Genomic DNA, 72,089 nt, shown 5'->3' with positions numbered 1-72,089 from the left:
CTCATAGTCGCGTGACCCTTCCCATATGAATATCATTAGCTAAATGTGGCCGCTCAAAATCAAGTACCGTCACTCAGAAAGTGAATCGACAGCTCAATTGATCCGTCTGAAAGTGAGATCCATTCAACTGATTGTAAATATGGTCAGCAAAAACGAGGCCTGGTGCGTAGATTTCTCTGTCAATCTGGATTTTACCATAGAGAGATTTATTTCAAGGCTGCCCCTGTAAACTATCTGAGGCAGCAGTGACAGATATGTTTTAGTTTGGGCATTATTACATGTGAATTACAGCTGTTTAACATATAGACATAAATGGTTATAGCCATATTATATCTGACAATACTACAAAATACTATGAAGAGAACCTATTAAAGGCAAAAACTCTTTATTTTTTGCTTATTTGTTTTAAGGATCGGGGTAGCAGCTCCCTGCACAGCGTTTTACTGTGAACACCTCCACGTACGAACGGCAGCTTCATGAACAGAGACGTGGACCGGCTCCAGTCGTGACGTCAACTCTTTTGCTGTGTCTGATGGTTTTTTTTCACTTCATTCTGGATTCTGTGTTGAACCTTTGGAGTCACCTTGTCTGGGTGGGTGTCTGCTTGTAGAAAGAGTAGCCGGAGAACTGAAATGTCTTCATATACAGATAGTTTGTCTGACTGTGTTCTGAGGGACGCCTCAACACTCACTCTATATCTCATTCTCAGCAGATCAACTACTCTTTGGAAGTTGATCTGTATCAATGGATACGTCTACTTGTCACGGGTATGGTGAGGACGGTCAGTCGGTAAAGACCTTTATTATTCACTGCAGTCTTTAACACTTTTTACGGTGGCAGGGTGAAAAGTTTTGGCTCACAGTGATCTTCTGCTAAAGCCAACAACTGGTGGATTACCGAGCCGAGCAGGTGTGTAACCAGGAGGGAATAGGTAAAACTCATGGTCGAAGACAGAAAGATGAGGTAATATCCAGGGCAGAGACGAGGCAGGCAGGTCGGGGACAGGCGAGGTCGGCAACAGGTGATCAGTCTGGGGAAAAAACGCTGGAAAGTCAGGCATAACACCAGAACAATCTGGCACTGAGGCAGAGACAGGGGCACGCTTGAATGCAGCCAGGGCTGACACGGGTGTGGAGAGTTGGCCTGATGAGGAGGCGTGGCTAACAGTTGGACTGGAGCAGAGACAGGTGAGTGGAGTGATACCAGCAGACAGGAGGTGAGCAGACTGTGATGCAACTGAAGCAAACCTAAACTGTTTTAGTGTCTTTTATTGATACAAGTAGCTGAAAAGCACAAGGCTTAACTTATTTCATTAATCGGACTAAAACAAATGAAGGATTGTCTTCAAAATAGTCAGTAGGTTTGCTGCTTACTTTTCTCCAGCATTGACCATCTTTGATAAATGTCTGCTTTCACCAAAAAATTTGAACTGTTGGCGTGTTATCAGCTTAAACGCATTAGTTTTGTCAGGTTTTGTGATATATATATATATATATTTTTTTTATGGCTAATTAATGCTGATAACCCAAACACTTAACACAAAGTGTTAACTTAGTTTTTTATGACACTTTTCTTGACAGATAATATCTAATTTGGAAACTGGCAACACTTAACTATTATTTTGGAGTAACAAAGGAGGAAAGTGGATGTTCAAGGACAAACAGACTCAAACACAGCTTTTACCCAACAGCAATAACCACTTTTAACAAAAACAGGAGCTAATGTGCAATAACAAAAAATGATTGTAGGTGTGAGCGTGAGCGTGCATGGTTTGTGTGTTTATATGTGGCCCTGCGATGGACTGGTGACCTGTCCAGGGTGTAACCCCTGCCTCTCACCTGAAATGAGCTGGGATAGGCTCCAGCAGACCCCCGTGACCCTGTGAAGGATAAAGCGGGTATAGAAAATGGATGGATGGATTGTATGTTGATAAAAGTTCTTGTAATGTCTGTGTGTGGAGGGGTGAATGTGTCTAGATATATATTCATTTTATTTGTTTTTATTTTATTTTATTGATTTATTTTTAGTTATATTTTTTATATGATGCGACGACTAGAGAGCACTTTTAATTTTGTTTTACCTGGTGATAATATCTATCTATCTATCTATCTATCTATCTATCTATCTATCTATCTATCTATCTATCTATCTATCTATCTATCTATCTATCTAATAGATAGATACATTCTTCCAATTATCTTTTAACTATTGCATTTTGTAGTCATAAATACCGACCATTTTGGGTTTAGATTGATTCCTGACTCTTGATTTGACTTCAGTATTTTGAAGGGTTGTTTTTAAATGGAAGTTGACTTCTTGAAATGAACTTATAGTATGAATTAATCTGGTTTGATCTACTTTCACACATTTGCTGTGTATTTCTCATTGCGTCTTGCCACATTTTCATTCTGCTGTCATCTTAATTAACTAAGATTTTAAGATTAGAGCAGCATTTAGAATATGGCACTTGTGAATGGATAAAATTTGAGTCTATTTCCTGAGGTTTCCAAGAAATAATAAATCTCCATCCTTTTTCTCCTTCTGCCATATGTGCTGAGGAAGTGCATGCGGTTCCTGCGGTGAATTGAGAGAAAGAGGTCAGTTGAAGTGCATCAGGCTGTACAGTCATGTGAAGAGAGTAGTCTGTTTTTATTCTAAGGTTTTGCTTCCTGAGACATAATAAAAGACAAAATCTGGCCTTTTTCATCTGGCTTTTATCATGCTAAGACTTTATCAAAACCAAAAAAACAGAGCTGAAATGCAGAAGCCGTACGTGAAAAAAGTACGACCAACAATTCAATAGCTTGCAGAGTGACCTATGGCAGCCATAAATTCAAGTACTCGTTTTCTTTAGGAAGTTATCGGTCTTTCTCCTCATGGTGGAGGAATTTTGGCCCACTCTTCTTTACATCATTACCTCAGTTCATCAGGGTTTGCATACATTCATTTTACCCTTTAAAGTTCTGCCTCGGGAATGCAATCAGGCTGAAGTCTGGACTTTGATCAGGCCTTGATTGAAAATAGTTTTTTTTTTGTTTTCTTTTTCAAACATTCTGTTGTAGATTTGCAGGTGCATTTGGGACCATCGTCTTGTTGCATGACTCGTTCTCAACCTTTGATGGCGGATTTGACTGGTTTACAGAGGAGTGTGTGTTGATGTAATTGCGGCATTTCACAGACTTTTGGGTCTAAAACGAGCCAAGATCTTCACCCTCCTCCACCATGATTGACAGCTGGTATGATATGACCAGTGGTGGATATGAGCTGTCCTGGGTAAAACCATATTTAATCTATTTTTGAATTGTAATGTTTTAATTATCTATTTAATTATCTATCTATTGTCTTTAACCTAGTTTTCTACTGTTCTAATAGATGGATGCTTGGTCCTTCTAATGTCCATGAATAAACAAAAAGGGCTTAAAATAGTGAATAATAATAGTGGGGTTAGATTAAAAAAGAGGGCTGTCTGACAGCAGCTTTCAGGTGAGGAAGTCGAAAAATAAATAACTGAATGAAAATAAACACCAGGCTTTCAGGCACAGGGCTTGGAGAAGCTGAGACCATAGCACAAACTTTGTCACTCAACTTCAATCGATAGCTACCAGGCAAACCCTGTTCCTCTTCTTGCAGGAGACTCTGGAATCCACATCCAGCTGTAGTAACAGCTCAAGCTCCAGCCACAGAGCAACAACCAGGTAGAGGCTTCATTTTTTATTTCAGCCTTTTCAGCGCTGCATGTAACTCTCTGCAGAGTGAATGAATCATTGACCAGAGACATTAGGGACATGTTGGTGGCTGTGGACCAGAAACAAGAGAAGAAGACGGTCTTTACATTGCTGAATACTGTAATACTTTATAAAAGCTGGGGAGGAAATATTGTGCTTTTCCTGGGATTACCATGTATGCACAGCTGGACAGTTGATGCAGAATGAAGACGGCGTCGACTTTATAATGCAACTGCTGTGTGAAAGTGGCTAGCAACTTTCTAAAGTAAATTCGGGAGCTGAGGTGGAGTGAGAGTTGGGTCCATGTTGCCAGTAGAAGGTCAAATATGTTCCAGGTGGAAGTTGGACTCTGCCAGGGATGCGCTTTGTCACAGAATCTGTTCATAAATTTTATGGACTGAATTTGTCAGCGGAGCCAAATGCCAGTGGAGGTATTATGGGTTTCATCTCATCTTCAGCTGTGGCATCTTCCAATCTTGAAATGAAGTAAAAAAAAAAAAATAACAAAAGCTACACATATTAAAGAACATATTTTGTTTTTTACATGTTTACTGATCTAAATGAACCATCATCGTCTGGCATCATGAATCATTTTGATCAAGAGCATTGCCTCAGATGCAAACATCCATTTGTGAATAACAACTCTCTGCTCTGGCTCCTCTGATGTTGTGAGAAAAAGGGTGAGAGCAGAGAGTAAAATCTTGCAAAAAGCAGACTGAGTTACAGTATATTCTCTTCTTTTAGTTAAAGCATTGGCAATAAGAATTTTTATGTGATATGTCTTGATGAGTTATCAACACAAAATCATGTGCTATAATCAGAATTCTATATGGAAAAATTATTGGCTTTGAGGAATTGATACTTTTAGATATTCTGTTGGATTTGGCCTTTTTCTCTTGTTGAAAAGCCCATCTCTCTTCAGTGGTGTGTTTTTTTGTGGGTGTGGGATGTTTGATCAGGCTTCTCTGAACACACAGCTGCGGTAATGTGAAACCAACAAGTATTGATAAGTGTGTATGGAACTTGTCCTTCATAGATAATGCCATTCGCCGTCAGAGCCTGTGCTCTGCACTTAACACTCTACTCATTCACAAAGCTGCTTCTGTGACTCTTCTTTATGTGAATGATTCATAAATGCAGCATGCCACCGTGTGCACATGTGGACACATGTGGACACTTGCCTTCAGAGGGTTCTCTGAATGAGTTTATGCCGCAGTGAAAACATCAGCTCTAAATATGGAAGCATTTCAGCTAAAAAAAAGCAGCAAAAATCAACTAACATCATTCAGTGTCTGCCAGCTCAGGCATAAGTTCATGTTTAATTCAGAAAACTCTGGTGTTCATAGGGAACAGTTGCTCTGCCCATGACATTGAACCCACTGCAGCACATAATAAGCTTACTGTCATAAAACGAAGCTACTGTCAATTTACATTACATCCTTGTTACTATGCATGCAAATCAAATTAATCCCTGATTGCATCAGGTCATCTGAGCACAGTTTAAAATGGAGTCACTGTCTCGAGGCTTGATGAGGGGTGATTAACATAACTGTGGCTTTCTTTTTTCTTTTTTACTGAGGCTTTAAATGACTGCAGGCCTGCTCATTGTGCAGCATTGACGCCTTTAAAATCAGCTCTCTTCATTGTCATGGATCAGCTCACAGTGAAACATTGAACATCTTCAATGATCCAGCAACGCATGCATTTGTACATACTTTGATATCTGGATGTTAGTTTTAATGCACTTTTCCACATGACAGAAATTACACTCTTACAAAAAAATAAGCTTATAACTGATAATACATTCTTATGATATACATTTTTTAACATCACAAGACATGTCCTGCCCCTGGCATGGACTGCCCATTTGTCCAGGGTGTGCCTCTGCCTTTTCCCTGAAGGCAGCTGGGATAGACTCCAGCAGACCCCCGTGACTCTGAACAGGATGAAGACAGTATAGATAATGACTAGATGAAGCTTAAGATCAGCCATCAGAGCTAGGGCAGGGATTTTCCTCTTTGGATCTGCAGAGCGTCAAGTACAACCTCTGAACAGCGAGGTCAGACAGCATGTGTGTTAAACATATTGGTGAAAGTAGTCTTGACTACTGTTGAGTGGAACTTTACAGCCAGTTTGCTTGATGCCAGTAGAAAATTAGGCTGCTCACTTGCACAGGCTCTATAAAACGAGCTGGACAAACCCTCTGTGCCACCTCTACTGTTATGGGGAGTGATTTTTGAAACCCACTTTTTGCCATCTTATCAGGAATTATCCAAAAAGACAGCAAGTGGGTGGAACAGACCCAGCTGGGAAACACCCTTCTAGCCTCATGCTAAGCTATGATACTAACATGCTATGATATGATAACATGATCTTACTCATCCTGAACAAATCTGTCCATCCATATTTGTCTCATAGCTTGACCCTCACCCAAAAACTGCTTGTGAATTGGCAGCCTTGTAGCCATGGAAACCAGAGATGATGTTTTTTTCAAACACAGGCTGTAAATATGTTTAGTTCCTCTGTAAATGTTAGATGGTTTGAAGTAGGTTTTCACCTCATCTGCTATTTGATTATATTCCCACAGACCACAGTAGTGCTTTATCGTTATAAAACACAAATATGCATGAAAGTTTCTAGGCTTTATAGCAAAGTTTTGGCATAAGTCAGTTTTGTTACGGCAGTAACAAACTTGAGTGTGAAGAATGCTAACAAAAGTATCGTTTCCATCCATCGCCCACCTGCTATAAACTGATTCTGCTAAATAACCGGAATATTTCAAAGAGTAAACAGATTTTTCCAAGTAGAATAAAAACACAACATATCAGATGACCTACCCCGCAGTGAGAGGCTCAGGGTTGTTTTAGGACAAGGACACATTTCTCTGTGTTTACTCTGAGTGTCAGATCCGTTGACACTTCAGCTGACTGAAACACGTCCAGGATTTCCATCAAGTGGCCCAAGGCAAATAGTGTTGCAATAAGGAAAATGCACTAAGTTTGGATGGAAAGACACTGGGTGTAGCTGGATGGTGGATATTTGGCAGCGGGATGTCGAATCTCTAGGTAGACGGTGAAGTTATTTTCTGGTTGGTTTAGTTTTTCTGCTGAAGATGAAAGGTGAGGTTGTTTTTGCAAGTGGATGATGGAAACCACAGGAGAGAGAGGTTGATTTTTATTCACAGTGCATGCTGGGGTCTGCAGGTGGAGCTACATGGTGGAATTTTTTCAATTTTCCAATAATGAGTGTGACGTCCTGTAAAATTACATCCACATTCAACCTCTTCCCACACGTGAGGCCTCTACTGCCCACCTGATGAAAATAAATAAACCATTATTCCAACTCCATCTGTATATCATACAGATAGATCAAAGGGTTAGTTGGTTGGTAGCGGCTGCAGGTGGTATGAATGCATCAATTTAAAGGTAGGGTAAGTGATTCTACACTATTTCTAACCCAGAATACCGTGTGTGTGTGTGTGTGTGTGTGTGTGTGTGTGTGTGTGTGTGAGAGACTGGAGGGAGGAGTTGGGTGTGTACTGCTGTTTTGGTGTTTGATCAACAGAGACGTATAGCAGGAAACTTTCTTCGAAAGTCAGCAAAGAGATGGCTGGATGAATAAATAAACATATGTAAATAATCTTTGTCAGTATACGTCTCACAAAAACACACTGGAATGCTTTTAACCCATCACTCAATTGGGGTTAAGGGCCTTGCTCAGGTGCCCGAGGTGGTTCACCTTGATTGCCATCCCAGGGACTTGAACCTGGGTCTTGCCAAGTCCACCTCTGTGAGACATCTCATTTGTTGAACAACATATGAAACAACAAGTACACCGAATGCAATATGCTGGCATCAAGCTTCTTATTCTATACATTTTCTTACCATCAGGGCATCCCAGGCAATTGGTTGTTAAAACTAAACAAAACTGAACAGCTGAAATAAGACAGTCATGACAAACAGGAAATAAAGTAATCAATTATTCACTACCCAATAACTGCCCACTAGCTAATGTCCATCCAACTTGCACTCTGTTAACACTCCCTAAAATGGACAAACTGGTCACCAGAGCCCTTTACATCCCTCCTCCAGGTCGAGAGGAAGTTCAAAACCAAGTATGAGGAGCTATTGCAGGAGGTTACTGTGGGTATGTAGGACAAAACGAAGGGCTCCAGAGAGATGGACATTATCTTGAACTACAGAGACTACATCATCATTTTAGAAGAGGAATGAAAACTTCCACACTTAAACGGGAGACGGAGCTTCCAGCCAGCAGGCTCCTCCCTCATAATCTTTCTACATTCAAATTAAAACTCGCAACATATCTCCTTGAAAGAGCTTACTGAATGTTTAATTCAGTATTTTTGTTCACTTTTTTTTTTTAAATTGCTATTTTTGTGTTTCTATACTTTTTAATTCCTTTATTTATGACTTTTTCTTTATTGCTACCTTTTGAGAATTGCTTTTATTATGGTAGCTAACTCAATATCCTGTGTTATTCTTACAAGAAATGCATCTGGGTTTAAACGCCATATTAATGCATTTAACCTGACCTCCAGCTATTACATTATTCCTTTCATTTATTGGTTTTGTTTGCTTTATTGTGCCAGTTGAAAACTTGAGTACGTCCCCCGCCTCAAGTCAACCTCCGATGAAGCGAAGAGCTATTATTGTCTTTCCCCTCAATTGCACTTACAGCCCAGAGAGACATTTGTAGTTCTTCATTCTCGGTTACTCTGCTTAATCCACTCAAGTTAAATCCTGTTGGTAGAAAAAAAATTGCGCTACGGGCCAGTGTCAGTTTGCATCTCTGTCTTCACATGGATCAGAGTATGCAGAAGGCGTTCCTATGCCACACACATTTTATCTCTGTCAAATACAGACATAAAGTGCCCCCTAAAAATGACAAATTGACCTAGAAATGTTAAAAACTGGGTCCTGGATGTCGCACTTTAAACAGAAAACATTATTTCACAAAGTTTAAGCCTTTAAATCACGGTGAGCAACCAAGTACAAACTGCAGCTCCTATAACATTTTCACCCGCTGTTTTATTGAAACAGGTGTGTGAAAACTGGGATACTGTAGGTGAGAGATTTACAATGGAGGTGCCAGTGCATGTTATGTTGCAGTTGCTTCTGTTTCTGTCTGAAAACGCTTCATGTTTTACAGGAACCTCTCTAATAATAAGAAAGGTCTAACAATAGGTATGTCTTTATTTGGATCTTCTCTCTGAAATCCTTTATCAGTTGGACAACTTTTTTTTTTGAAAAGATGATAAAAAATGAAATGTATCATGAATATAATAATAGTGATAAAGTAAAAGCCTGAAAGAAAAATAGTTTGAATGCAAAGGACTGGTGTGAGTTTTGATTGTTACTGTAAAACCTCAGTATAAATAGAAAGAAATTATGATGCATCGTATATCTATTGTGTTTTCATTTTTTTTATTATTTGGCTCTGCCAACATGAACCAGTACAGATTTGATATATACCAGGAAAAACAGCTCAGGATTTTAATTGAAGCTTATAGATGCTCTTTTTTTTTTTTTTATGGACACTCATTTACAGCAACAGCTAAGCGTCTGAACACCTATTTGAAATGTGTGGAAAAACCTCATTTGTTGCAACAAAACCAGCTTTTTCCTCTGTAAAGGTTCATACAGATCAGGCTTCAGTGACTTCAAAGATACTATAAGTGTAACATCGTCATAGTGTGACTGTGGCAATGTGGTCTGAATCAAATCATCTTTAATGAACTCAAGGCCGACTTTCTTCTCTGTCAGCTGAACACATTTGGGAACATCAGGGCACCGTGGCCTGAAATTGCACAAACGCACAATGGAAGGATGGCCCAAACAATACAGCTTTGAAACTCAGAACAAGCTGACATTTCGAAGCTTCACATCCTCCATGCAGCTATTTTTTCAGCATAAATTACTCAGCGTGCGGTGCAGGTTTTCGTCCTCTGTGAGTTTTAGTGGCAAAGTGTAAATGGAAATTCCAGTGCTTTCTAGAACGGCTCCCCTTTTCCTGTCCTTTCCTGTCTACGCCCGAGTGTTTCCTGCCTGCCGCATGACTAGGTGTGTGTTGACTTTTAGACTGGAGCATCTGACATCGGGGTACATATTTGTCTGACTGTGGGAAAGGGTGTTGGTCTCTCTGGGTCATTCACCAACCAAACACTGAGTCTCCACTTTGAGCTTCCTCTGGCTCCTATGTAATCTTCCCCTCTTCAGTCTGAAGACATGTCACATAGAGGGCTCTGCCTAATGAAAGGCCTCACCAACACCACAAGTCCTCTTTTCTCATAAATGCAGTACATACTTCCTCTTTGTGTTTGTGCAGCCTTGTCATAGACACATCCATTGGTGCCATTAGCTGCTATATCAGGTAATGATCATCAGCAATGAGAGACCCTTTAAGATGAGGACTTACTAACTTCTTGTAGAGGCAAAAATCCACAGGATGGAGTCCCGTGTCTGGGATGTGTCAGTGTCTGTAGACCTCTAAAGGAACTCCAAGATTACTTTACAAAATGATCCTCATGCAGGCCTGCCTGAGCGAACCAGAACAATACAGTGTTTCATTCATTCATTCGCTCACTCACCGACTTCAGCCTTCTTTCCCTGCTATAAAAATCAACTCTTTGTAGGGCTCTGCTAAGACGAGCACAGGAAGAACTTAATGGGATCTGCTTCTCAAAAGTGGTGTTTATTTCAGAATAAAATAGTTGAAATACCTTTTGACCCGACTCACCCTTGTGTAACTTCACTGGAAGAGAATTGAAACTGAAGTAAGATTTGGAGCCAGTACTTAAATATGCAGAAATGATTACAGAGACTGTATTTGTAAATCAACTGTGTTTTTTTTGTAGAAAGGAATTTGTGAAGTTAAACAAAGAAAACTAATCTAGATGGATTTTCATGATCATCGGTTCACAGATACGAAGCATAAAAGAGCTACTTGTGTTTGGTCTGAAAGGACAATTTGACCTCTTTCCATGCAGATCTGAAACTGGAAGAAGGCAACTCAATTACAAAGAGACCTGTGCAAACAGAGGGAGGATAGTTTCTTTCAATCCTAAACCAGGCCCTAAAATAATGTAAATTTTGGAGACAGATGATGGTCTGTGTGCTTCTGTGACTCAGGACTGAACTTATGTACTTATGAAGTGTTCGGTTACTCTTTCCTGCTATAAATAAAACACATCTTTGGAAACTGTACCTCACTTTAAGGACATGCAGCAATTATATCATCCACTGTTTGAGTGGACAGTCTCACTTGTGATTGAATTGTTTCCGTGTAGTCCCCTTGAGGCATAAGGACAAGATCAGAATTCACACTCCATTTTTGACGTTGCACGCAGTGGTGCTTTTGAAACTCCTTGCTGCACCTTTAGTTTGCTTGTATTTTGTCAAAATGTAATGGGCAGGATGCCTACAACTGCACAATCCTAGTACATGAACCACAGTGCGAAGCACTTCGGGTAAAATATGTAAGTGAGTCATATACCTAACATAATATATCCCATAATGCAATGTGCACCCACAGCAGTCCCAACAATGGTGAAAAATCACGCAGTAGTACTATGTACTGTTTACTTCTGCTTTCCAAAACCTGAGATTGGCCAGAAATGCTGCAGCATACCTTTGCACCTGCATACCATGTACAACAGAAGCAGTACTCAGTTTGCACAATGCAGAGCCTGGGATTTCAAAAACGGTCATTAGTATGTTTCACACAGTTTCCTGCTTTGTGTCTGTGACCAAATGTTCACAAAATCACTTCCTTTTTCTTTTGGTCTATGCATAACTTCAGTCTTATTATTTTTTTTTTCAAAGACAAACCTCTTCAACATGCAAAAAGCTTTGTGCACAAATGCACAAACTTGGATTGCTCAAGCAGATTTATTGTTGCTTTTTAACCACGACAACATGACAAACCATGGTTTCATGGCTGTAATTTTCAGTGAATTCACATGTGAAAACTAATTTCCATTCGAGGATTAAAGTATTTTTGAATTGAACTGAATGTAGTCATTTGGACATAGAGATAATAAATACACACCGTAAAATTTGTACCACAGTACCGTAGGTCCATGGGGGTTCTTCCAAATCCTCTGTAAATGAGAAAAGCTGGACCATGATGTCATGTCGGTTGAGGTACAGAAAGTCTACACTGGACAGGTATGTGGGGTCAGTGAGCTCAGCAGCTCTGCTACTAGACATATGTGCAGAATGAATCAAAACAAACAAAAAACACACAGTCTAAAGAAAAAAATATGACTTGGACCAGTGGCATAAATGCTGCAGAGTAAAATAAAAATAAAGGCATCAACTTAATTCTTTTATCTGATAACATGCAAAAGAATAGGCAATGGTAATTGTTTTCAGCCAGTTTGTACAATTTCTGTGAATTGCATGTTATGGCAAATTAGGAAAAATCTTTCTTCCTATAAATGGTTTATAATTAAAACCCCCTTTTTTTTAACATGAATTTTCCTCTTTTCACTTCTGCTGAAGCTCATTATTTTTGAAAAGCCCCAGAAATACCATCCTAATTACAGTTTAATTACATCATTTTTATTTTTAAATGACTACACAGACTAATTTTCCTCATGGGTTGTTCCTGATGAACTAATTATACCCGATTATTTGTTGAGAAGCATAAAACCAATAAGTAATTAGTTAAGCACACTTTATTAAAGTCAACTTATTACGTCAACTCAAGCTGACGATTCATCCTGCATTCAGTTAGACAAAGATACAGTTTATGATCATATTTAGATTATATTGTGTATAAGAATAAACTTATAAAGCCAAAATCTAATTTGAAAGAAGACTTCCAATCATTTTTAGTGTACAGATGTATTCAATGTCCTTTACATAAGTTAGAAACAGTTATACTAGCTTATATACAGTAATGCAGTGGAATATAATTCAACCTTATATTTATGAATAAATACCCTTCTGATATTGTTTTGTTTTGGGGGGAATTGAGGAAAGAGACTGCAGAGCGATATGAAGTGATTAAATAGGTTTATTTGATTTACAGGCATGTACATTTCCTTTCACTCCCCCTTGACGGGAGCATCACAGTTCAATTCTACAATAATAACCTTTGACTTCACACACTTTTTTTCTTCACTGACTTGCTCTAAAAATAAAAATAACCTCTGTTTTCTGCTCAACATCAGAAATAGGTTTCTTTATACAGGATTCTTGTATGACAAGAAATTGCACATTCTCAGCGCATCACTTCAGTGATTATTTACACGGAAAAACTCCATACAACAGGCTAAAAGGACTGGTGCTAAAAATCAACTCAAATTTGGCAAAGTGAAGCTCAATTCATGACCCATTTGGCCAGAGCCAAGTTCCCTTCTGGAGACAGATGACTTACTGTGAGCATGAAGAGACAAACCTCTGAGACGGAGGCTGCGGTTTAAATAAGTCTCTGAACATCAAGTGTGCAAAATGGTTTGATCAGATGTAAAAAACAAACATACAAGAGCTACAAAAAGGAATGCAAAAAATCTTGCATCCCTACGATGAGACTAATCGGTTGTTTTAAAGTTATCACATTTGCATTTGTTTTTGTGTTTATGTGTGTGAGAGATGTCAAGTTCATGATCACAGTAAACAGGATGAGTCTTTGTGACATTAAAAAAAAGGTACTGTGTTGTTCCATTGTGATTAAAAAAAGATAAAACTAGACATTTCAAAACACATTGACATAATAAAGTGTATTATATTCAAACCTTAAACTTCCCTTTATAGATTATTCTTCATTATAGTAACAAACAAATAAATACATTGCATCCAAGCCATCATTTACAATATATTAAAGTTGCTGCGCCATATAGCTATATATATATTTCTGTATATCTATCGTAGTATTTAAAAAAACAACTCATTTGGTAACATTAAAAAAGACAAGTAAAATCGATAACTGGAAGGTAAGAAGCTTAGTTCATTAAGAAGATGAAGGTGTGTAAACACGTCGGGTTGGGCACAATCACATTCAGAGAGCTCCTCGCAGCTGGAGAGAGAAGCTAAAGCTAATGATCTGGCATCCAGGACACAGCCAGCATGGCGCCCCACGCGCAGCCAGTGAGTCACGCTCGCACATCTCTGCGAACATAGCCAACACAGTCTCCTTCCACTCCTCTGCTAAGGTCAGTCCATCCTCCACCTTTCATTTCTCCTCAAGCACAGTTCTTTCTTCCTCACAATTTTAAAACCTCAGCATCTCAGTTGCAGCAAAGGTTTTACTAAAATAGTTGCACCAGGTGATGTTTTACATAAAGTGATCCTTCATGGCAGCTTGTAATGAAGCATTTGACCTCTTGCTTGACTTTACCTCTTCTATAAGATACTGTTAAATTAGCATAATCACAAAACTGTATTTCACCCCAATGAATGCAAAAAGTGAACAAATCCAATCACAGATTCTTGTTTATTTCTATGTACATTTCTACATCCGCCTATAGTGCAGGTATTGAGTAGGACTGCTTTTCCTTCAGAGACGTCTGACAAGGCGGTGCCTTCAAAGGAGGATCCCCCGCTTATCACCACTAAGAGCTCACCGTCGGTCTAACATAAGCCCCAAGAATTTCCTCTCCGTGTCTCAGATGTTGATTCTAATCACTAATAAACTGATGACTGTGTCTCCGGCTCTTTTCAAAGGTCCTTTCTGAAAACCGTGGAACGAGATATCTACAGTTGCATGGTGGAAAGGCCTCTCTTCACAATGCCTGTTATTGTGAGCAGGCAGGAGGTCGTTGAAAGCGACTCGGCCCCTGTGCGGGTAATTCTGCGTCCAGAAATCTAAAACCATCGGGGAGCCACCCCCTTAAAAAGGGAACCCAGCTCTCTGATAAGGCAGTGTGGATTAGAAATAGTTGCTTTCCTCTTTTTTTTCCCTTTTTCTTCTTGTATTGCTCCTCATGAACACAAAACACAGCTGTCCCTCTTTTTCTTGTCAACAGAATAGCATTCCATTTCCTTTTGGGAAAAGGGCGTATAGATAATAAATTACAAAACATAAAATCCAGTGTCCGCTTTAAAAATAACCCGAATTGCAGCATCACCCTTCAGAAACAATCGTAGGCAGAAACCTGCAGCTTCAAATCCAACATTACACACACGAAAAGAAGAAGAAGAAGAAAACCTTAAAAAAATAATGTGCAGAAATTTCTCATCTCCGTTATGTTGTCTGGCACTGTCTACACTGATTTAAGTGCTAAAAGCTGAAATAAAACCATGTATGGGTCACAGCTGCAGATGGGAAGCATCTGCATCTGTGAAACCTCCTGTTCTTAAGGCGGATTCACTGACCTCACTAAACAGTAACACTTTTTGGCTCTTGGTTGTTCGCTATGTTTACATGCACAGCAGAACGAGTCGTAAAAATATTGCATTCGTCTTGTAAACCGCATTCATGTAGTTAATACTGTGACTGAGATGTGCAGAATAATCTGATAGAAGTCACACTGTTGGAGGCCTGTTTGACCAAGAACACAACAGTTTCTGCAGCATCATTTTTGCTGCTGTTTTTTTTGCTGCATCGCATGATGAAGATTTTACAGGTTCAGTTTGCAGACTCAAAATGGTAAAAAGCTGAGGCACGATGAATCGCGGAAAACTTACTACCTTTAGCAACACAGACAAAAATTCACTGGTAAGGCGGAAGTTTGAACTGAAATATGTATTTAGAGAGAAACATGAAAATAAGAAGAGCCACATGTGCAGCTTCATCAGATGCTGAACTGTTTTGTGCATGTAAACATAGGGGGTAACAACGTGATGAGGGTCGGTGGTGGTCAGTGCAACGTCTAAAGGAATGTAATGAGGCTATGGCACTTAGTGCAGACTGACAGCTGATGGAAGAGACGGACAGACACGCAAGACATATTATTGGACAGGCAGGCAGGCAGGCAGGCAGACAGACAGACAGACAGGCAGACAGAGCAGGTTCATGGTCAGCATTCAGTAGTATGGCATCAGGAGTCGGAGGGGTCATGGGGGACGATTCCAGCCCGGCCTTCTCCCAGAAAGGTTCAGTGGATCTTCGCAGGCTGAGGTGAGGAGCGCTCCCGCCGTCAGGGAGGTGTCTTCAGCACACAGCCGAGCACCTCCTCACCCGTTTGTGATCAAGAAGTAGCTCAAGGAGGGGCAAGACGCACCCTCGTTCTGCTGTGAGTTAATAGTTTATGAAAGCCAAAAGGAGGAGGATGACCGCGGCGGTGACAAAAGGAACGATGACGTGAGTGTGGTTTGAAGGAGGCTGCCAGTGCCTCTTTATCCCCATTGTGTCATCCTTCCAAAGTTTAGTTGTCTTCAGATGGGTCCTTATATGCTCGTCACCTGAGAGAAAGAGAGAAAGGGTACAGATACAGCTCCGTGAGAGTCTGGCCTCACTACAGGACATCCTCATGTAATTAACGTTGACGCCATCTGGTTAGACGATTCAGATAACGCCTGCACACCAGGACAGGTCCGTGACCTCAATATCTTCTTGAACATGGCATGCCAGCACATGCCATGTTCATGCTTAATGATGATCCATCCAATCTGCACCACGCCAACTATAAACCACAGCAACACACAGCTGGTGTGGGGCCAGATGGAGCTTTACAGTTAATGACTCTGGGTTTCTGCCTCAGTTATAACACAGCACATACAGATATGGATGAAGGAATGTATTTTTACTGAACTGAAAGCTTGGTTTAACAAGAATATGAATGACAAATGATCTGCGATGAATTCAGGAAAACTCGCAGTATAAAAATATTCTGCTTCTATTTTACGAGCAGAAATATAATAAATAGCTACTGTCTGTCCTTGGTAAAATCTCTTCCAGTTGCTGAGATGTGCATAAATAACACCCACGTGTGAGGAGTGTGGCAACACAGGGGAAAGTACAGGGACTACACCATTAAGCACTTGTGATATGTTCATACTGGGTGCGAGAGAGATGGATGGTAGAAAGCACACTTCGTAGGACTGGATGCTCCGGTGCACAGGCTGATACAACAGGACTGGAGCCAGAAGCTCTGCAGAAGTTCTGAGCCACCCGTCGACCCACACCGATACACACAAACACGGACTGCAACAAACATCCCTACGGCCGTAATTACCCTACACAGAAGGATTAGAGGATTTTTGCAAACAATATGTTTTGGTTCAGCGCACAGAGATCCAGTCCTTTTTGGGATTAATCCTTTTCCTCACTTATTAACATCAATTATTGATGTAAACTTGCATATGAGCCAAACTCAAAATAACAGCACTTGCCGGGTGATGCAGGGATAATGAGGGCTGGGAATGCTTTGATATGTGTGAGAGCGGCCGGCCTCCTTGCAGCCTCACCGATGCTGAGCTGGTGGCTCCTGGCTGCTCGAGCGAAGAGGAGGGAGCTGAACAAAGTCTGACTGAACCCTCTACTAGCCGTGTAATGTGAAGTCTCACAGAGGTTTGATAAACGACACTGCCCCTGTTCTTCACGTCTTTAATGTTAAAAGATCTATATGTTAGAACATACTCATCATGAGTATTATAGGGGGCGTTATGTGGGGCATTGTGGGTAAGGAGGGTTGGGGATGATGTGATGGCCCCTTCATCTCCACAGCTGACTGTGCAAGTCTTTGGGGGTGACATGATACAAGGTTGAGAAAGTTAAATTTCCAAAAATGCTGATGATCTGAAATTATTAAATGACCAGGTATTTAGATCAATAGATGTATATTTTCCTCTAATGTCATAAACATACTCAGATGATAAAGTCACGATTCATCAGGTTCAAATAGTGAATGAGTGGTTGAGAACGCATGAGACATTTCTTTCACGGGGAACAGCATATAATCCAGTACCTAACCCCGTACTATGGCAAATGTGTCTTTTTCCTCTTAGATTTAGGCCTGTGTGTGTGTGTGTGTGTGCGTGTGCGTGTGTGTGTGTGTAGTCTGTGGCTCCTGCCCTGTTGGACACCGTGAACCCACTCAGCACCGCTGACAGAGCACTTGGATTTTGTTGAATGATAAGAGGAAAAGCAGGAAAAAATGTGCCCACAGCTGTATAAACACTTCCAAGAGTTAAAATCTTGACACCAGTGACCGAAACAGAGTTCTGGCTCGCGATGTGAAGCTCCCTCCCGAGTAATACTGGACTGTGGTTGCCGAATAAATGAGTGTGAAGCTCTGCTGTCAGATCTCACGCTGATGTTCGACTAGCTCCCAACTCAGGGATATCCTTGAGTTATCATGCTGTGTGTGTGTGTGTGTGTGTGTGTGTGTGTGTGTGTGTGTGGGAGAGAGGGTGAACGTGGTCAGAGGACGCTGCAGAGGAAGTTAATTAGTGTATCCGATCCCCCTCAGGGATTGCTTCGCTGGAGATTAATAGCCTACGATGTACAACAGCTTAAGCAATTACTGTTCCTCTTCATCCTTATTTTTCAGAGTCGTGTCTTTTTCCTCCACTCCATTGTTCTAATGCACTTCCACATCTTGTCGGAAACACTTTTTAATACCGGTAAAATAAATATTGTCCCTAAGCCTGTTTCACAGAGGCATCATATTTTCTCCTCCTAATGCGTGTTGTCGGAGTGGTCAGTGAGTGTAACATGCATATTTGTCGACCGCTGAGCAGGTGATGTGAGAACAATATTGATCTGTGATTCTGACTCATGGGAGAAAATATTGCAAGGTACTAAGTGGATTATCATCCAGGACAAATTAGTTGAAAATCGATTGTCGCAAAGTGCCTCTGCAGTTCTTCTGCAGGATAGAAATGAGCAGTTTACGGGCACTCCTCAACTCTGGCCTCATGTAGCTTTAATCACCGATCTCTATAATTAGCCCTCCGACAACGAGGACAAGACGCTTTGGCTGCCGTTTGTGACAGAGCTGATGACACCCTCAGGCTGCTTCTGAAACGCAATATGAGTGGCAGCCATGCGGGGAGCTTTCATGTCACCTGTCATTAGCTGTTCCTGCTAATGTCACCCTGCCAACAGTAATGACAGTTACAGGCCAAGATGATGTGTTGGAGCATCCTTTTTTCCCCATTTACACAGTTAACCCACTCTGTTTGCAGTATTTCAATGTTTTCTTGTATGACGACTACAGTGTGTCATTATTTTTGTAATTATCAGTGTTCTCGTCTGTGTCACTGTCAGATATCCCTGGACTAATCTTTCTGTTGTCTCTTTCCTAGACTCCAGAACCCTCCTGATCCTGGTTCTGCTGCATCTTCCTGTTAATCAGGAGTTTTCCTCTCTACTGTTGCCTCATGCTTGCTCAAGACAATGGATTGCACTAAAGTGAAGATTTGATGGTTCTTTAGCTATTCTGTTTTTTTTTTTAACTTAAACTTTTTGCAAATCTTAATCTTCATTTTGTTGAATTGGCATTAGATGAATGTCAACTTTGGACTCAGCTGGAATAAATGAGATTGAACTGGAATATAACTGGACCGAACTGCATTGCATTTTATTGGATTGCATTGAACTTGTTTAACTTCTGTGTAAGGTGTTTAGGGTGACTCTGCTGGGAATTCGTGTTCAACAAATAAAGTGTATTGAATTGAGTTGAAATGAATTAGCTCTCCATGTTTTCACCCGTCAACAGGTTTAACATCATCAAAAAGTTCCTTACTCTCCCTTTAATTGGAGAATAAACTGATGTTTTTTTTAAATTAAATGATCATTTCAAAATCTAAGGTATTGTTCTCGTCCTTATGATCCCCAGGCCATCCTTATCCTTGGCTCGTCTACACCTCCAGACAAATTTTTCCACCGAATCGACCGTTGCTCTCAAATACTACAGGGAATTGCGATGTTGGCAAACGATCACACTGCTTCCTGCGCTGAACTCCGTCCATCCTGCCAGTTTTCCAACAGGCCACCATTTCCTGGTTTTCATAAGTTGGTGTAATTTCATCATGTCAAATTAGATCAGGACATTTGTCAAGGGAAATATTTTCACTCTGTGCAAAGTAGGAATCCAAAAAATGCTTTGTGGCCACTTATCTTTATTAATTGTCTTGCCAACCGTGCCACACTACAGACCTAAACACAGCATTCCTGGAAGGTGGTGAAAGAAACCCTAAAGTGTTCATTAAATAATGATTTTGTTTTTTTGTTAATGCTTGTACAATATTTTGAGAAACAGTCCCAAACGGATTCTAAACAAAGGATTGAAACCTCGACCTTTTGGCGAAGATTGATAACCTTTACAAATAAGTCACAAGCAATTCCTTGTTCCCCTTATCAGGAGTCAAAGTTTATCCTTGTTATTCTTCAGTGGCAACTACAGTGGTCCCCCATTGTTCTACTTTGTAGAGTTGGCTGGTGCGCTGCCAATAATTGTGTTTTTCTCCCCAAGTTAATAATTACAGAGGTTGTGTGCGAGTGTAGTAAAGGCAGGATGTAGGAAGGGCAGCATAGCTCTTGATAAGGCGCCAGATAGTTGGTCGAATCCAAGAACCTGCCTCGAGTACAATGTGACGGGAACCAATCACTTTATTATCAACATGTTTATCACCTCTGCTGTCACGGCGTCTGGGTGGCCTCGGGTCAAAGCGTCTTTTAAGTCCTGGAAAAAAACTTGCGTGCCTTCTAATGAAAGGAAGCTTCACATAATGAGAGCTCTCTAAATGCTAATGTTCCACCACTGTCTCTTTGTCATCAACCACTCAATGTGCCTGATGCAAAAAGCACTAAAAGGGTTTAAGAATCATGAGTCATTGAGAGAAAAGGTAATTTACCTGCTCATACCTTGACTGAGGACCGTGTCAGCTGGCTCAACCTGAAAACAGAAGAATCATTTTGAGAATCAGGGAAGCACTGACGCTTTTGAGACCAAACATATACAACATTTTATTCCTTTTTCTTTGCATTTTATCTGTTTTTAACATGTTTTAAAAAGTATTTAATCAATCCCTTGTTGGCTGTCCTCCTCCGTCTTTCCATTGCACTTCTAAACTCTTCCTAATCCTCCCTCCTGCAGCCCCTGACCCACACTGGATCTGCAGTCACAGCTCACAGATGAGACAGCTCTGCTCTGGCACAGTGTAAATGTGCACTGTGTGGATGTGCAGGGGGTGGGGGGAAGGCACTGAACCAGAGCTATTAATGGCAACACTGGAGCTAAAAAAAGCCAACAACCTAGAAATAAAAAAGTGCTCTTGAGGGCCAGAAATAGACGCACGCCTCAGTGAGCTACTCGTTGAGCTCCTTGTCTTTTATAAATAGCACCAAGTTTCTGGGGACTCACTAAAAGGGAGAAAAAGAAATAGCGCTCTGTAAAGTCTAGGCAAATGTATAAATCGGGGGTTTCATGGGATGAATGGAATATATACATATATCACAGTCATGGAACAACCCCAGTCGTGCCGCGGTGCTCGTATTTTCATCTTTCTTGCTCCCTGAGGCCTTGTTTGCAGCTTGTTACATAAGAGCTACTGCTGTTTGAGATTTTGCTTTATTTGAATGTTTAGCACTCCAGAGCCTCTTTATAAAGTTAGTGAGGTATGCACCAGTGTGTTTGTTTTTCTTACAATGTCACCCACCAAGGTGGTTTACAATTAACCCATTTATCAGGGGAATACAAGCAAAGTGAACTTTCCTCAAGGATAATTTTAACTAATTTGACACATTAGTGTTTCATGTACAAAAATAAGTAGATGTATTCATGCATTTCCAAGGAAAAACTATTAGATGCATTTTTGACTATAATGAATCAAATATACAAGCAAACTGCATCAATTTTGAAATGTCAGAAAAAGGGTTTTTCAACATTTTCTAATAACTGATCTCTCCTTTATGAAATGTGAAAGAAATCTCATAAAATAGGTCACTGATATACAAACGTCTGTCTTTAGGTAGTTTCCTTTCACTAAAAGATTGGCTATTACAAATATGAGCTTTTTTATATTTTATTTTATTAATATTTAAATCATACTATAGTTGCATGCACAGTAAATAAGTTTAAAATGAAATCAGTATTTTAAATCCAAGGGTTACATGTTGCACCCTAACCATCGCTCTGCTCTGGTCCACTATTTTGGAGCTTCAACGCTATACTTGGTTGCTTTTAACCCATTTTTTTGGGTAGAAAATCCAACCCAATTGATGGGGTCAAGTCCATGACCCAAACCCTGCTGTGTCAAAACAACCCATGGCTGGGTTCATCCATGTTTGACAAGTGAATGCAAAAGCTGTCACTGAGTAGCCTCATTTGCCACTCTCAACATGCCCTAATCACAACCCCTTTTATTTCCATAACAAACATCTTGGAGAATGCCCTCCGAGCTCCAGTCAGACGTTCTCCTGCAGCCTCTTTTAAAGCACGTTTTCTGTGAAGAGCATGAACTCCAATGTTCACACAGGAAAAAAAGGCTTAAAACTAACTTAACAACCATTATTAAAGCAGACTCGGACTGGAAGAAACCCATATCATTGACTTATTTATAACTGCAGACTTGATGTAAATTATGTCTCCTGTCACTTATCACCATCATAACAGACAAACTGGCCTTTTACAAACTATTGACACTTTAAATAGAGTCCATCTTTAATTTTGTGTAAATAGAGTGTGTTGCTTATTTATGTTTTGACTCCTGAGTAACGCACAAGAATTCTTACGTGTTTGTGTACAAACGGCAAATAAAGATCTTATCTTATCTCAGAGGTTGTTATTGGCTTATTTAGTGACCTGGTAAAAAGATTTCAACATGATTTATTAATAAGAATTTATTCATAGAGTTTAGGTATGAACTCCATGTATACAGTGAACATTTTGTAGAAAAGATTAAATGAGAACTGATCTGAGCACAGATTCAGCATCATTGTATGAAAAAAGGTCACAGCATGACCATCGAGTTATTCTGGGGTGGGGGTTTTGTTTCCCGTACGTTTGTTCCAAATATTTGTCTTTCTGGCCTATTGTCCCACCGATTGCTGTGTGAAAGTTAAGGAGTTGTGGTTTAGTCGCCGCTCGAGTGAACATGTGCCATCTTCCCACATGGTGCAGTAGTGTGGTTAGATAGCTCCAGCCACTTCTTGGATCTATTACTGGCACAATTTCAAATTTGTGGTTTCTCTTTTAGTCATTGTTCTGCATTTTATTTTCCTTTTTTTCCTGGAGTAGGACCAACAGAAACCACAGTATGGCTCAGCAGTGGCAGCCGTGGAAGACCCCTCTAAAAAATGAGTGTTAACATTTCACAGAGTAAATATTAGCAGCAGGGATATCACTTGATCTGAGATTATAAAAAGGCAGAAAAGCCACTGAAACTTGATATCGACGGTTTCCACATCCCTTTTGTAGTTCTTAAAACTTCATATCATGATGTGAAACAGACTGCTTTCTGATGTTTCTGATAGGTTTAGGTGTGGGAAAATGCCACGGGGTGAAGACGCGGCGGCTGCAGACAGACGTCAGACATCGCGCTGCCATCCTGCCCAAAAATGTTCCTCATCTTCAACAGGAAGGAAGTCATTTCTCAGAGCACCAGGGGAACAAGCCGGTGTGATAAAAAAGTGGGAAAAAATAGAAAGAAAGAAACAAGAAGTTGTGTCTGACCATCTCAAAGAGGATGAATGACTGTGTTTGTTTTAGCCTTTTATGGACATGACCAGCTATACTGTTCCTACCGGTTTGCGTCGTCTGAGGTGCTCGAAAAAGGAAAATGTGAACGTGTGAATCAGAGGGGAGTGAGCTGGTAAAAGTCAAAGAAAGAGCAACTTGAACAAACTCATGGCTAAAATAGCTTGTGTCAGCCTCTGAGTACTTTTAGCTGAGTGAGACTTTTCTGTTTGGCTTGCGGGGTTGGCACCTTTACTCGCATCTCTGAGGACAGCTTGACTCTTGTCAAGAAGCGCAACATAAAACATTACGGTGGCTTTCGTGTACCTTCAGAGCCCTGACTCAGAAGGCCAGAGGAGGACAACACAAGCAAGTATCAAATATTTAAAAGGACAAATGAGTAAATAATAAATGAAATAATGATGCGGTATTCCAGCAATGTCTGAGTCACTTACTGCTTCTCAGCCTTCTCCCGGTCATCCAGGTAAAACAGCGCAGTGGCCAGGAAAAACATGCCTCCCAAGACAATGATGAAAGGACACAGCATGAGGGCATAGCCCAGACTGAGGAACTGCCACAGTGATGATGTAGCGTAGTTCTCCTGAAGGCCGTCGGAGATCTGCGGTGAGGCCAGGTCCATGGTGACACACACACACACACACACACACACACACAAAACACAGGACACAACAGATGTTATTTAAAATAATCCTTCACCCCATCCAGCTCTAACACACAACATGATGCCGGTTCCACACTTCTGCACGCGTCATCATGGCAACTGACACAGCGCGAGTTTCACATCCAACATCTCTTCCTGCTGGAAGCTTCACTTTTAGGGTAGCATTCATGAGGAGGAACACCAGGAGAACAATGGATGGGCTGAAGTGGGGGGAGTTCTGCCTCCCTCACTCATAATACAGGTTGGGATACTGCACTGACATGCGTGAGGGACGGAGGCTGCTGATGGTCACTTTATGGGATGTTGTGCAGAGGCATGCACGGCAGGAGCGAGAGCGGACCTCTCATCTGCGTGAGAGCGAGAGTTTGAGCCGCGCAGAGGTCACTCTGGCCACGACTTCATGTTAACGTCAGCAGAATGAGATTCTCTCCGAGGAGGGCAGAGGAATCGCTGACGGGAGGATGCTGGAGTGACTCATTCAAAGTGGAATCACACTGTACATGTGTGGAGGGAGAGGTGCATGCCTGCCTAATAACGAGCTATTACAGAAAAGCATAAAATAAACACACATATGCATTTTGACATTTCAGCAACTGTGTGTGGCCCGTGCAGAGCCCCATTTCACCAGGTACAGTTCATTTCCTGCAAAATGCAAAGAGCAGCTTGGCTAAAAATATGCAGGGAACTGCTGCGTGTCTAATCATCAAGCCAGAAGGCATTTCTTGGATGATTGTTGAGAGATTGTCCCAGGCGTTCCCCTGCTACCCACCACAGTGCTCATGTCCCACTTCAACCGTATGGGAGGAGTCCATTATGTGCATCTCAGGGGATTCTTGAGTGACAACTGCCTGTGTCTACGTGCTGATGGAGACTGATCTTGGCTCATGCTTGAGAGAATTTGAGATATACTAAACCGTTTTAGCTGTATTTTTTCCCAGCAAGAGGCGGTGGCGGCGGTGGTGGTGGTGGTGGCTGTGTGGCATTAGCTGAAGCAATCATGGTGTACTGGAACTGCCAGTCTGATTTGTTGTGTTGAATCCATCATCTTCATGTCTGTTCGGTGTACACGTCTACATCCATTTGTGAACCAAAAGGACTGACTCACACAATCTCTTTCTACTGTGGTTGCTTAGCAATCACCAAAGGTCTGTTTTTCCTTCAGATTCCTCTCCTCTCACCACGGGCGACTGCATATCTGCCCGCGTTTTGCGTGCGTCACGACAACCCTGTCACACTCGTGTGTTAGACCTCATCTCAGGAACTGACGAACTTGTGGCATTCTGCACATGCTCAGTAGGGGTTTGTGGAGGAGTGAGAAGTGTCACTCAGAGAAGAGTCGTGACCTCGGAAGCTGGGTGGTGTAGATCAGGGTGACGGAGTAACTGCAGGGTTACTGTATGTAAGAGGAACTCAGGTTGGCAGCGCTTGGGCTTTGACTCTTGTTGCATTATTAATAAAACAACAGTTTTAAATGCTGCATCAGTTTTTATTGCTAGAGTTTTGGGATTTCAATTAGATTCCATTTTTGCTTTGTTGTCCGGTTTTGTTAAGTTTCAGTCTTGGTTTCTTTTTTTTGTTGGACTCCTGTTTTGTATATAACATGATTTAAAATTTTAATTTGAAAGTACTTTCCCTGGTGTGTAATTTAACTGATCTGGCCTGTGTCTCCACAGCTAGTGTGTATACACAGGCTCTTTTCAAAATGGCCTATAATGTACTGCACAAACACTGTAGTATAGATCATGTACTCTATAATGGTCCAGGTTGTTGTTGGGATGTATTATGATAAAAAAACAAAAAAAAAACAATGCTACGGCACAAGGGGAGGACAGTCCTGTGTCTGCTCTGACCAGTTTCCAGCGTAATGGCACATTGTATGATGCATGATGCCAGGAAGACTGCTCAATTGCACACTGGAAATTTCCCCAGAAGAAGAAGAAGGTACTTCTTGCATACTGCAGATTGTGCAATTGTTGATTGGTGATTGATGTACAGTACTACATTTTGGTCAAATCCATAAACACTAGCACCTTATGTCTATCCTACTCCATTTGTTGTTTAGATTTTGGATTGTTTAAATATCCTGCTTTGGCATAGTTTTTCTCCTCCCTAAATGCCTCAGACTATTTCTCCTATATATATATATATATATATATATATATATATATATATATATATATATATATATATATATAACTGTCTTAGATTCAGGTCCTCTACTTGATGCGTATATGTTATGTGATGGATTAAAGCAGTTCCACAACAATCACTTGTTTGAATGATTGGTAGCTCTGTTGGTGATTTTAGGTGATCCGGTTACACACCCAAACATTTGGGAGTTCAATTTAGTATCTTCCTCTGCTTGATCTAAAGCAGATAAAGGAAGTGGAGTCAGTAAATGTGAGGCATTTTTGCTTAATAAATGACTGCAGTGACTAATCATTTATCAGAAATGTTGCTGATACATTTTCAACAATTTTATCTAGGGTTTCTTAAAACACTTAGCCATTACAATATCTGTGAAGTCAAACATCATTTTTCCAACTATGTGAATATGACATTTGCTCATATGCTACCAACCTTTGAGCCCCGTTCCCAGACTAACTGTTGTTTATTTCAATGCCCTGCGGTATCTGATCACTCCCTGTCCACTTAGAGGGAAATGACGTCCTCTTTCATTTGCCTAATAAGTTGACAACTCCATCTAAGGAAGAAGAGGAAAAGCAGCACATGCAGCTTGGCAGACAGGTGTATCCGCTGCCAGCCTGTCAAACTCTGAGTCAGGATCACCATTATCAGTTTAATCCAGTAATCAAAGACTTCCACTGCTTTCGTTAACATAACTCAGGCTGTGAGCCAGAGGCAGCGCGATAAAACACTTCAGTGACTTAGCATGAAGTAAACACGTCATACCGAGGCAGTCTATTCCTCCTCAGCAATTTACTGGCATCAAAGTGCATTATAAATACTGATTTTAAATGATAGAATGTGACGAGCAGTGGGATGTGGAGAAGAGTTTGGTTTTTCCTCCTCCAGTGACCACTCCATACAGCACACTAAATGTGTGCATTCATGGAGTTAAAGTTTACCTTCTCAAATGCTCATTCTCAGCTTAAAATGAGAAAAATGCACCTTGACAGTCTGAGATGAATCCTGTTTCACACTTCAGTGAATAGCAAGCAATGCTTTTGCGCTGACCTCTTGGATGTGATTCTCTGCAGATATTTTTCTGTTTTGAAGAGTGCTTTAAGGCGTTCTGACTCTGACCTTGAGAGGCGAAGAGCCTTCTCTCCATCTCATGACCAATCAAACCAGTCAAACACAGTAACACTGACGCCTCCTGGGGGCTATGGGATTCATTAGAAAATAACACTGACAGCCCGAAGTGCCGCACTGAAATCCCAACTGTGTTCACCGGCTCTCCTGGGACCTGGACTAAAACCCCCTCTTGCGTTGGCCTACTTAAAGTGAGAGCTGAACCGACGTCTGAATGGGGGCACTGAAACGGTTTGCTCCAGATTCATAGCCTGGTGTTCATCTGAAACACATCCCCTTTCACATTCAGATCACCACACAGAGACACTGTTTGGAAGAGTCTTACCAGGCCTATCAGGTACGGGCTTCCTGCATCACCCAGGAGATGAGAGGCGAAGCTCTGAAAGGCCACCGCCGTTGCTCGCCGCGTGGGAATAACCACAAACTGCACAGAGAATGGAGAAGATGGAGGGTGAAAAACACGCGAGGAAGCACAGGATTCACTCAGCCATGTTAAAATAACTTGTCAGTTATATAGAGCCCCTGGGTGGGTCAGCAACAAGAAGTACTTTTGATTTTAGCGCATGATAATATCATCAACAGCATCTGGGCTTTGAAGAGACACTGCAGTGGACGATGCAGCCGTGTTTCATTCTGTTAACTGTTCTATATATTTATTTTCATGCAAAATAGCAACTGATGGATGAAACAGCGCTGCAGTGGTGACACTCACTACTTTTACCTCAAAATACACGGTGCACAGGTCTTTTCATTCACTTTAACCCTCCCTATACCCTGCAATTTCAATGAAATTTCTTAGCATATGAAATGTTTTACATGGAATTGCTTAAATGTGTTTATTTACACGTGTTCAGTGAAGATTTCCTTAAACAGACGGGACTCAGGTGGCTATGAATACACCTGGGTCATCTTAAATCTCTCCAAATGCATTTTGTTGATGCTGAAGTTGTAGATTAGGAGTCTCTATTGGGTGTGGGGGCCCTATGCATGTCTAAAGTCCGTAGCTATAAAGGAAGAAACAGTTTCCAGCCCAACTATTAACCAAAAAGCTGCTCCAGGTTGCCTCTCTGTGACCTCCTGTTTTCACTCTGTTTTTATTTTCTTGAGTAATAAACAAAACACAGCAAAACATGATCAGATCCTATCTGTGATGCAGCCACACTCCAATCTTTGTCCAAACAGATGATTTGGTGTAGTTTATTGAAGGGATATTGTGGTATAGGCATGATTTCTTTGTCCTTACCATTAAAATGTCTGCCGTTATGGCCCAGTTCAGGAACAGCAGCGTCTCTCCAATGAAGATGCAAACCTAAACAAACAACAAAAAAGTCCCATGAGATTTCACATCTAGACGTGTGAACAACAAGCAGCCAGTTTCCACTGACAGGATGCCAGAGAAGGAAGCTGAAGGTATTTCTCTTGTGTGAGAATCCAATGCCCCAAAAAAATGCTTTGGCTGCAGTGGTTCAAAAACATGTTATTATGTCATGGCCCAATTATATGTGGATGTGCAGGCCTTCATTTTGGTCCCATTCAGCTGAGCATGCACTCCGCAAGCTGGAAACCAGCGCAGGAGGAAAACAATTGTTTATTCCAGTCAAAGACCTTCGGTGTGGAGAACATTCTTGCACTTGGATTTATGTCCCACTCCAGAATGGGTGGAGTAGAAACTCTGTAAATAACCCCTCTAAAATATACTGAATGTACATGTCAGCTACTGTATATACTAGAGATGGGAGCAGCTGCTGGTGCTATCTGACCACTTTGTTAAATACAGAGCCAGAGGGATTTAGTTGTGGTGGAATGTCATGTATCTGCGCTGGCTGGTTTGATCTGAAACAGTTTAACACGGGCGATGGATATACGTTTCCCTCGGGGGGATAACCCGCCCTCGCCAGTGTGCCAGACCTCCTGTAAAGTACAGAGCGCTTCAGTCGGGGTCTGACAGCGGATGTCGACAGGTCTGCTTTCAGAGCTTCAAACCAGACACTGTGACCGACATGCTGCCTCTCTGAAGCCCCACCTCGGCGTTGCTATGTGTTCACGAGACAACAGCTGCGAGGGGTCCATCGGCCTCGGCCTAGCGGCACCCACTGTTACAACCATGTCACGCCTTATAATGTGACACATCTGTCAGCCCTCTGCAATGAAACTTGAGCTGCTCAATTACCACTGCTGCTGCTGCTCTGTAACATGATATAATGCTGCATTATACCCTGTTTTGGTATGTTGCCGTGCAACAAAATACTTAACCGCTGGGGCGCTGATACAAGAGAAACAATCATCTGTGAGTGTGCCCTTTGTGACTTATGCACAGATAGAAGCCATGTGTCGCATGAGTTCATTAGCAAAAAGGTAAAGCCTATTTCTGTAACGCAGCGCAGGTATGAAATTGGATCAGACAGATGTGTAATTATGTAGTTAATAAGCAAACTTCTGCTACTCAGGTCTAATTGGCTGAGTCATGCTGCAAACACCTGATGAATGTGAGCCTTTGACTCTGTGCACAGCTCATATAAATCTGACTTCATTAAATCTAAATCATTGTTATTTCAGCAACGGTTTGACACTATTTAGGTGTACAAATATATTTTGATTGATAAAAATGATGCGTTCTGTCACTTATGACTTCCATTTAACTCGCGATTATAAAACTAATACCTTTACGCAAGGGCATGAAAATAGACTGCACGTATCCAGTTGCAAAATGCAAAGAGAAGCCAAGGTTGCTGCGGTTATCGCCGTCTGGGACGTGGAAACCTGTTCGTTGTGTTCTGTTGCACGCATGGGAAAATATTTTCCCATGCGTGATTTTCAGCGTTATTAGCGGCCAAGTCACTCAGGGTCAGTTCCTATTCCTTTGTCGCTGATAAGAGTGAGAGATTTGTGCCTGGTAAGTCTAACAGTGAAAAGTGCATTGTTTGGTGGAAGTGGTTTTAAAGTTGCACCCTTTCCTGCTTCACAAGGCAATTAGTCTCACAAACGCAACACTTGTCAGTCTAACAGAAAGCCAACTTTTGACCAAAAAGGTATGAGCCTCCTCCACCTGCATCAGTCTGAGGCCTTTTCAATCTACCCTGCAATCAGAGCTCTTCATTGGCTGGGAGACTGAAATGCACACCTTTTGACCCCACTTTGAGGATTTTGGCTGACTGGATATGTCAGAAAAAACATTCTTGTTTAATAATCCCTAAACCATGATACCCATGTGGATGATTAGATTAGAGGTAGGAAATCATTTTCATGATATCCCTCCACTGTTGGATGGAAAACCACTATTTGGAAGACAAAATGTAAAAACCAGAGTTAACAGCAATTGAAACTTACATAAGCTCCAATAATGCTCTTCTTGGCTACCACAAAGATGAGGCAGATGAAGATGGCCGAGCCAAGCATGCTGACAGCGCATACTAGCGGGTCGGCACGCTCTGTCCTCTGTCGACACAAGCGTGTGGTGGCTGCACCGATGACCACCCCTAACAGTCCTGTCACACAGGTGATCGCCCCGAAGATGAGGCTGCAGGAAAACGGGAAAATAGAGGTAAGGAATATCTTTGTTTAAAGACGTAGTTGGATCCTACCGTGTTGCAAGGCATATATCAAACACATACCTGTCTGTGCTGCTGCAGACCTCTTTTATACAGGGCTCTGCCGTCTTCTGCACCACCCGGGCTCTGGCCAGGTAGATAGGAATCCAAGTACCAAAGGCGCCTGTGGCAAAGGACACCGCAGCCGAAGCAAAGGAGGAGAACACGTAGCTCCGACTGGCGGCAGACAAACACAGAGAGCACAAAACCAAACAGGTAAGTTTCCTGAATCTCAAGCACTTTCAACCAGTCAGTCAAACTTCAGTCATGTAGAATTACACCCTCACTTGTACAAGAAACTAACAAACTGAAGAAAAACAATCATATTGGGAATGCAAATACAGTAAAGTTATGTATCAATTTTGACAACAATTGGAAAATACATGGAAATGTATACAAATTAATCAAGGGGTTAAAATTAATCAATTAAAAAAAAAAAGAAGTCCTTATTCTGTCTTGAATTTGCACTGAACATGAACCCTCTCTGCTGCTCCACAGTCGTGGGCTGAGAAGTTCTGAGTAAAATTAGACTAATGGCAGAAGACCAGAGGTTTCTGGAGGGCTCCTATAACAGTACCCGTCTGATAAACACACACAACCAAAAGAAGAACAGTAAATAAACTCTAAAACAGACAAGTATGATGGGAGCTTTAAAACTAACTGTTGATTATACTTAAATGCTGTAGATTTAATGCAGCTGGTAAAAAATAAGTGGGTGAAGAAGCAAGAAGTCCCAAATTGAAGAAGATATGACCCAAAGATGACACAGCTGCTTTGTAGTTTCCTTCATTTTTTGAAGCTGAATCGTGGATGTGGTTCAGTGGCGCTGTCTAATGTCCAGGTTGCATAACGTCACCCTCTTAAAATAATGGCATGAGAAATATATGACTTATGCCATTATTTTAAGAGGGTGAAGATGTTTTTAACAGCTATGGCCTTTAACAGCATGAAACAAAATAATAGCATCATTTCGAGAGTGCACATATTTCACAGCAGGCATAGGCAGTGAGAGAAGTTATGTTATTCTTTTTTTGATGACAAGCAAATAAACAATGCTGCGGCGTGTGGTGTCAACAGAGTCCTCATTTTAGAAGAGCAAATATTTACTTGTTGTAAAATACAGCAAATACCCTCCTGTGGCTGGAAAGAGGGAAGTAATGTGAGGATTTCACATTAGACTAGCTCTACTAGCTCTCAACCCAGTTTTGTGATGTGTTTTTTTTTTTTTTTTTTTTGCTTGTTGAAAAGGTAAAGCTGACACTCATCACTGATACATTTGCCAAGCCTGGCCTGGTGTGCGAGAGAAGGAAAGTGAAGCAAGGACATACTTCTTGGCCAGGGTCTTCATGTCACAGATCCAGGAGGTGCGGGCCTGGATGCGCCCTCCCATCTGGTCCGCGCTGCCTCTCTTGGGCTCCGGCACGAAAAGCAGGATCAGCGTTCCCGCGGTCATGCCCAAGAGCGGGGACACCTGATGGCACAAGAAACCAATCGAACAATACAGTTCAGAGCACATCAGAGTAGGAGCAGCTTGGGGGGGAAACATGTGATGCAGGACAAAGAATTGTGTTCACAGCCTGAATGTAATGTTTGCCGATACGCTTGACATCCTATACAAGCCCTCAGAAACAAAAAATATTGTCTTTGCTCCCTATACGGGGACTGTCGTGTGTGTTCTCATGTGTGGGTGTGGGCTTGTCTTTGGGTATAAGCATACAAGAGACATAAGATCCTTTTTGAGTAGTGCTTTGTAGGCAGGTGAAACCCTCACAGATGTGCATCTGCTCTTGTGTTCACCATCGGCCTTTGTGGCTCATGTGGCCGCAAGTTTGTACCTGTGTGTGTCTAAGTGGGGGACACAAAGACCAAAAGCCGGATGGGATGTACTGTATGGGAGAGTATTTTTTGAAGTAATACAAGTTGCTCACAAAAGGGTACAAGCAGTTTTATATGCCAGGGGAAATTTGTTGCTTAGAAAAGCTCATAAACGCACATAAGTACTAGTCCCGTAAAATGTGACCGTGTGAGGATATTTACATTCATTAGGGTGTGTCTCTGTGTTTGTCCATTAATGGTACAATTCAGTGATTGATGAAGCTTCTAATGTGGCTGATAATGTGGCTCACCACAGTGGTTTTGGTCTCACAAGTCTCAACACTCTGATGTACTTTCTTTAGCCGGGTCCACTCGTCTGCTTTTTGCACGGAGCAACACGAGTGAATCAATACGAAAAGCCTTCGATGCTTTTTCTGAGCAAAGCGACATAATGGATGCTCATTTAACTGAAGTGGAAGATAAAACATTTTTTTCCGGGGACATTTTACACTTAAGTCCTTTGCAATTATTCAGTGAGACTGTGACCTCACAACCTTAACTCCCACAGGGCCCATTATGCACTTCCTGTAGAGATGGTGGGCAATCAGATGAATTAGTTGCTGCCCTCTCCTGCTACTCAGTTCTTGGTATCTCCTTTGTTACTTTCGTCTGCTGACATTTTCAGGAAGGTAGCTGGAACACGTCGGGCGAAAACAAACGGAAGTGCTGCAGTGTTTTTTTTCTTTTTCATTAAAACAGGATGCTGCAAGACAGGACCCGTTTCATGTGCTGGTCTTTGTTTCCCCCTACATGCCACACCGGTGATTAATTGTCTTTGAAATTTTTTGATTGGAATGTCATTGTGGTTACTTTGGAACAAACTGTGCAGCCCCCTTGTTTGTTTTTTCTGAATGCATGACCAAGACGAGTAGAAATCGACATCCTGCGCAGCAAGCTGCCACGTCCAGGATTGTTTTCCACCGCGGCGCCCTCAGAGGACGTAAAATACTAAATGTCCGTTCGTTCATAAGAGCTGCACGGCCGTAGCTTGTTCTGAAGATTTTAAAAGACGACTGAAGACAACATTTCTCAAGGAGTTCTGTTAGACCTCCAAGCAGTCTTTTCTATTATTGCTTGTATAACTTACAGAATGGTTTCATTGAAAGCATTTAATCACAAGTATTAAAGTGCATTCTCAGTAAAAACGAGCCACGACAACAATGATTTATGCTTCTAATTTATCACCAGTCTGCTTCTGAGCATACAGTAAGTGTGCCATTGTAAAAAAGTGTAAACTCATTTGTTTTTCCTTTTAAAAATACACTATCAGCAGATTTCTGCATGAATTTCTCTTGAGAGTTTAAATTAGCCTTTAATTGAAAGGGATCCAGGTAAATGCTCCTGGAACCCCCCCGGATAAATGTGCAAAGCAGTATTTGGAAACAGATGCGTCCAAGTAATCCTCTGAAAATGTTTTATGATGTTCAAAAACCCCGTGGCCAGAATGCTGACTGCTCCTACTAATAGAGATCACATTTCTGCTGTTCTGCTTCATTGGATCTCTTTAAAATTTAGAGCATGATTTAAAGTCCTCATCAGAGAGCCCAGAGTGGCTGTGAAGAGTCCCATTTGAAAGATCTGATTGTTCTCGATCACTCCACAAGCGCTTGCTGCTCTTTCGAAAGCCAACACGCTTGTTGTTCCCAGCGTTTGCAGGACTGGAACAGGAGTGTTTAATGTCCAGGTTTGTCTCCTGGGGAAGCAGCTGTCAAGACTGACTTTAAAACTCTTTCAAAGTGATAATATTTTAATCAATTATCATTTTACGGACTCTTAATGCACGTGTTTTTGTTTTTTTGCATGCATCTGGGCCTTTATTATCTTTTATTTTTATTTTTTGCTGATACTACAAAAAAAGTACGTTATGATTTTTCTTTTCTTTTCCCTATGTGTTTTTTTATGTTTTCATGTGAAATTTGCATTGTAGGAATAACATTTTAAACCTTATGCCTCAGTGAAAAATACATTATAGATTGTAAACGGGTTGAAGAAGCACGGACACCTCGTTTTTTTATTTATTTCCCCCACTAACGCTGACATTTATCTTGCCTCAAATGAGACATACACTGTGTGTAAAGTGTAAGGAAGCTGAATTAATTTTATGTTAAAATGGGTGGAAATATTCCTGCTGGTGCCATGGCGTGTGGCACTTTTTGTGCCTGCAGCTGCTTGTGCTGCTTGTGCCTGTAATGTCAGTCATGTCTCCAGCCATTAGTGTCCCCTGGTGCTTCTGTCACGACTGACCACAGAGCAAAAACAAGCCCCTGGACCAGCCCTGCAAGGGGCTCTTCATCTGTACTCATGTGCATGTTTCTGTGCAGCAGCTGCTGCTGTTTCTGCTGCTGATGACGATGATAATCTTACCCTTAGTGCCCAGTGCCAGTCTTCTGCAGCATCTTTGGCACCAGAGCCCAAGATGTAACCCAGCCCACTGCAGAAGAAAGCAAAAGTTGCATATTAACATCACAAAACTGCTCTAGTATCAGTGTATATTATATTAAGGCATGAGTCTGTCATTATCAACCTTTAATCTCACACCCTCTATCACAACATGTTTGTAGTCTGATTAAGGATGCTTGTGAGGCATTAGTGAACAAAGCGCTGGTAGCGACTTGACTAGTGCCTTAACAGAATCTTTCGATCACAGCTGTGCTGCCATAATGACCAAATTTCCCTGCAACTTATATATCTTTGCAGGAAGTGGTAACAGATCATTTCATATCACATACAAACAGTCCTGCACTGGATTATGGTTGTCATTTAAAAGGCAAAAATTAGTCAAATAAGAACATCAGAAGGATCAGACAGGCAGCTGAATACGAGGGCATTATCTTCTGAATGTTAACTCAGGATTATTAAAAGTTATCATTTATATGAGTGTGATCCTATGAAAAATGACTTCCTTTTTGAATCTAACTTTGGTAAGCCATCTTCACAGACTTAAAATAAGTTAGATTTCATAGGTTTCATATCCTCATAACAAACCCAACATGAGATTGGTCTCACTCTAGTTTAAAATGTCCTCATTTTTAGCCCAAGACTTTGTGTTTTGGGTGGTTTTTTTTGTTTATTTATACGTTTCATTTCATCTTCTGTCTACCCTGTTCACTGGCACTGGTGGGAAAGATTAGTTCACTTCCTGATTTTTTGAATTTTCTTCAAACCTGTTTTTCTACATGTGCAGAGCCTCTCGTCCCATCAGACATAACAGAGATGAGCAACAGATTTATATTACCCATAGATACTGGCAGGTGAAAATGCTCAAAGGGTTTCGGACAAATATACAAGCAAAAGGGGAAACAGTTTAAGGTGGTGGCTCACTGGTTAGATCTCCAAAAATAACAGCGCGGCATAAACGTGTCCCGACAGCATATGATATTTCCAGTGAGTGACTAACGGCTAATCTTATCATGTCCACTCAGAGAGTGCTTGGAAAGTTCGACACCAACAATAAAACTCAACGCTTAAACAACACACATCAGCCCCGAGCCGGGACTGCAAACACGTCAGTGGAGCCAAGCTTGAAAGTTATGGCGTTAAATAAAATATAAATAAATAAAGGTGGGGAAAGGAAACCAGTAGAGTCCAGTTCTGGTGAACTGGGTCTAATTCCTGAGTTCATTTCCTGGAAATGGGCATAACAACTTCTGTGAAAACAGACAAGCTCGAGGCTGAATAGGATGTTTGACTGAACTTTTCAGAGGACCACTATTTCTCCTACTATTGTCTGTGTTGCTGGGCAGTTTACGGTGACCCAAACATTTCAGCAAGTAATAACATGAGCATTGAGAGGGTAGTTTTGTCTTTGCTTTCCCCTTTAATCCAACCGCCTCCAATCTGATAGTAAAGAATGCCACCATTAGTGGACCAACATGGTTATATAATATTCATCATTGCCATTTCCCCTGAAACAATATAATGTGACAGGTTATATCATTACTGTAGTGTGAGGGGAATGTTTACAGTGTGGAGGGTCTGCAGCAGATCCCCTCTCCACACCCCCAGTGAGTGATTCTGCATGCAGAAGTAGGAAGGACTGCAGCACGGAGCAGCTCAGGATCACCACATAACGCGTTAAACCTCAAGTGACTCCTACTGTGCATTACTGCTGCGCCATCTTCCATTATTTGGCTTTGTTAGTTTACTCCCCGCGGCCCTATTTCTGTTTGCATGAACTGAAAAGGCTGGAGATTTGGGCTCAATAAAACTTCCCTATACTCTCACACCCCGGCATCTCAGAAAAGGTCTACACACAGCTAATTGTAAGTTCTGCTTTTCTGTCTGAGAAGGCCGTTGTCAGCAGGCAGATGGGAGTCACCCTTTCATCTGTATAATGCTTCCTTTGGGTTAATAACAGCCCCCCCCCCCCCATCCTCTTGATTCCCATCAAATCCTAACAGCTTCTTACCTTCCCAGGGGGATGGCCAGGTAAAAGACAGACAGCATCATGGTGCGACTGTTACTGGTGAACAGGTCTCCTATGATGGTGGGGGAGATGGAGGAGTAGCTGGACTCTCCAATGCCCACCAGTCCTCTGGAGAGTACAAATAGCCAGTAGTACTGCAAGGAAGAGACAGGAAGAAAGGAAGACAAAGAAAAACAGACAGTCAGCTGTAAGGCTCTGCTGGAAAACCACCCGTTTTTCTTTCTTCATATGCAGTTTCTTTGTTGGGGTAAAAATATAATCTAAAATAAAAGCATCCACGCTAATTTGTGTTAAATCCAAGACGTTGTTGGAGGTAATCTTGATTAACTGAACAATCATGAATCATACATTTATGCATTATAAGCATTAAAACAGCACAAAATAAAAACTTCAATGGTTTAATCTAATTCACAGCAATCATTTTACCAAGGATTATCACCTTCTATCGGATATCACAATGTGATAAATGAATCTGTGAACACGCTAAAGGCTTTAAAAGGAGAAGGCACTCAGGTTGAAGGTCCTTTGCAAAGAGCTGAATTGTTAACTGTTTCTATGGCAACCACTACTTACTAGACACATCCCTCCATCCCTCCCTGTAAAGCTCCCCATCAAGCCCCCCCCCAAAGAAAGATAAATGATGCAAAAAGCAAACAGCAGCCACAAAACTCCTCACTTTCTGTTCGTCCAATCAAAACGCAAAGCGTGTCTTGTAAATGTGGAAGTGAAGTCATGCTCTGACACATACATTAGACTATTCTCCACACTTTTGTCATACGTTTGCAAATATTTATCTTGAGTATAGTTTAATTTACTCGTATGATCCTATGATAAGTGGGGATGTGACAAGGTTACACAAAGTAAACGGAGATAAATGAGGAGATATACTGTAAGGGGCAAAAGGGCAAATTAAATCATATTTCCAGAGCTGACCTGAACTCTAGTAGCCATCAAATATTGTCCAAAAACACGTCATTGTCAGCTGAAATTGAAACCTTTCAAGTCATTTTCAATCAGAAATGTTGACAGGTTCGCTACACTGTTTTTTTCCCCAGCTTTTACTTTTGTATGACTACATTTAAACTGAAGTGTTTATCATACACAGCGAGTTTAATGTTGGTAACACTGTTTCAGATGATTTACACAGCCTATTTTCTTCCGCTGGTTGCCTGCCATCAAGTGGGATGAGGATAAAAGCCATTTTTGAGCGTGGTCACCACCAGCTATCATCAGCGCTTGGACAGGGATGCTAGTAGTGTTGACGACGCCAAAAAGAAAACCCTCAAGCATAACAGCAAGGACGTGCCATAAAAGTTTGGTTTTGAAGTTGTAACAAGAGACTGAAGACTACAAAGAGATTGAAAAAGAGACGTTTGTTCGTTATGAAAAGCTATGGTTCACAATTTATTAGTAAGAGTTAGAAAGAGCTAAATGCTAACAGTATGCTAATTTCACAGGATGAAAGTTTCCAATGTCATATTTTAACAAAATATTTACACCAACTGTAAACTGTTAAAAACATGAAAACTCTCCATACTACAGATATTTGGAGACTATGTCAGATCTTTTTTGAAGTTGAACATTAATGATTAGGTTTTGCTGACTACACCATCCGTTGTTTGATAGTTGGCACTTTGATCCCTTTTTTGGTTCAACCTGTTTTATCCACAAGACAAACAAACCAAAACGGAGTTCTTTTACAGATAAAAGAAAAACGTTTCTTCTCAGGCCAAGAGCGAAGGGTGCAAGGAGGTGTTATTAATGCAAATCCCTTAAAATAATCTGTGAATTATGTTTTGAATATAGAAATATTACTCTGTATTTAGTCTATTGGGAGATAGCCTACCATGGCCATCGACCTCCATAAAACTTAACATTTGGAAGAGGACAAACATACCTTCAATACTTTACACTTGCATAGTTTTTGCATACAGTCTATTTTATGTCATGATTTTGAATGTCATATATCCTTCTCTTTTCTGTCTGTATCCCCACATCCCACGGTAAGCTATTCCTGCTCATCCTGCTTTACTGACAGTTGCATCACTTGATGTTTCCTGCCCTCCCACACACCCGCATCGCCCTCATTCATTAAGGCCGTCAGTATAGATGCCATCAGTTTCACTTGGTGAACTCAGCCTGAGCTTTTCAGCCACTATCATTCAGCTATAAAACAAAATGTCACCTGCCTGTTGGACTCTTGCATTATTTCTGATGTGAAAAAAAAGCTTCAACAGCTGCAAAACTGAAAAAGATGATGGTCAGAAAAAAATATTAATTGCCCCAAAAAGAACAAAGGATCTGTTGAGGCCTCATCACAATAGTTCCCATTGTCCTTGTATCCCACTCTATATTCATGAGATGAGATTACATGAAATGAATCATGCTTTCTATTAAATGACCAGATGAATTACAGGGAAATACAGAAATAAATGTAATCAAAGAGGTGTGGTGAGCTGAGCTCAGCACCAGAAATATTAAGCCACACACAGCCACTGATGTGTTTCAAATGACCAAAATCGGATCCCTTTATGATGATAATCTGTTGTGGTCATGCAGAGAGAAGCATGCAGTTGTACATGGAATGACAGCAGCAGATTTCTGTTACATAAGATCTATGTTTTATATCTGCTGTGACTTCAGATCCAAAATGCCCCACAGTGTCTTAAATGCATAATGATAGGAGTCACTTGTAAGTGGTCATTAACATTTCATAACATGGCATGACTTTCATGTCTCGTGGCGACAGCGCCGTAGTACTATTACATAACAGCCAAATACTCTTGTTATCAGGAAGAAAATCAGGAACAAGTCTTAATTAAATTGTGGAGTAAAGGATAATGGGTCCTGGGTAGCACTCGTTGTGGGTTTTCAGCCTTCGTCGGAGAGAAATATGCCCCTAACTTCATTTTATCCATGCGTTGCATGTTTAGTCAAGTGCCCCGCACAACCACCAACACAACACACACTCGCAGCAGATTAGTCTGTGGAGGAACTGAGACCATCAACATCTCAGAGCTGTCACTCCCTTCCACAGCTCTGAAGATCCATGGCATGAATGGGATTACTCACTAGAGACACAGCACTGTGGGGCTCCACAAGGGGGGTTTGCAGACCTGTCATGGGCTGCATAAATTTAACGGACACAGATCTGAACGCCACATATCCATTCCAGGCAACCCAATTAGGTTTTCTCAGACAGTTGGATTTTCACTAGGAATATTGCACACACACATGCACATACACACATGTCCATGAAGACAGCCTTTCACTGTAATATGATGTCTCGTCTCAGCAGGATATCCTTTCCCCCACATCATCACGGCCCAGAATAATAATATTGTTTCACGCACCCAACACCTCCCAGCAGACAGAGGCTTTTAAAGTTATCAAATCTAAATCCACATGTTTAGCTGCAGTGAAACGACAGACTCTTATCTCCTAAAGTATTGTAATAGAGGCATCTGCGAGGCATGGGCTCTTCATTAGTTGATTGGCTGGTAGCCAGTGAGGCAGAGACGGAGGGAGGGCAGGACACATGAAGAGTGTCTGTAGAGGCAAGGCGGGTGTCCGACTTAACAAGCATGTCATTTCATTTTACTTGCCTTAACATCAAGCATATCCAGATCATAACAGACTAATTATCTCGTCAGCACACGAGAGGAGGACTAGCAGAACAGAGCGCTGGAGCTCTCGTGGCGCCATTGTTCGGCGGTTTCTGTGAGAACGTGAGCCATGCCGTACCTCTTTACTGATGAACGAGCTCAGCAGCGTAACAATGGACCAGAAGAAAATGCCACCGCTCAGGATGACCTTTCTCTTGAAGCGGTCGCCCAGGTAACCAAAGATGGGAGCTGCCACCATGAAGCTGCAGATGAAGACTGTGGAAGGAAAGAAATAAGAAAAATGTTACTTTGGTTACCTTATATGGTCAGAAATTATTACTGCAGATGATAAACACACATATCTGTTGTGCATGGCTTATGCTATTAAAATCCCAATAATTCTCACAATTTTACTTTTACAGCAGAGACAACAGAGTGCCAGAGATACTGAGAAGGACTGCCAGAGGACGTCTCAATTCAATGCTGACCAAACAAGATCAGATTATAGTTCACCTACACTTACTACAAGAGCCCTGCCAAATGAGCAGATGATAGAGTACTGATAAGAAAATCTGTACATGATTTAATTTGTGGAAGAAAAACATAAGGAGAGAAGGATATAAATGTGACGCTCCTGGACAGAAAAAAAAACTGCCTTGTTGAGCTACAGTCTGATATTGCAGCTCTGCAAAGAATTAGTGTGGCAGACAGAAGCTGTGAGAGTAACGAGATTTGTGTCAGGGTTTAATGTATCACATCTGGATTTATAATTACATTAATCAGATCCAAAGCAACTGAAAGCAATGAATCCCTCTCCAGCACTGATTCTTCCTGGGAGAGGACCAGAGAGGACTGTCTGGCCATAAATTATTCCTCTGTCTTAATTTCTTACTAGTGAACACATCTGCTTTAAAATATGTTCCCCTAACTGCCCCAATGCCAGGTGGACAACCAGGCCTTGTTATATGATATGCATGAAGAGGAACAACCCAAAGGGGCCTGAATATTTCATGCTCCGAAGTGGAGTCTTGTGCCTTTGCAGAGGACAGAGGGCAGAGATGTCAGCCCTGACAGCCGGTGCAGCGTCTCGACACATCGGCATAAACATACAGGAGGAGCGGAGAAGTAGAGGTGAGACCAAAAAAACCCAGCAGGGGGTGTTATGTAAGATACAAGCATCGCTGTCCCACAGCTGCTGAGGCCAAGCCGCAGGATAAGAGACAATAATCAGATTAGAGCATAACTGTAGTTTTGAACATGCAATATTCTGCTGTGATAGAACGAATAAAAAAAGAAACACATCCCTCTAATGTTCTATTTTTATCAAAAGTGTAATGAATACACATAAAAAGTGTTTTATGTAACATTGTAAACATGTAGCTAAAGTTTACAATGACAACGCATTATTATTGATAACATCCATCACGTTTTGCTATTTCCTTATTAATTTCACAAAAAAACACCAAACACAAAATAGTGTACTTTCCTTTTTTAGCATTGCAAACATTTAGTCAATCTTTACTGATAGTGTTTTCTTTTTTTGGTTCTCTGAATTTGTTGCATGTAAAGGCAAGTGAAAATGTAAGTAAATTTTAATTACAATGCTACTTAACTTAAATCTAGGCAGCACATTTTTGTTGAGTTAATATTTCATACGAGACATTTATCCTGCTAAAACCCTGTGTGACCTCATTGTGTCATTTTATATGAATGAAGAAAAGAGATGTAATTTAAAATCTAATTTAAATCAAATTTTGCATTATTATTAATGAAGTTTGGCTTTTCACTGGTGCTCAGAGTACTTTACACATGATATGGATCTCACGTCTCCACCTCTGGTTGCATGTGGCCCGCTTCTCCTGCGGCCTCCATCAGCAGCATTTATGTGGCTTCAGTAAGTGCTTCAGGTTTGTTGTGTAATGCTAAATGACTCTCATGACTGTTCCCTGCAGGTCCACTTCTCTAAAAGGCCCTTATTAGCTCAGCCGGCAGCCTGCAGCAAGGCTGAACACATGAAAACACACACACACAAACAGAGATGAACAGGGAATCTGTGGTCAACGCTGAAGATAAGCTGAGGGAGGAGGTTCACAATCATCCACCAACAGCTGGTTCCATAGGAGCTTTAAAAGCAAGTTACTGTAGATGTTTAAGTGGTTTAAGACACATGTCTGTATCTTTAGATCTTAAACCGAATCGTTTAAAGTCATTAGCAGGAACTTCAACACTATTTGTGTGTGTCTTAATTTTGTCATTTGTTGATGATCCCTGCTGCATTTTTCAGGTTTATTATCACCTTACGCACATGCAGTCAGCTTTCGACAGCCTGCTCATATTCATCTAGCGTCTCTGCGAAAGAAAAATAACTCTAGTTTAGACTCATTTTCTTTTGAAATCTCTCTTTTTTAATCTGTAGCGTAAGCAAATGTTGAAAAAAGAAAAACAAGGAGAGCGATCAGTGCTTCCTGGTACCAGGGTGAAGAAGTTGGGCGGAAAAAATAACTGCAATAATTCAAAAACATCTAATATTTCATTTTTAGTTTCATTATGAAAATGTGCGTTTTGGGGAGCCAACAGGCAGATAAAAACTTTCAGCATATTAAAAGGTCCAGCTTTGATCCCTGAAAGAATAACAATGAATAATAGCCACACTTGATTACAAAAAGATGTCTTCATTATTTGACAAGAGGTATGAAAGGATGCTGTCAGGGTGTTTATTTTAAGTAAACAGAAACGCCCTTCCATGGTGTTATCTATAACCAAATTCTTTCTAGATGGAATCATTGCAGAGACTGGATTTGGAAATGTTGGGTCAAAAATAAATTTACACAACGGTTCTGTCATTGTTTTTCTTAATTAAGTTGTGATTTTTCGAGTAAGGAGCACTGTGAATGCTCCAAAACACCAGATACACTCTGTTCTAATGGAAACCCTTTAAGAAGATTAATCCATTTCCAGGAAATCTGCTGTCAAAACAAAGACATCTATAAAGCGATACGACTGTTCTCCTGTCAGTCCCACCGACGGCCCAAAGGACCCAAACATTGACATCCGTCAGACACTAAATCAATGACTTCCTGGCTTAACGAAGCTCCGAGGGGTCAGATCACTTGGACTCGAGCCATGTCCAAACACTTGACCAAGGTCCTGATATTATTTACGGGAACATTTTAAGTTAAATGCCACATGCATTTACAGAAAAAGAACTGACTGGGTGCCTCAGAATGATGTAGACAAGTTAGTCTCGAATAGACTTCGTAGCGAAGAAAATAAATCTGTTCAGTCTATTTTAAGTCCTTGTAGGAAGGACAAACAAACGGTGACTAACAATAAGTCGTCACAGAAACCAGGTCACACCCAAAGTCATGGCAGACAGGCCCAAGTGCACCCTTTGTAGAAAAAAACCTCTTGCCATTCGAGTTATTCTAGCAATTCTGCAGAATTATAAAGAAGCTCTTGAGATTACAAATACCGCCATTAAACATACTTGAAAAGGTTATTACACTAGCTCTATTTGGCAGTCAGGAGACTTCTTTGTGTTATGACACATGTATATAACGTTGCCATATGCTTGAAAGTCACACTCCTCAGCTGACTGCATAGCGGCGCATCCTCCTCAGCGACAAATCACAGTATATTTCAGTAAAGACGAACGCCTGGACTGCTGCAGATGTACTCTGAAGGGGTACGCTGCAGGCAGGCAAGGAGAAAATGGTCAGAAGAAGACTTTGTATTGATGAAGCTTTACTTTATGGAAGAAAGCGCCATCATTTTATGTTTTCGACTACAGTAATTTAATTGTGATCACAGCAGCATTTACTGTTGCATATAAAGACCGGTGACGGCACCACACAGGCATCTACCTCTGAGGGAAGTGACTCAACTGTCGACAGGAACTCAAACAAGCCCTTCAGTATCAGCCCTGCCTGACATCCTGTCTTTATCATAACTTATGTAATATATTACCTGCTTTTAGCTTGACAAACACACATTCCTCTGTTTTGAAACCATTGTTTACCTCCTCTCGGTCTGTGAGTAATTAGAGATTCCACAGCATCAACGTGTAGAGATGTTTGTAAGTAAATCATTTGTTATAACCAGAAGAACTGCTTACAAGGTCATGGGGGAGGTTTAAAGAGCATTCACTCTAACCTTACAACATTACAGTTACCCATTAATGCTACCTGTCTGACTACAGGGAACTCATTCAGAAGAGTGTCATGAACATGATTTTGCATTTTAAAACCTCTGTGGGATGAAGGAGTTAATCATTATTTTCTCTTAGTGCATCTTTGAAAGAAGTTTGAATCTTGAACTCCAACAGACATGTATTTGCTTCAGGTACAAGTGTTCGAGAAAATTACCAGAACATTCCAGTCGGAGGACAACAAGCTGTCTGAGGAGTCAAAAGGTGTCCTGGAAAGTCTGGCGTTCAAGTGTAGCATCATAATGCTGGTACAGTTGTGTTAACTGTGCCATCGTGTACCTGACTCATTCAGGATACATTTGATCAGGGGGGTAATGGACACAGAGATGGGCAAATAACAGTAAAAGATGACGGAATAAAAACTATTACAATTTTGTAAAAGGTCAACAGGTCCTTATATAATCAATCAATACGTATTATCATCAGCTGTCATCATTTGCTGCCTTTGAAAAAATGAAGTGATACTTAAAACAAAAATCCGTTTGCAAACTTTTGCAAAACTGAAAGTGTAACCAATAAATAGGTTTGACTGAAAGCACTGGGGTGTTGCGTTTGTAGCCTAGCAACAGCTGAGTATCGGCTCAAAATATTGAAAAAGTTGAGTTTCTCTGGTGCAGAAGATTTCACCACCTGCCCTTAACAAGTCTTTACTTTTCTGCACTCTCTGTTGGCCTGTATTTTCCAATATTCTCATTGAGTCTTCATCGGGGCTCCAAACTAGTACATTTTAATTCAATGGTGATCACACATTTCTCACGGCAATAAGATGTCTGAGCTTCCACCTCCATGAACTATGTTTTTATTTACCTGCTCGACATTTCTTAGGATCTTTTTTGAATCTGGGATTTTCTTCTAGGCATCACTTTAGCTTTGAGAAACTCACTAAGTTGCTCTTAAATGTAAACAATATTATCGTTGTAAAAGAGACCCAGAATAACAAGCAGAAATCTTTTAAGCAGACACTCCAGCAACAGGCTCCCAGGAGAGTGGAACCACGCTTCAATGAGCTTTTATCTAAACTCAAGGATTCTCATTTTAATTCAAGTCTAATAACTGAATTTAACTCTATTTAGAAACTGAAAACCACCGAGCAAGCTGAACCTGCACTCACCCCCTTCTAAATACACACACGTATTTTTCTCTCCGCTGCCACACAGAGGGAGACTAGAAACACCGGACATCCAGCGCTCGCTTTGATTGGACAGCAGGACAATACCTCTGGGGATGACTCACTCTCTGTGATTCAATGCAACTGTGAATAGTGCTTCAGGAGGAGATGAAGACACACATGTGATGAGTGTGTGTTTCTGTTTGTGTGATTGATTGATATTCACCGAGCCAGTGCAGAGAAATTTCCCTATGAAACGCAGGATTCACCTGCAGAGAACACCTGCCAGGCTCCACATCTGACTGTGGGACGGAAAAAAAGCTTTTGATCCTTTTCTTTAGGAAAAAAAGATATTTCACTGCTCATCTGGCTGGATATGCCTTTCTTTTGAGGATGATTGACAGATTATGTAGAAGTTGAGATAAAGTACTGAAAACAGTTCACTATAATCCCTCACGAGTTCAGGTGTTTACAGATTGTATCGTGGTGATTTCAACCTCTGCTTATAAACCTCTTCCTCTGAGATTAACCTTTCGATACAAAAGCAGTTGCACAGATTCAAGTACGGTAATCCCACTTGTAACTGAAATTAGTTATGTATTTGATATAGAAAGAATCAGGAAGGGCTTTGTTACGCTGCACTGATAAAAAGCCAGATGGGGGAATAGAAACTGTAAATATATTGTCAGCAGAACGTAGGACATCATAACAAACCAATGATGTATCTTAAGAAATTCTATCGCTGCACCATATTTGTTTTTGATTTCCGAGAAGCCCCTGCCACCCTCACAGCTGCGAAACCTGACATTCAGGGCAGACGGTCTGGCCGAGGGACACCAGTTTGACGAATAAGCAAGCTGGAGACCGCTTTAGAGGAAGGAAACAAGTACGTCCTTTCTGCAGGCCTGGACATGTCTGCAGCCACGCGGCTGTAGTCATTTGAGTGGCATAAAAGGCACCTGCAAGTGTCACTTTGACCAATTTGCTGTGGACAAGGTGTGTCTAGGTGCCAGTGCTTATGGCCATGCAAACAATATTCTGCTATAAATACAAATTCCATTTGAGTTGACTTTATTCCACCTTTGTGTCTCTGCTTATTGCATTACAACATTAGCTGTGAGCGGAAACATTTGCATAACTAAGTTATGTTTGTTGTGAAAGACAGCTGTCATACCAATCATGCAAATAATATTCTCTAAAGCCGGGTGTGTGCATGCCAGAGCAATTGGCTCACCCAAATGACAGTAAAATACCTTTGTTGTTTAATTATAACATGAAAACCACGCTAATTACCAGTTTTAAAAGTTACCAGTTCACAGACTGTGCAGAAGACGCCGGCCTTTCCGTGAAATCACAACAGGTAACTCAACCCTGCATACCAGGGATGCCATCACACAGCACACACCAGGCACCTCAACCGTATTTAACCTTTCTGCAGGAGCAAAACATTGTCTGTTGTACAGATGTGTTAGTCTGCAACTGGCAGAAGTTATAACATTTTAAAAAAGGCACGCTATCAAAAGAATTTAAAATTAGGGATTTTTTTGGGACGTCCAGTTCAGACTGACCGACAAAAAGAAACTGACACATGGATGATTTTATAAACCTCCCACTGAAATGATTTCAGCCTAAGATCAAGCCGTCATGTGCACTTTTGCACACACACCTGCAGCTTTGTAACCTGTGAGGTAACGCGAGCACTCATTATTTTCAGGAAAGAAAACACAATATAGCAGTTAAATAGATGTATCAGGAAGCCATTGATGCATAAACCTTTTTGAGAGTCCTTTTTATCTGTGCAATAGTTCTTTATTTATAACCAATCCCGCAGGATAAATTTATACTGGATTGCGGTGGCTGAAATGGACAAACACGTCTGATTGAATGCAGCCAGGATGTTTGCTCTGCCTCTGGTGTTTTATATTTAACACCACCCTAAATCTAATGCTGTTTACTACAGTTCCTGGCCTCATAAAAGGCCACTTTGTGCTCATATGGAGAAGAAGAATTTACTCCGTCTACTTTTTTTGATAGTCGGTCGTGAAAGAATAATGGAAAATTGATAGTCACTATTCCAATTATGTGAAATCACTTCAGGTGTACAAAGCGAATGTACGGATGAAGAAAACCCAGCCAAGAATGAAAAATGATCAGTTTCTATTTCTAAAAGATAATTGATAGCAGATATTTGTTTCTACAGACACCAGGTCCAGTGTTTCTCAGTCTTGAACCCGGGGATCCCCAGCTTATTTTGGATGTTTTTTCTGCTCAAGCACATTAGATTTAAATACATTACTACTCTGCAGAGGTCTGAAATGAGCTACAGATTTTAAATCGCGGAGGTCAGGGGTCCCCCGGAGCGGGGTGTATAAACGCCAAGCTAATGGCGTCCACTGCTCGTGGCCCCGGCACGTTATGTCTTCTGTCAGGTGTGTGGTAGGAGAGGTGGTTTCGTTTCAACTGCAGATGATTTACAGGATTGCTGGTGGAGGGTGCAGCACATAACTGTGGTGCGAGAAGGAAACCGGAGCCGGGCGGCGTGTCAGACTGAAGCTCAGACGTTCCTGTGCATCACATTTCTGCCTCCTGGATTCCCCTTCATGTGGAGCCCCAAATATTTCTGCATTCCTTACATTTCTCATCCCCATTAATTCTCACAGAAGCCCCCCCGGGTTCAGATTTCAGAATGGCTCCTGTTTGATAAATGCCATATGGAGCCTGCGGAGTTCCAGCGGAGGCGGTTGCTGTTAAACTCAGGGGCTAATCCCAGGAGAAGCCCCGACCGAGTTATCCTTGCTGAAATGCCACATTTTTATTTAGTAACCATGTTTTTATTTGGTATTTTTCAGCCACTCTGAAAGCTGAAAACTAGTCAGTTCACTAAGAGTGAAGCCTTTCTATGACCTGCTCAATGTGAGATCTGCAGCTGAGGAAAATTATACTCTGGCCAGGGTGCACTGGAAACCCATCTTTTGCAGATTACCAGCACACAATACATTCACATCCGTCAGGAATAAAAATAAAAGCGCCTGATTTTGTGAATTCTGTTCATTTCCAGACTGGCATCAAAGCAAAGACATTAAGAAAGCATGCAGCCTTCTCCCCAGGGATCCCTTCCTGTGGCTGGTGACATGGCATCAAGCTGAAATCCAGCGTTGCAGCACTTCAACGCAGGGCGAGGAGCTTTTCCTTCCTGCCATTTCCTGCTGTAACTACAGGAGCAGCCGCCTTAATGACAAGCCCCAAGTGAAATGACAGAGTGCTCTGCTTGTCTGTGTTTGCGTTCTTGCATGCTACCCTTTTACTGGTCCTAATGAAATACGAAAACTGCCGCTGACACACAAATATGTCGCTTGCACACCCCCACAGGCACAGTGAATGAAGAAGGGGGAGGCTGTGGCTCCATCTCTGACCTTGACAGGCAGAGGTACACATAGATGGAGAACATGGACTGATGGAAGGGATGCGTGTGTGTGTGTGAGTGGATGTATTCTTAATTGATCTGTTGATGTCACTCAGAGACGCGGGAGAGAAGCAGCCTGCCGTAGCAACAATCGATTGTGCGCGTTTGTTGGAAAAAGAGGAAAAAGAACAATCTCAGATTGAATCACGTTGCTACAAAAGCTTTTTATTTTAAATATAATTTAATTTAAATACAATTCTTTCATCTCTCTCACCGTTTGTGCAGAATCTGCAATGCTCATCAATACAGACTCACCAAACAATTGATTGAACGTTAACATGAAAAGAGGCTAACAGCACACCTGATTAATTGGCCTTAAATATACATACAAAAAAAAAAAAGAAAAAAGGAAACGCTTTTCTGTGCTTGAGACCATATATTTTAAACCACTACAAACACAAAAGACATCTTTTTGGACTATTTAGGTGCGAACCATTCAGATTTGTAGGAAGGTGTGACATCACAGGCCCAGATCAGAGCAGAATTATCCAGCCTCCCCTTGTTTATTGTCACCCAACATGACATCATGCTGCGGTTACTGTCCCACTTAAGTGGGCAACACAAAAACATTGATCCCAATTAGGGCTGTTCGATTAATCGATTTTAAATCGTAATCGCGATTATGTAATTAGAACGATGTTAAAACGTGAAAATCGTAAAATCGATTTTTCACTTTTTTTTTTTTTTTACCTTGTCTGCACACATATTAATGATTGATACCATATTAATGATTGATGGAAATACCTCCCAATACCTGCGACAAGTGCCCCATTGGAGAGGCTCTTTAGTGTAGGAGGGGGCGTTGTAACACCGGGCATCCCTCAAGCCAGATGCGGTAGACCGGCTCGTGTTCCTTGCAAAAAACTTGCAAATGTGAATAGCAAATGTAATGACTGACATTACACACCTCTACCTCCTTCATGGGTTGCATTATTTAGCATGCAAAGACCCAGTTTAGTTTAATTAGAAAATGTCTTGTTTTATTTAATTGTAAATAGAACTTACTGTATGTTTGCAAGTGCTCATTTGCTGATTTTTTTTTTCCAGAGATAAAACTTTATATTTTATTATATTTTTTAAAACTTTTTTTCAACTTATTTTACAGAGTTTTGCACTTTATTCATTCATTTTTGGTTTAATAAGAGCAAAGTTTGCACTTAAAGCCCAATGGGGCAAATGTTCAATAAAAAAACAGGATATTTGAAATCATTTCTTTGCCTTTTGTCAATTCACAAAATATTCGTAATCGAAAATCGGATTTTGAGAGAAAAAAATCGAGATTTTATTTTTGGGCAAAATCGAACAGCCCTAATCCCAATGTAGCCACACACTGAAGGATGGTGGTGGAGTCAAGTCGAGTGGCTAGTTCTGCCACATAAAACCGGCTTCTATGAACAGAGCAGCACAGATATGATTGAAAAGGCAGCTTTTATATCTTAAGATCGTAACATGTCTCATCAAAAAGCCAGATTGGACTTGCAGTCATTCATCTGCAGCGTTATTGGTACATCAAGTGACGTGACGAGCAGGGGGCCAGTCTTGACCCGGCAGCTGTCCCCCTCCGAGATGTGGCCTACAAAAACACCTCAAGATGGAGATACATGCACAGAACTGGGATGTCAAAGCATCATCAGGTCATCACGCTATTCTCGTCACACTGGGGGAGTGGGCTGCTGAGCACCATCGCAAGGCAATTACTTGGCTTTTAACAACTCAATCGTGGAGAAGATTGAACCCCACTACCATTGCATGAGCCAAGCGAGGACGTCACACGTGGCTCTGTCCTTTTATTTCCTTGCATGTCTACTTTCAGCAAGTGCGAGAGGGAGTGAAAATAAGGCAGCAACAGCTGCCAAGCTGCTGAGAGAGAGAGGGGAGAGGTACGGAGGGATACCATGGAGGGCAAGAGACTAAATAATAGCAGCTGTGACTGGGCAAAACAGCTGATAAAGCACTGGTAGCTCAACTTCTCACCCTGTGGAAGAGGAAATCAGAGAGCCCTCTGTGCATCATTTAAGAGATTTTTGACCATAAACCTACTCTCTCAACTCAGATCAAGTATAAGTGTGAGTTTGACTGGAAGACGGGTGCAGACTTCTCGCGGTTGAGGCTAAAAGCTTTGATGTGTGTGGAATAGGTCTGATGTGCAGGCAAAGCTTGAGGATTCCTCATTCCTTGACTGACTGAGAGGCAGACTGACACCCTGTCAAGACTGGGGCAGTCGCTCGGCCCGTGTGTGTGTGTGTGCGCTGGTATCGTGTTACAGTCGAGGTGGGCAGCCACACACAGATCGCTGCACAGACAGTCTGTGAGCTGTTTTGAGCGTCCCAAAGCCTTGCTGACCCCAATAACTCTGCTTCCATGCTAAACCACTGAAGGGGTAATTATCCTGCAAGCCTCCAGTTTTGGAGTTAATTCAAACCCATTAAAATTTTCTTTTCCTGATCTGCTTCGAAGCGGTTCAACACAATAATCTCGGTATATTACCAGGAGGAGAAACCCCCTCTGTCAGATTTCTCAGTCTAGTTAACAAAAGAGCTAAAAATTCCCTCTAACCAAAGTGTAACACCAACCAGGTGAACCTCCTGTCACCTTTCCTCTCTTGCCTTAACCTTCCCTGCCCTCTGCACCCCCTCCGGGTGTTTCTGCTCGTCACAGCTGTCTGCGAATGTCACCGGCTTCTGATAGCCACCGCCTCGGGCCCGTTAACTTTCAGGCCAGTCACTCTTTCTTGGAGAACCCAAGTTAAAGGCTTTCCAGAGCTCTGGTGACTCCGCTCGGCTCAGGTGTGAACACCTGAGCTCCGGCTGCCCAGGGGACGAGGCCGGAGAGCTCCAGGCTCAAAGAAGATCTCTTTCCACAACCTGACAGGACAGTGATGTGCACCTTATCCTCTTTAGCGCCGAGAGGTGAGACGTCAGCTCCTCGGGCAGTAATGACACACGTGAACAAACACACACATGGACGGCCGATATGAGCACATACCTCACGTCAGTTTTCGTTGTGCAAGCTGCTTTTGAAAGCATTGGTGTTTCCACAGAACAGAAATATGTGCCGCTGCAGATGCTGGGCTCACCACAGGCTATTTTTCCTGGTGTTGTTCCTCAAATTATGAGCAGCAGTTATCACACAACACATGGCAAAACACTAATTAATTGTTGGGCAGAGGGAGCCTGACAGGTCAGTTTATTTTAAGAAATGTTGAATTTACCAGCAGATCTGCACGGATTCTCCTGAAGTGCTCTGTCAGTATAGTATTTTCGAAAAGCAAACAACCTGCCAGTGACCTCTAGATATGGGAAATTTTTCATTCCAGTAGGTCTGATGAAGAGCCAAAGAAAAGAGACAAAACTATTCATTTCTCTAGTTTGTAACATGATTCTGACCCAGTGAAGCGCTTATTCTATGCCTCGGATTGTGCATTCTGTGGTCACTTTGACCTGGCAGCAGAGAATGAGCGAGGAGCTCAGCGTGCACAACGCCCACTGTCGGTAAAACACCTACGTTGGCAGTTTATGTTCCCAGGTGGTTGAGAGCTGGCAGGGCAGGGAGGACGGAGAAAAGGCAGAACCAGTCTGGGGTGCAGGTGCTCACAGAGGTGGGGATTGTTCCCTCGAAGAGAAGGAAGCTGGGGGTAGGGGACATTGAAAGGCACACACACATGTGTAAACATATGCGTGGACATACTAAAGTGGGACTCTCGCGTCTCCCATCCGGATTACATCATCCTCTTAAACTCTTCTTCACACCTCAGCCCTCTTGTCTGCGCCCACATGCTCTCCGGCTGAAACCCTCAACGAGCAGCATTCCTCAGACTGCTGCGAGGAACAGTTCGCCTGGGTATCAGGGACCGAGCGGAGTCAGGACCGTGACAGAGACTGGACGGGTCACGCAAACCAAACACACAACTCCGTCTGCTTTTAGCTTGCCCAGTCAGGTGCAGGTTGGAGCAGACATTACCTCGAGAGCTCGGTGTATTTTCAGACAGGCAGAGACACTGCTCACTAGAAAAAGAAACTTGTGTCATACGTTTGTAAAAATATTTACAGGAGGTATAAAATGTGCAGTTTTTAAAGCTAGAAGTAAATCAGTTTAAATGCAATTGAGATTTGGAGGCGAGGACTTGATTTATGCTGCGAAAACACGAGACACTGAAATGCTTATTTCTTTTTCCACCTAGATATTTTTGTCCTTAACCCACCGGTCAACCAAAGTTAGTTTAGGAACACCAAGTGAAGCAGAGGAAAACACTGGACTTTATTCTTCCCCTCCAAAAATCGGCCTGCTTGTTCTCAATGGCACTTTGTGTTCAAGTTTGTTGGTGTTTGAATGAGTCTGAGTGCACGCAGAGACAAGACGGGGTTCTGTACGCCAGTAAGAAGGCTTTGCAAGGTATCTCCCCTAAAAAGCTGGATTCATTTGGGGTACTAACCAGCGCAGGAAACCCTGCCCCAAAACTCTCCGGGTGCACGCATACAGGCGTAAGTGTTTTCCTCTCTGTTGATTGGCCTGCTGAGGCGGCACTGAGCAGGTCCTGCTGCCATAATCCCCTCACCGAGGTCACAAAGTGATACAGTACTGTTGAATAAATTCATTTCCAATCGGTTGCATAGCTTTAAAACTGTTCTACCACAAATTTTTATTTGAAACCTTAAGGAGTGGAACCAATAAGACTTCTTTCTTGTTTTGGTTTTGCAGGAAATGTTTACAATTCCTAAGACTATTTTAATCCCAAAATTTGAGCATCACAATGCCAGTAAAAGGGCACGAGTAGTGTGTTCATTATGTTTAAAGCGTTCCATAATCCATGCCATCTGCAAATTGCACTCCCAAGAAAATCTGCCCAGAACCTCTTCTCTGTTTGTGTGTAGAAAGGAAAACCGGAGCAGGCCCTCTTAACAGCAGCCCGCTGTTAAGGAAAGCTTTTACAGAGGCAGAGATCTGAGGCCAGTTGGTGTTTCAAACATCTGTTTTTCATTTATCTATCCATTTCCAATTAGAGTCACATGGTAATTACAGCCATCACACAGAGACGGGGCTCAGGTGCGCCGCTTACCGTTCTTAAACGTGTAATTATGGGATTAAAGAGGGACTTACCTGTTTGCAACAAGCCGATTTGACTGTCTGAAACTTTGTAATACCGCTGGATGTCGAGCATAACACCTGCAAACAGAAGCACAGGGAAAACATGAATGTGGTTTGAGGACGTAAGGGCTGAACATAATCACAGTCACAGACATATATCGGATTTTAGGCCTAAATTAATTCTCGCTTTATGTATTAAGTATTTTGTGGCTTCTGATAGTTCAGCACAACAGAAAGATGTTAGTCTGAGGTTTCCATTAACTGAACGTCCCTTAAGAGCAATATTACGTCCCTGATAAGTGCTCTATTGGCTGGCTTACACTTGACCTGACTACACAGATTTAACCACAGAGTGTTGTATATAAACAATTCATGGTATCAAAACTTCTGAATTAAAGCAACACACAAACACTTTCCCCGTCTTTAAAACCCCCCTGGCTCAAGTCGGCGATGCTGGAGAGCAGAGCAGGCAGAGCATGGTTTTTTTTTGGTTTGTTTGAAACATTTTGGTTTCACCAGATGACATTGCAACTGTGGCGTGTGAACTCCTTACATCTGGTAGCTGCTGTCAAGTTGTGTAGACATGCAGTAACGTTTTAAACATCGCTGTGAGAAACCACAGATCATTTGAAGCCGCATCATTCCTGTTACCACGACAGAAAAGAAACACGGATGTAACTAAAGGCATCTGCATACCGAACATCCCACTAACACCTGAATGAAGCCTGCGGCACCTGGCTTTTGGCTGCTCTTAAGACGGGAAAATGCAGATGAATGGTTTTATTACAAGCAGACAGAAGCAATCTCATAAGGTTTTTTTTTTAATCACATCATAAACATCAAAAGATCAAGATGAAGAGATCAGATCAGAGTTAAGAGAAACTCCTTCATTGCTCCTATGCAGTTTGAAGCATATGTAAACAAGAAGAAGCAAGTCTCATGAAATAAATTCGGCTTCTCTTGAGACCACCAGCTTGGAAGTGTTATTTTGCTAGCCGAAAACAAGACAGAGAAGAAGTCATATCTATAGTAGAAGTCGTGCCGTCCTGAGGAGGTGTGGGGAGCTTGCTAGTGCAACTGCTGCTGCTGGGGATTGCGACACATCTCCTGAAAGTGGAGCAGCACCACGTCTAGAATGTCCTGCTGCTGAAGGGTCTTCTTCCCTCGTCTGTGGACGATACACAGCGCAAGACCACGAAAGAGGTGCATTTGACTTCCGAAAACTACAAGGGCATGATTTCCTCATCAGATAAAGAACAGATGATGATAGATGAGGGAGAGATGCGGTGCGTTTGAAAGCGTGCAACGCAGGGATCGGTGCAGATATGTCAGATTCCTGTCGGCTGAGTCAAAGCACCTGTCCACATTCCAACATTACAGGCAGCATATTTGTTCAAGTATGACAACAGCTCTTGTTGTCCTTCCATAATGACTTGACTTTAGTGTGCCTCTATGGAAGTCCTGCGGTTTCTGAGAAACCCACAGCGGCACAAAGAATCAAACCAGGATTTACAGCTTTATCATGCCGTACCTGAACTGACACATTGCATAATAGGCAATCAATGATCCATAGCCAGCCTTCTTAAATGTCCAAAGAAAACTATTTCAGATAAAAACCTGTCAGCATTCTTACTTTCTTAACACAAAAGAGCTATGTTGTACTGTGACTATTAATCAAATTTGAATTGATTTTCTGTTTAGGGGTTTTTTCCCCATGCGGTTCTGAGTAAAGTGTGTAATGTTACAAATACAACACTGCAACTCGAACTAGCCAACTATACTATGTAGCTGCATCTGACAAAGCTGAAAAATATAGAGATGAAGAAGATGTGGATTAGTTCTGAGGAGGACAAAGCTAAATGAGGAACTGCAGATGGTGGAAAGAGAACACAACCGCTCGGAGAATCCAAATTGCGCTCAGTCGGTAATCTCATGCTCCTGTTGTGCACACACTTAAGCATACTGTGGATTATTTTTGTGAAGCTGCACCACAGAGGTTCGAGGGCCACACACCTGCTGAGGGCACTAACATTGCTGGAGTGGCGTCGGTGGATGCTGGGTAGATTTTGTGCAGAGGCACAGCGATTCATCTATTTTTTATCTTGTAATTTTACAAAGTTTCAAAGATTATTGGATGGATGCACTGCTGCCAGCGTTTATTATAACTGGATTGACTCAGAGTCATTCCCTGTCCTCACGGCACGCTCATCGTGTCGACAGCTCAGCAGCACTGTCAGCAGAATAAACCCACAATCTGAACATAAACTGCACAAATGAACAATGCTGGTAATAACCACAGCTTAAAGGTGTTGAAGATATTTCATATATACGCCGAGGGGTTTTGGTTTCACATGGTTTGGTTTGGTAAAGGCGGGTGGTTTAGTTAAATCAAAACAAACTCATCTGCCCTATTAATGCATGACATTAATCATGACTGATGTCAGATTCAGACATTTATCTCTATGCACCTCAGAGGTTCATGTAACTCTCCTGTCCAGAAGAAAACTACTAGAAGGTTAGGGTTTACTGAGAATATTTATCATCACACAAAGATACTCGCAAACAACTGAAGCAAAAACATATCTGTCGCCTATTAAACTCCAACAAAAGTGTTCACCAGCACACTGTACAGTGCAACTGCAGCTGCACTGTAATTAGCCCTGACTGTTTCACACACGCAGCCTGCTGAGAGGGGGATTCCTGGCCAGATGGTGGAGCGTCCCTCCTGGACAGAGCGAGCGTTTGTCTGAGCCACACCCGTCTACACTCCCCACACAATCACCAGATGATCAATAACGCTGGATTTGGCAGCATATTCCTGGTTGAGAACATAGCGCTGAGAGCACCACCTGATAATGCCGTAACATGGAGATAAGAAAGGAAAACTGTTCTTGAGCGGTTTTAGTGTAGAGACGGCGTCCTGGGTTCCAGCACATACGTTTCAAAAAGAGATGGAGGAGATTTGAGTGCAATGAAGTGTAATGAACTGTGCTAATCTAGAAGGGATTATGGTGAAGCAACAAAGCGTTTTCTGTGACTAAAACCAGCATGACTATCTATGTCCCGATGTCAACCTTATAATAACGTGCATTCAAGTTCTGATCGTTTCATTCCCCTTTTTTAATGAACTTCTTACCATCTCCTACATATTTCACTTACTCAATCCTTCTCTAACTCCTCACATTTTTCCTGATGCTTCGACCCTTTCCCAAGCTGGCAGTGCCCGCTCGTTGCTATGACAATGCTGCATGAGCACTCAAAAGAGATAAAAGGTCAAGAAACCACAAAGGGAAGTAGCTTTTCAAAACTCCAGACTAAAAGGTCTTCGTACTTAATGTGAAAACCCAAATTTATGACTTTTCCTCACAATGCACAACCTGCAAAAGCCACTGCTGATATACATGAACACACTCAACTGCTAGAAATGTGCATAATAAGAAGCAGTCGCGAAAAGATTTTTCACATTATGGTGACACGAGCCACCACTGCCAGTGGAATCGTGAGCAACATTAATGAGCTTTTCAAGTCACAGGCCTCGAGGGGGGCTGTGGGCATCTGAGCATGACGCCCAAGGAGGAAGCATCGTAGGAATGTGGATCTTCCTGACAGACGCAGAAACACCTGCCGTCGCCATCTTTATTCAAAGTAGCAGCTCTCAGAGCATAGTGGCGGCCGCTCCCTCTCCAAAAGCACTGTACTCTCCCACGGTGGAACCACAAAGAAAGAAAAACAAAACATTTTAAAGGAATGAGTTGGCATCGATTTCATATTACACCATAGTCACCTTTTACTGCTGGCCTCTTCTTGTGACATCACATTTATGTTTCCTTTGACACTTAAAGGCTTCTTTCATGAAATTATTGTGATGCTGAGCTGAACACAGGTCTATATTTGGCACTACTTGGACCGTGCAGTTATAAGCACAGAGTTGACACAGCAGCGTCGGGTGCACTGCGGCGCTGACACTTATTCCACCCGCTCATAAAGTCTGCCTTTATGACCAGTGCAGCCTGAGAAGAAATGACTGAAATTGGTGAACGTTAACATGCCACAAATGGCGCATTCAGAGCAATGAATGGTGAATGATCATTCTTAGATATGAATAGCACTTCTTGTAGGCTACCAGTGGACTGTTGACTTACTGTATAAACTAAATCAATCTAAACCAAGTCAGTTCTAGGAACACGGGACAAACATTATCTGTAACATCATGCATGTATATATGTATGTATGTATGTATGTATGTATAACTCCATGCAACACGTTAAGAACGCCACAGAGGTACTTGCTTGTATGACGGAGTGGTCAGGCGGAAGCGCAGCATCCTGTTTTTGCAAGTCCAGCTCTCCTGCGGGGACTGAGACGGCCACACGCTCAAAAATACACCGCTAGCACCCACTTACGCCACACCCCAGTGCAGCCATACATAGATACGAGCGCGCAGGTTTCCAAAAGATTGTTGAGGACAGATTTCATATCAAATCCCCAACAGAGACTTGTGGATCCGCAGGCCTCCTGCTTCTATTTCTGCTCTCAGAAACTAGGCTAAGAGGAAGAAGAGCATTGTGGTCCAGATAAATAGTAATAACGGGTGAGGTGACGTGAAGTGAAGCGCAGGAGCAAAGGAATCAGATGTTTCCATTGTTTAGCATGTATATTATGTATATTATATAAATACATGTTTGTTCCCCTTTCCCCTGGTTTCACCGTGTGTGTGCCTGAGACGGAGGGAGCCCGTGCAATTGGAAGTCATTCATTCTGGCCTGAGTGTTACGGGCAGCGGTAAACCACTATGCTGATGTGGCCAGATCCTTTCCCTCCTTTCCTGCAAAAGGGGTGATCCCTATTCATATGTCCCCCCAATCAGTATAAATAGGCCAGGAGAGAAGGCGGTAAGGGAACATAATGAGTGAGGAGAGAGAGTGTGTGTCTTTTTTTGATTGTGTTTGTGACCAAGTTTTGGGTTTGAGCGTGTGAGAGGGAAGAGGCAGGAAAGCGCAGAGGCAGGCCAAGCTGCCGAGCGGCTCAGACTGCAGGAGAAGGAGAAAGCCGACCACAAATATGCCCGACTGCGGCCGGCGGGCTCCTGACCGACTGCTCTCCTCCCTTGCCATGTGGCCGCAGTGGGCGGGGGTGCAGTTTTTCCATTTCACTTCCTTTGCCTGCCTAACAGAAAGGAAACGTGCTGCAGATGTCTGGGAAACAGCGTACGGAGGCACCCGCATGGGAGGACTTCAGAGCTTGTACAAGAGGTGGATTCCCCAATAAAGTCAGAAGGGGGACGAGGCCTGTCTTAGTGCATGCCAGAAAAACAGTGTGAAGAGCATAAATAAAATATTTTACAGTGAAGAATTTTGATTAAAAGTGCCCAGTGGAGTATTTGATCACTAGTAGCTGAAGAAGTATTTTGTATTTCTTTTTCTACATCATGCAGGAATAAGGGCATTTCTTTTCCAGTGCAGAGGCAGTGACATTTACTGCTTTTGGTTTCTGCTTATTAGAGGTCACTGGCACTATGTAGTGGTGCATTAACATAAACGCATGTTATGTTTGAGGACACAGTGACTGCATTTACACGGTAAAACTGCTACTGACCTCACTGTCAATAAGACAGGATGCATATAGGATATTACGCATGTTCATGTAACAGACAATAGTTGTATTAATGACTCATGCCCACATTACGTCCTCCTACGCCAATGTGATCTCTGCCTCCAACTGAAGCTCTCATTACATCCATAACCACCAAAACTTGGGTTTCTCTTTTTCCCCAAAAAAATTTGAGTAAGGTACTAATTAGGTCTGGAAAAGAAAATATTGCTTATTCTTGTAAACTAAATAGTAATTGTAAACAGTGTGCAGGATTGAGATAATAACTAAAGTATATTAAGACAGTTCTTTGGTAACTACACAAAACAATAATAGTACACTACAAGCACACATTTCCATCAAAACTGCTGAAAGTGAATCAGGATGAGCGAGCTGTTCGTTCTGCAAAAGTAACTTTTACATTTAAGTCAGCTTTTACTCTAATCTTCTAATTTTGTGACAGCTAGTGTGAGGCGAAATCAAATATAAAAGCCTGTAGGGCTGCCAGCCTCATCGCTTTTATTAGGAGAGCTTTTTATTTTCAACAAATTTTCCATCACTAATCAAAAACTGAAATTCAGCTCAAGGGCTGTATCGCATTAGTCCCAGCCAGTACGTGCTAAATATTTGATGGCCGAGTTGAGGATGCGTAGTAAAGTATCGGGGGAGCAGACTCGCAGACTAAACCTATAGCTCATCAATAATACATCCAGGCAATAGTCCACTTGTTTGTATGAGATAATGCATTAGAGGTTTTGGAAAGAGATTCAGAGAAGCGAGGCAAAGGCGTTCGGGGTGTGACGAGACTGTGTGATTGCTGGGAGATATGAATGAGCTGAACCCTTTCACACCAGCGTCTGTCAGGAATACTGAGCAGCAGTTGGACTTAACCTCAAATCTCCATCTGGAGGAGTGTAATTTTGGAAAAACTTTGAAATAAGGACTCGGTAATGAACGATAATAGAGATATACTATAACTGTGAGTGTGCAGTTTTTAATACAACAAAGAAGTGACATGGCCATTGTGTTTTTTCACATAAAGTTCACCTTCGGGTTGCCAGTTAACGACCTCAGCATTCATACATGCTGAATATTCCTCACCACCATGATTTAATAAACTTGCAAACATCTGTTAAGCAGCTGGAAGAGCAAAGTAACATTTGCTTATTAACATTCACACAACAGTCGGAGCATCCAAGACTTGTTTCTGTATTCTCATTAAGACAAAAGGAGTCAAACAAACAGATGAATGCCAAATGGATGTACCTTTGCCGGGCATCATGTATAGGTGACCCGTCTCATGTCAAACAGGCAGTTATCCCACACCCTCGCATGCCTGAGTGTGCATGTGCAAACCGAAACCGCGTAGCCAGTATTAGTGCATGTGTGTGTTTGTGAGTAATCCTGGTGCTTTTTTACATCACAATGTGCAGGATTAAAGTCCTTCTGTAGTGTTTTAATGAGATTTAATTTTCCTCTGTTACACTCTCCCCCCCATCTCTCTGTGGTTTTATGGCCGCTGTTCAAAGATCCTGCTGTTTAGATTGTATGTAAATGGGATCGAAAGTACTTTTGTTGAACTAACTCGCTTAATGAAATCCATTTAAGCAGAGCATGTAATTACTAAAATGATAACACTGCTTTCGCCAAATGAAGGCAGTCCTACTCATAACACAGTGTTTTGCTTATTTAGTCTAAAAAACAAGATATTAATGCTCATCTGGTCATTTTTGGAAAGAATGACTCCACCTCACCTTTGTGAACTGCTTTGGGTGTAGTCAGCATTGTGTGTTATGCGTTGCTATTGTTTTCTAACACGTTTTTAAAAAGGTCATCTTTAAAGACCAAAGGCTGTATTAATAAAATGTGTAATTATATTTCTGCACTCTTAGACACCAGACTCATCGTCTTCATCTGCCTTCCCCGAACTTCAACGGCGGTATAAGCTGTAATAATGTCTGCAGGCTGTCACACCGACTGTTTACATGTTGATGCCTTTTTTTTCCTTTGTTTTTTTCTGAAGGGAAATATAAAACTGGTAAACTTTAGTATTTTCAGCTTGACTGAGCTTCAAACAGCTGAGGCTATTCTTGGGATAATCAGTGTGCTTGGGCCTCACAAAATGGGGAATTAAAGAGCAGCAGCGGCACAGCTGGATCCAAATTGGAAATACTTATTTGATTTCTGCTTTCAAGGGAAAAAAATTGCATGCTTTATTATTTATACTTTATTGGGATTGTTACGATTTTTCCTTGGTGAAATAGGTGAAAATAAATAATGTGTGCATTTTGATCGATAGGACTCTGTTGATCTGTAATTTATGGAAATCTGAAGATTTTCAGAGAAAAGCCAATAAAAACACTTTTAGGAGTTTATTTTTTACTTGTCTGAGCCCCATCAACAGTCCCCCATTTGAAGCTAATGGATTTATGGGATGAGATATCAGCAAGTCTGGAGGCAATTTAGTGTGTTCTTGTTTTGTTTTGGGTGTTTTTTTGTCTTGGTTCTTTTTTCTTAAAAAAAAAAAACGGTACAACATAACTATCAAGAATAGCAAGGCTGATGAAACAAGGAATAATGTTTTTGCATTATTCAAAGACTCATGAAATATGACGCCATTTTCCAAACCCTAATTTTCTGTCTTGTTGATCAAACTCAGACAAAGAGAGTTAGGCGGCTTTAAATTCTTCTTAGCGTGAGAATCACCCTGAGGAAACATCTATTTTTCTTGACACATTTCCTTCACATACCAGGCAAGTTTCACAAGAGAAAAGAACAATAACATACTACAAAGCAGCCCCAGGTATTATCTGTCACTTATTTGACAAAGAAATATGTGCGTGAAGCTTTGCAGAGCAGATGCCATTATCAGCAACCCAAATGGCAAAAAGATTACTGCTAAAGCATCACTATATATCCAAAGGATTTCATGAGATACATGTCATGCCACAACTACCAAACTCCAAATCAAACTGAGGTGACATACTGGCTTAATGTAGATTTATGGTTTCAAACATGCACCAAGTAACATTTATGGTGCTGAAGAATCAAAGGAATGCTTTAATTATCCAACCAGGGCTCTTAGGTGTAACCAGGCATTTTGCTGCTCGACTACAGTTCAGAACTTGTAAACAGAGGCTACACCATCACAAAAGCAAATTCTCCCACAGTTGCAAACATCTTCAATGTAGTTAAATGGTGCAATATTGGCCAAATGTGATGATGGTAGGCTGCAGTCTCATCATATTTGTGATATCTTTACATTCAATAGAAGTAATTCCCACAACATCCCAGATGTTTTGAGAACATAAAACCAGTGACACACCCTCAAAGAAATTCACTCATGAGCTTTAACATTTTTGCAGCAACACATACCCTTACACACCCTTCGTGTGTGAGAGAGAGAGAGACCCCCTCTGACCCAGGTCATTAATGGAAAAGAGCCAAGTCTTTGACAGAGGTCAGTGCTCTCATTCACTCACGGTTCTTAACAACAACACAGCAACCCACACGGCAAATGTGACAATAAAATCCTCCAGGATCTAATCTAACTCTGACAACATGACACATACACACACATCAAATCAAAATGATAGCTGAAAATTAAATATGTGAGGCAACGCACAAATACAATCTTATCCATGCCTTGACGGATTGATGAATTGGTGGAAACCTAATTCCTAAGCTCAGCTCCACTATTTACTGAAATTGAGGAAAAGATTAAGGTTTTTTTTCCCCCGCAAGATGGAAGGCCTTTCCAATATATGAGCTCTTGCAAATACGGACTCAAAATATTATTGTAGCAGCTGTGGGAGTCTCCAGGTGCTGAGAGATAATATTACCCCAGGCTACTGGTGTGCCTCCACAACTGCGGGGTGTATGTAACTTGTGCTGCGAGCGGGTCAATATTAGTGTCCAAATCCTTTCCAGAGCGGCTTGTTAATGCGTCCAAGAAAAATTAAATTTCAGCTTGCCTTGGGATAGCACGGTTTCATCTCTGTAACCGATTCCAAGATGATTTTCCGTTGTTCAGTATACAGTGTGGGGGTTTCCATGGATACGAAATGGATTGCATAGTCTTCTATTTCCATTGCTTCACTGCATGTATAAGCTTTAGCAGACAAAGCCCTTACATGTCCTGGGTTCACAGAAACAAGTGAATGTGACCTTCAAAACACAATCATTTGACTTATCTGTGCATTTTGTTGTTTCTCTTATTGTGTGTTAAAAAGGTTGTGAATGTTAAAGAGTGTTTTTGGATGGCTGATTGAGAATTCTCTTTTGACGATTAAAACCCAAAATGAAACTTATTTTTTTGTCGTCTTATATTTGTAAACACAGTTATGCATTCGAATGCTTGTAATATTAAATGTTAGACGTATTTCAACTTTCAACACTATGGTTTTACCATGCCCCAGTGATAATTTGCCAGGATAATCAGAAAAGATGGATTGCAGAGAATCAGGAAACAAATGTCTTTCCTGTCACATTTATTTAGTGGAGATGAGCTGTTATTTGACAACGTGCCAAACACACCACAGTTTGACACATCTCAAATCTCTCTTTCTTCCTTCCTGTCTTCAAGAGGAGACCAATTTCAGCATTTTCTCCAGGTAAACACTCCAATCTCCTTAGATAATGACTCAGGAAGGGAGGGGCACATTTAACTGGATAATCAGTCTCGAGATAGGGTTTGAGGGGTGTTGGAAGAATCTGCTCAACTCTGCATGGGATTTTTTCTTGTCTGTCACTCTAAATCTATTTAAAAAAAGGAAAATAAGAATAAAATCCCAGTGTAAGTTAGGAGACTCCATGTTTATCTGCTGTCACCCAAAAGAAAACTCTTTACACAAGAGGAAACATCTCCTCCCACTCCTTATGTCCACACACACTTGTCAAAGACAAGGGGAGGTCAGTGATTATCAGCTTCCACTCACCTTACATGTCAAAGATCATTGGTGGACTTAAGCAAACACTGATGGCTTTTATGAGCACTTGTCAAACAAAAGGAAATATAAGATAAGCTCATTTAAAAATATGCACAAAAAAGTGTTTTTTGAAGCAGCTCCTCAAATATCTCCTCCACATTGTAATTTGTTCAAAACATTATTCATTCTGGATCATGATAGGATGGTACACTCGCAATAGGTGACTTTGGACCACAGGATTCAGAGTCCCTTTATACAAGGATGTTTCCCCTCTTAGTTTTGTCGAAACTACAAGAACTGCAGCTGATCAGGAATTACATACCCCCTTTTGTGCGTTTTTTTTTCTAGGAAAATTTGTTTTTTCAGAAAACAGTAACTTAGTCTTGTCTGTAGGCAAATTTCCATCAGGCTTGAAAAGTAATGCCTATGAAGCTGAAACTAAAACTGTGTCGACTTCCTGCTCTGTCTATTGTGTTTCCTTTACAGTGTTGGACCTGATAGGATTCACTGACTTAGGAAACCAATGCTTTATACCAGTTGGTGGCATTAGTGCACCAACATAACCTGTCCACTGAAACAAAAGAAGAAGACAGGAGAAGTTAAATAAATTAGAATGACAAGACTAACGTGAAAGGAGCAGAGATGGTTTGCATACGTGGTCCGGCCTGTGGTTAATAAGACGGGGACACTCAAACCAAGAAAAAGGGCTGAACTACATACTGTAACTTCCTGCCTAACGCATACACAGTCAGTACCACTGCACGCCCAAGCCAGCACACTAAAGTACCTAACCCAAGGCAGGGACATGTCTCTGCCTCGTAGAACTTATGATAAATTGTTGTTTATTGAAAATGTGCATGACAGACGGTCTTTGCTCTGAGTTTGACTTCCTCCTTTTACCGGATTGTTACTTCTCTTCCAATCTGTGTATGAATTCCACAGTTATCCTTAAAAAATGTGCTTCATAACCTCACAATGCTGAGACAGCCAGTTGAAGTGCTTGCTCCAAATGCTCCTCATGTTGGACCAAAGTTTTTGGAACCGATGCAGATACCAATTTATATGGAATGATATGTGATATCAACATAGTGGATGACGTTCTTAAAATATACAGTGAGTGAAGTGCTAGGAGCCCTGCAGATGATAAAGACAGAGTTAACCTGATTATCAATTCATGAAAATTACCAGATAAATCCTGCAGTTATCAGGAGCAAAAGCAAATTCATGGAAGAAAAAGTTAAAACGCTACTAGCCAAATGTCTCACGGGCCTTCCATCAGTCTTCCTCACAATTTAAAAAGCTCCTGTCTACAACATTGGCGACACTGGGTAAAAATATCCCGTCCAGAATGCAACCAACGTGTGCGATGGTCCCAAAGCTGTTGATGAGAGATGTTCGATGCAATGTTGGGTTAAAGCCAAGGTGACAGCTGTTTGAGTGAAACGGCCACCTTATAGTGACCATCAACCACGCAGCTATGAAGCAGTGCCGCCATGGCTGCTGGGGTCACCGGGTGAACGCTGCTTTGTCTGCTTGATGGCAAAATGTGGAGTAGCCACATGAAAAGGCCTCTGCTGGAACAGGAAGGCGTTCTTTTTAATTTTATCGGTTCCTATTGCAGACGCTGGCTAAATCTGAGCCTAAAGAACACACAGACTGTTTTCTCTCAGGAGTAGCACGCGAGGATATAGACATAAAGAGATTAGTGGGAAACTGTGGGAAACCAGTCTGGAAAAGGCCACTTGATAAAGAATGTCATGTAATGTAACTGTTAAAGCCTTTTACTTTAACATTGTTGGATAGTAGAAATATTTTTTTGTTGTTAAATGTGGAACAAAGGATATTGAAATTCAGTAAAAGAATAAGCTCAAGTGATGAAACCTCATTTCAAAGATTCTGTGGAGTTTATTAAAACCGGCTCGACATGAGATGGAAAGATCACAGCAACAAAAAAAAGAGGCAGCAGCCCTATAAAATAAATTACTAGAGGCCCTTCCATCCATTTAATGCCTCTGCTGTTGTTCAGAGACCTTTAATGTGAATGTTGTAAAACAAGAGAGGGTGAAAGAGGGGAAAAAGAGTGAAGTGTGAAACAGCCAGCAGCTCCAGCGTGGCCCACACAACCTCTCACACAGTATAACAGTGAGAAGATGCTTCCTTAGCCAGACATATTCCCCCTGCAACACTTCATGTTGCAAAAGATCCATCACTTCTTCTCTGGTCTCTGTGGAACCGAAAGTGGAGCGTCTGAAAAACATGTACAGCGGGAAGCAAAAAAACAAGCTAATTTAGCCCACCCTGTCCTTTAAGTGGAAATGGTAATACAGAAGAAAGCCTCGGGGCTGTGTGGACAGTGATAATGAGAAGGCACAAACGGAGCCGGACGGAGCTAACAGGAATTAATCTGCCTGGCCGGTCAGACAGGATAGATAGCTGCATCTTTTTTACCGTGTAACAAAAGAGCTTGCCTTAAGAGGATTATTAGCAAAGGCTCATCTGCGTCTAAATGCAAGATGCCAAAGGTTGACAAGCAGAGCTTCCAGCAACGAGTCCAAATGGGTGTTTAGAGATATTCCTAAAATGACAGCTTGACTTGATACGATGGCTGACATGTTAATCTACTGTTCCCCAACATTTCTGTTTGAGTGCAAATCAGGCTACAATCTGGAGCCGCAAACTGTCCCCCTGCTCGCACACGAGAGGGGGGATGGCTAGATTTAACACACACCAGGGCTTACTTACTTAAGAAGCAAATAACTTTAAGTGCAGCATGTCTGCCTCATGTATCCCCATATTCTCTGATAAAAATACTTAATCTTCTCTCTATGATAAGCTGTCGAGGAGCTTGGACTGTCTGCTGGGGACAAAAAATCAGGATTTAAGATTTCTGAGCCACCTCAAATTAAATTAAACATAGTGGCTCTCTAGGTCGCAAAGCTCTCCTGGGCTAACAGACAACAGGAATATAAGTGGCTGCGAGTCAGATGGCTGCTTTCAAAGGCCAAGTGCTCTGCCAGAGCGTCGTAACTCATCCAGCAGCCCAGGCTTCCAACTCCAGGATTTCATGGCTGGATCTCCATCTCAGCTCTCGTCCTCCCTGACATCCTGGAGCAAAGCGACAGTAGAGTGATTGACCTCAAAAGTCCCAGATTCAACACTCAACACAAGCACAGGTCTGCGAGGGAGCTCTCCAGGTCGTCTCTGACCAGCATCCAAGTCCAGCGTAACTCAGCACTTTCATTCACACCCTCCCTCTCTGCAGCTCTCCAACTGGACAACGGCCTCTTCACACTTGGATTTAGTCCATAAGTGCATCTGACCAAAATCAGAGCGTCTTTTTGCAAACACACAAAAAACTGGAAACGGCAGTAACATGAACTTTGATGAGCCTGATTGAACGTACCACATTATAACAGTAACGCAGATAAAACCCATCACAGGAGTGGTGGGTAAAGTGCTTTAAGTGATTGACACGTGGAAAAGTTTATCTAATTGGCTCACGTTAAAGGTTGAAATGCTAGAGGCTGCACAGTTCAAGAGTATGATGAAACTGGTGTGTAATTTGTTTTTCCATGACCCCTGCAGCTCCCTCTCAAGATTTGGTATTCAATGTTAAGGTCCTGTATAAAACACGTTGGTTGTAAATCTGTCAAATCCAGAACAAAACAAACTCTTGTTTAAAAAAAGAAAAGAAAAGAAAGACATTGTGACTTTTCCCTTCTTTTGTGGCTCTGACATTCATCCGGAGGATCTAAGGATTGAAATCACAGTGTGGATATTGTAGGTGCTCTTTTAAAAGTCTATTATTGTGTGTGGCTTAAACTCTGACATGAAGGATTAACAGAAAGATCCAACACTTTGAAGCAGCTGCCGTGCATTGGTGTGTCCAATTTTCCCATCATTGTTTTGGACCAGAATGGTTGCCCAGTGTCTCCGTGACAATGCTTTAGTGATCCACACACACATTACAGTAATGGCTGGTGGTACAAAGACCTTTTGACGCCAAGAGTTGGGGGGGCAGGGGAGGGCATCGCTCTGCCTCAGTCCTCCCAACACTCTGCATCCACTTGCCTCCGACTGCCTGCCTCTGCAGCGGCCACTCCCCTCTCACATCCAGCCCCTCCTAAACTGGTCGGGAGAGTCTCCTCTAATGTGCCTGTGCCTTCATGCTTGCTTAATTGGCATTAAGATCTATGAGGGGATGCTCTTTGGGCACCTGGCACACAGACAGCAGGGGAAATAGGAGGCAGAGAGGACAGCAACATAATAATGAAAGTGATGCACGCTTGCGCTACCAACAGATGCACTGCCTCCACCAGCCAATTACAACTGCAACACAGTTTACGCTGAGAGGAGGGGAAGGCTTGAAGAGGGAGGGACAAGTGGGAAGATAGCAGATAAGCCGATCCTGTGTAGGATACACATGACGGCAGGTCTTCATTCTGTGTGAGGAACTGACGCATGTGCTGCCCATACATAATGCACAACTGTCCTGCAGCACTGAGGTGGCAATGATGGCGAGGGGACCCCCTATGCAGACATCACCACCCCCTCCATTCTCTAATCGCACTCCTTCCTCCCTCGTTCCACTTTCTCCTCATCTATCTTCATGCTCCTCCACCTGTCAGAGCACGGCGAGCGCTCTGAGGTCTAATAAAGTTTACAGCTCTGAAGAGTAAAAAGAGTAAATGATGGAAATGACAGAGAAGAATTGAGTCATTTTTGAGCAGCTGTAATGAGGGCTTTCCTCTTTTCAAAGCAGGAGGAGGTGTAAGGAAGCAGGGCCAAGTCGCTGCTGTAGAGGGGGATTGACTCATCTGACTGATGCTATCTTCTGTGAGTGGTGCTTGGAGATGCTAAGATTAGTCGTTCCACTGTACATCCACGCATTCTTGGCGTGGCTGTATTACAGCTAAAGCCACGGCTCTGCAATGACCCCTGTGCCTGACACTCCACACCGGACGGACCTGACCTGAAGTGTGCAGGATGATGAGCTGTTGGCATGTGGATAATTAAGTGCACACATTGTTTTGTCTGAATGAGCCACTCCTTCCCCTTTTGCCAAAGCCCACAGAAATCCTGACCCATTATTTGAGAGCTCACAACACAAAGACTGTGAAATCAGTGCACAAGAAACAGGAATTTTGATTTCAACAAGTATTATTTTCCCCTGCTGTCATTTGACCACATTAAGTCAGTGAGAGCAGTGGTGTGTTTGCACTTAAACCAGAGGAAGCATGCTTTTGCGCAGAAGAGCTATGATCTCCCCTATGAGCACACTTGCCTCTACAATCATGCTGCAGCATTATTTTAACCCATTCAGCGCCAAGGTTCAATGTCCATCTTGAAGCAAAACCCTAAATACCAAATAAAAAAAAACACAATAACCTGATACGAAACTGAAGCTAAAATGATGCACTTGTCAATCTCTCTGGTTGTCACTCATGCGTAAATTAAGATCAGGTAAAACAGATAAACTAGAATGGAGAAGATGTGAGCGTAGAACTGCTCTTTAATTTGCTTAAACCGACTCTTGATATTTGTTGCGGTCATTGCCACAATCAGTCAATCAGTCAATCTACACCCTCGGCCATACCTGGTCCGAGGGGAGTGAAAAGCGCAGGGTTGACAGCACATGGCCTCCTGACAGCATCTCTCTCGGTGAGTGTGTGAACCGAGAGCAGGTTGCCTTAATTGATCGATCTACAATCATCAACCAGCCGTGTAAAAAAAAATCATTACGGTCAAGGATTTCGTGAGAGATAAGTAAGATCTGTTTGATTCAATCACCACTCAGGACGAGATCCATGGAGATAAGGAAAATGGAGCAAAAAACATCCAGTGTGTTTAAAGCAGGCATGTCCACTGCGCTCCAGGCAGACCCATTGTTCCGTCTCAAGCCTGAATTATGGTTCTGCGTTAAATTGTCAATACGTCAATAGAAAAATATTGTGACTTTACATCAGCTCTGATGGTAATTGAGAAAAAGAAGTCAGGTCTCTTACCGGTCACGGTGTATCGGTCCATGTAATTGAGGACGTTCCCGAAGCTGAGGATCCCGGCGGCGGCCGCCGGCGAGCGGCAGCGCATCAGCGCGGCGCGGAATTTCTGCCCCGGCTTGCAGGGGTGCAGGTCCAGGTCCGGGCCGGACTTCAGCCCGGGACTCATGCTGCCGGACAGCGTGCGCACCTCATCCGAACTGCTGCAGCCCTCAATCTCACATCCATCGCTCTCCACGCACATTTTCGGACACGAGAGATCCAGCGCAGAGCAGGAGCAGGAGGGGAGAAGGAGACAGTGTGACTGGGACCACGCTCAGCGATGGACCCTGATTTCAACCCGAGTTAGTTGCAGTGGGAAGGTTGTCTTGTTTGTTGAAGCACAGGAGCGGCTGTTGCCGGGATCATATTCTAACAGTGCGCAGTGACGGACGGGTGAGCGCTCCTTGGGCTCTCGCTCTCTCTCTATCTCTCTCGCTCTAAAGCCTGAATTATGGTTCTGCGTTAAAGCGACGCAGAGCCTACGGCGTAGGGTACGCGGCGACGCGCACCGTTCGGTGCGCGTCGCCGCGTACCCTACGCCGTAGGCTCTGCGTTCGTGCAGGGGTGTGACCTGCTGTAACTCCTCCCAGGACAGACACGCTCCACTCAGAGATGTTAGCGCACCTGATACTTGTAGGTGTGTGGGAGCTGCAGTCAGACTGAGGTTTGAAATAAAAAAAAAATATATATATATAATATATATATATATATATATATATATATATATATATATATATATATATATATATACTGACTGACTGACTGTGGGGGGTCAGTCTGACCAACGACAAACCGGACTGTGCAATATTACATAACACTTATTTCTTTTCTATCCATATAATTCTATTTATGGCACTGCAGTTTTTATTTTTTTATTTCGATTATTTCGATATTTTTATTATCT

At 41.9% G+C, this 72,089-nt stretch overlaps 1 protein-coding gene across 2 annotated transcripts; it reads right to left on the bottom strand.

Moving 5' to 3' along the window:
• Positions 1-12,746: 12,746 nt before the first annotated feature.
• On the bottom strand, positions 12,747-71,562 carry spns2 (SPNS lysolipid transporter 2, sphingosine-1-phosphate). Of its 2 annotated transcripts, none has more exons than XM_061740157.1 (13): positions 71,150-71,562; positions 54,640-54,705; positions 40,904-41,040; positions 37,142-37,293; positions 35,098-35,164; positions 32,187-32,329; positions 30,883-31,035; positions 30,599-30,788; positions 28,515-28,580; positions 27,597-27,695; positions 23,769-23,932; positions 20,492-20,532; positions 12,747-16,093 (listed from the first exon to the last, which is right to left on the bottom strand). In XM_061740157.1, the coding sequence occupies exons 1-12, from the start codon at positions 71,385-71,387 to the stop codon at positions 20,496-20,498; spliced, it is 1,512 nt and encodes a 503-aa protein (XP_061596141.1). In that variant the 5' UTR covers positions 71,388-71,562; the 3' UTR covers positions 12,747-16,093; positions 20,492-20,495. The 2 variants fall into 2 exon arrangements, with proteins under 2 accessions (XP_061596141.1, XP_061596140.1); XM_061740156.1 differs by having other exon boundaries at positions 20,502-20,532.
• Between the last annotated feature and the right edge of the window lie 527 nt (positions 71,563-72,089).

Source organism: Cololabis saira, chromosome 14, assembly GCF_033807715.1.
Source record: "Cololabis saira isolate AMF1-May2022 chromosome 14, fColSai1.1, whole genome shotgun sequence".
NCBI lineage: Eukaryota > Metazoa > Chordata > Actinopteri > Beloniformes > Belonidae > Cololabis > Cololabis saira.
The sequence above is the reverse complement of the archived record's forward strand: the minus strand, read 5'-3'. Positions and strand labels throughout refer to the sequence as shown.

Excerpts from the sequence above, each read along its gene's own strand:
- spns2 (XM_061740156.1), bottom strand. The coding sequence starts at position 71,387 with ATGTGCGTGGAGAGCGATGGATGTGAGATTGAGGGCTGCAGCAGTTCG. Across the intron at positions 41,041-54,639 it reads AATCGGCTTGTTGCAAACAG|TCTTCATCTGCAGCTTCATG; the intron begins GTAAGTCCCTCT and ends TTCCTTCCACAG. Across the intron at positions 31,036-32,186 it reads ATGAAGACCCTGGCCAAGAA|TCGGAGCTACGTGTTCTCCT; the intron begins GTATGTCCTTGC and ends GTCTGCCGCCAG.